At 37.5% G+C, this 70,314-nt stretch overlaps 4 protein-coding genes across 6 annotated transcripts; 1 reads left to right on the top strand and 3 right to left on the bottom strand.

Moving 5' to 3' along the window:
* Positions 12,413-24,515, bottom strand: LOC109234253 (methionine--tRNA ligase, cytoplasmic-like). The gene is made up of 17 exons (XM_019400158.1): positions 24,230-24,515; positions 23,987-24,131; positions 20,203-20,356; positions 19,878-20,033; positions 19,305-19,535; positions 18,952-19,095; positions 18,117-18,207; positions 17,867-17,973; positions 17,654-17,768; positions 16,854-16,972; positions 16,092-16,157; positions 15,798-15,926; positions 15,485-15,628; positions 15,279-15,399; positions 14,107-14,345; positions 13,924-14,025; positions 12,413-12,875 (listed from the first exon to the last, which is right to left on the bottom strand). Exons 1-17 carry the CDS (start codon positions 24,372-24,374, stop codon positions 12,645-12,647), a joined length of 2,439 nt encoding a protein of 812 aa, XP_019255703.1. The 5' UTR covers positions 24,375-24,515; the 3' UTR covers positions 12,413-12,644.
* LOC109234767 (craniofacial development protein 2-like) lies at positions 25,866-26,681 on the top strand. Its single transcript, XM_019400828.1, has one exon. It carries the CDS (start codon positions 25,866-25,868, stop codon positions 26,679-26,681), a length of 816 nt encoding a protein of 271 aa, XP_019256373.1.
* LOC109234252 (putative late blight resistance protein homolog R1B-16) lies at positions 44,196-48,272 on the bottom strand. Of its 2 annotated transcripts, none has more exons than XM_019400156.1 (2): positions 45,364-48,272; positions 44,196-45,177 (listed from the first exon to the last, which is right to left on the bottom strand). In XM_019400156.1, exons 1-2 carry the CDS (start codon positions 47,742-47,744, stop codon positions 45,147-45,149), a joined length of 2,412 nt encoding a protein of 803 aa, XP_019255701.1. In that variant the 5' UTR covers positions 47,745-48,272; the 3' UTR covers positions 44,196-45,146. The 2 variants fall into 2 exon arrangements, with proteins under 2 accessions (XP_019255701.1, XP_019255702.1); XM_019400157.1 differs by having other exon boundaries at positions 44,196-45,174.
* Positions 55,002-61,755, bottom strand: LOC109234251. 2 transcript variants are annotated; one of them, XM_019400154.1, is made up of 15 exons: positions 61,459-61,755; positions 60,433-60,560; positions 60,188-60,259; positions 60,001-60,114; positions 59,746-59,814; positions 59,614-59,670; positions 59,012-59,065; positions 58,872-58,934; positions 58,686-58,748; positions 58,226-58,390; positions 57,956-58,111; positions 56,571-56,651; positions 56,379-56,440; positions 56,121-56,241; positions 55,002-55,393 (listed from the first exon to the last, which is right to left on the bottom strand). In XM_019400154.1, the coding sequence occupies exons 1-14, from the start codon at positions 61,652-61,654 to the stop codon at positions 56,157-56,159; spliced, it is 1,365 nt and encodes a 454-aa protein (XP_019255699.1). In that variant the 5' UTR covers positions 61,655-61,755; the 3' UTR covers positions 55,002-55,393; positions 56,121-56,156. The 2 variants fall into 2 exon arrangements, with proteins under 2 accessions (XP_019255699.1, XP_019255700.1); XM_019400155.1 differs by having other exon boundaries at positions 55,002-55,355.

Raw genomic sequence — 70,314 nt, 5'->3', positions numbered from 1 at the left:
AAAGGCGCATTCCAGTTGGAAACAATGGAAGGGAAAACGCTCCAAAACAACTGGAACGTTACTCACCTCAAGTATTTCCACTTCTGAAAGGCGTCTCCCGAGTCGTACTCTTTTTCCCTTACCCGAGTTTTGTCCCAGTAGGGTTTTCTCGGGGAGGTTTTTAACGAGGCGGCGGAGGGGACACTTGGAGATATTTGCGAAACAAGTTTATCATATCAACCTCTCCTTACGACCTCCACGACGACATGATAAAGGGACCGGACTAGCTTGATCTCCAATGTATGAAAGGCTACGGCCATCTCCAATGTATGAAAGGCTACAGCCATCTCCAATGTATGAAAGGCTACGGCCATCTCCAATGTATGAAAGGCTACGGCCATCTCCAATGCATGAAAGGCTACGGCCATCTCCAATGTGTGAAAGGCTAAGGCCATCAATTATATCATGGCTAAGGCCATCGCCGCCAACGGTCGACCTAGATTCGACTACGGTGAGTAAACGACTCGACGACAGTCGAAGTCGCCTTTATGGCTAAGGCCACCAATTATATCATGGCTAAGGCCATCGCCGCCAACGGTCGACCTAGATTCGACTACGGTGAGTAAACGACTCGACGACAGTCGAAGTCACCCACATGGCTAAGGCCACCAACTATATTATGGCTAAGGCCATCGCCGCCAACGGTCGACCTAGATTCGACTACGGTGAGTAAACGACTCGACGACAGTCGAAGTCGCCCACATGGCTAAGGCCATCAATTATATTATGGCTAAGGCCATCGCCGCCAACGGTCGACCTAGATTCGACTGCGGTGGGTAAACGACTCGACGACAGTCGAAGTTGCCTTTATGGCTAAGGCCGTCGATTCCATCACGACTAAAGTCGTCGATCTAAATTCGACTAGGGCCGCCAGCGCCGACGGTCAACAAAAAGCACAACAAAAGCTCTAAAGAACGAAAGAAAAACAGTGACACAAAAAAAAAGGGGGGAAGAGAAGTCATATTTCATTTATCTCCTAAAGATATACATATAACTGGCCTTAGAAAAGGCCCCATCTACACAAGAAATATATATACATACAAGCCCTAAGATCCTTCACCTCCCCTCCCGTCACGACTCGCCGGGTCGCCGTCCGGTCCGTTGTCGTCTCCAGACTGATAAGCCTTGGAAATCCACGAGCTGGAGCCCAAACGATTGACGTCCTCAGAATTACAGCCCTCCCTACCAGGCGAGTCGGAGCTATAACCGGCCGCTTCATGGGCAACACGGGTCAAGTGCCGTTGCCTTTCAACTTCCGCCTCGGAAGCTCGACCTGCCGCCAAAAACTCCTCAAAAACGACCAACCTGGCGTCATGATACAACCACATCTCGTGCGCCTCACGATGCACGGCATCCTGTGGGGCAGTTCGCCTGAGAACCTCAACTTCGGCCGTCCTAGCATCAAGCTCAGCTGTAAGGGCCGTGACCTGGGCCCGCAGTTCCGCAGCCTCTGCCGCCACCCCACTGCTTATCTCCAAGTCCTCCTTTTTTGACTGAAGGAGGGTTTCCAACTCGATATTTCGAGCCAAAGCAGCCATCAGCTGCTCATCAATCTCCTTCAGCTCAGCCGTTCTCTTCTTCAAAAGAGCCTCTGATTCCTCAAGGCCCTCACGGAACGTCCGGAACTGGGGGTCCTGCTTAAGCACGTCTGCCAACGCCTGATGCTTGGCACGAACCTCTTTATACTTCTTTGCCATTTTTGTGAAGGTGGCCGCCTTCTTTTGATCACGCCACCTCCTTTCCAACTCCAAGATGAGGGTCTGAAAAGAAGAGAAGAAGCACATCAGTACATACCACAGTCGTTTTTTACGACAAAAAAAAAACTGAAAGCTACCTGCAAAGTTGAGCCGGCCACCCGCCTCGACAGATCCCTGTTGCTTACACTTCTCAGCGTCTCGTTCTCCGCAGCCGCACACAACAAGGTCATATCCGCTGCGGCCTGCTCGTTGCCTTCTAACAAATTATATCCACCAGGGATCACGATACGGCAAGTAGACCTGCCCTCCCTCATCTCCACGCGGGCCGAGCTGCCCGGTGCTTCTCCAAGAGCGGCTTCAGAGCCCGTCCTCTCAATCTCCACGACCGCTCCACTAACAGCGGGAGACGACCCGCCTCTTGAGGCGTGGACCGAACGGACGGCGGCAGCTATTCTCTGGGCCATCCTCCCAGAACGAATGGCCTCGGCCATGAAAGTTGGCCTCGGCTCTTGGCGGGGCTCACTAGGCCTCGCGCCTTCGGTTGCAATTCCTTTGCCAGTAATCAGTCGCCGCCTCTTTCTCTCCGACGTCTCCTCTCCTTTGGAAGCCGCCTCCGCTGGAGCGACTTCAGATACCGGCATAGGAACAGTCTCAGGTGCCGCTATTGGTACGGCCTCAGGTATCTCCACGGAAGCAGCCTCAGGCACCACCTCCGATGCAGCTACCGATGTAGCCCCTTGCTGAGGAGTCGAAAGGGGGCTATCCCTAGGCGAGCCGCCCACGAATATGTCTCCCCCATCGGAGTCGGACTCTACCCTAGACGGGCCAGCGTCAGTTTTCTTCTTCTTCGTCTTTGTAGAAACACCCCTACCTGCCAAACAAAAGCACATCGGGTAAAAAAGTCTCCAAGATGAAACAAAACGAAAAGAAACAGGGAAAGTTGTTACCAGTTGGGCCGTACAATCTGCGCCTAGCAATTTGACAATGAAAGTAGGCCAATTGATTTGCATTCCTCTCACCAGGCACTCCATAAGAACCAGGTCCATGAATGTGCCTTCTCTCCTGTCTAGGCAATAGACACTTGTTGACAAATTCAAACAAGACCTTGTGCTCAGGCCTCATTTCACTTTTCTGCACAAATCTGGCTTCAGGCACATCTCTAGAGTCACAGAACCTTCTAGTGATTTCAAGAGCATAAGGGAGAGAATCCAGGCATGGCCACCTTTGCCTTGTATAGTCATCATACCCTTCAGTAGGTATGTCCAGGATCTCACCCAGTTTGAGTGCATCAAACTTCACTTTGACTCCTTTCACCAGGCTGGTGACTACTCCATCCTTNGGTTAGCTTTGTCGTCAGCCCTCACCACAAAGCTCTTCTTACCACGGCTCCTCAATTGAAGCATGGTACCCCTCATGTAACTGGGGCTGAACATCTGCAGCAGGTGGTGAACGGAAACGACGGTCCCGGCCTCACCCGCAAGCGTGGTAAGGATTCGACACACCTTCAGGGCGTAAGGTGTGAGCTGAGCCGGGCATACGTGATAGAAGCGACAAAGCTCTTCCGCCAGGGGGGTTAAGCGGAAAGCTATATCCGATCCTAAGAGCGTACTCATAGAATGTGCAGAACCCGGGCCTATGCACATTGGCAGAGTCCGTCCCGGCCGGAGCCATTTCAACATGGCCAGGAATGTTGTATCTAGTTCTAATGGCGTCCAGGTGAGACTGAAGCAACTCGCTATGCTCCCAGGGATAAGAGGGGCATGGCGTATTGAAATCTTTCCGGACACTCAAATCCTTCGGTAAAACATTATTTACCGTTAAAGGAACAAGGGTCTTCTCCACTTCTTCCCCTTCACCATCGGAAGGGGGCGGAACCCTAGAAGAAGCCCCGTCCTTAGTCCTTTTGCTTTCTTGACGGCGTTTCACCATGATACGATTTATAAGAATGAAGTGTTAGCAATGAGAGATACGATCCTCAGAAGTGGTATTTCTCTGAAAGCGATACAACTCTTGCAAGAAAAAAAGATGAAGAAACAAAGGGAAACTCTTTGAAGATTCGAAAGATGAATCTCTTTGAACCACTCCTCCATTTATAGGAATGAGGCACACGGAAATCGAAGAGGCACAATTCTGAAACTGGCGCGGGAAGCCAAAACGTCACGTCATGTCCTGAACAGTCTCGGGAACCAAAATAATGATGACGCATGTGGCTGGTGACGTCACCTTAAAAAAGGCGGTCGCATGTCAACGGCCCAGTAAATATTATCCACGCTCACGCTCTTCGAAAGAGGCGCCTATGGGCGCGGCCAAATTTCCGTAAAAAGCAAATCGTGCATGTCCGTCCATTGAAGACGATCATCGAGTACGTCTCCAACGAACAGAGGGACTAACTGTATAGGGTTAAATTTGGCTCATAACGCCCCCACGCCAAATGGGCACGTCCCTTATAATAAGGGCGACCCGAGTGAGGGCACGGCCCAAGTTGGCGAAGAAGAAGTGACGTCGTTTAGTGCCTGACCTTTTTACTGAGTAGAAGCCACCAACTTTTGTACCTTTTTGATTATTTCGAGGGAGGTCTCCTACTATATAAAGGAGACCCTCCACATTGTAATAGGGCGGATTCGGAGATAATATAATTTCTCTCTCTACCTCTCTCTCTTATCTCTTTCTTGATTTTCCAACCATTGCTTCCCTCTTAAGCTAAGTCTATTTCACTACACACTTACAGATCTACAAAGATTCTTGAAGCAATAATCATCTCTTGGGCTTATTATATTTGATTACGATTTACCCCTATATATTTTCGATTGTTTTTAAGCTTATAAAATACGAATATAATTTTTGAGCTAAACAGACACCACATTTGCAATAATAAATATAAGTAAATAGTCGTAAATATTACACGAAGCTATTAGGTCATTGTTTTTTGTTTGTTTTTATTGTGTAAAAATTTAGCCTTGTAACTTGAGGATCAATTCATCAGAAAGGACAAAGTTCACTTTTTAAACATCAATCTTTTTGTCTGACTGGACAGCCCGGTACGCAAAATATCCCGTATTCACATAGGATACAGGGAAGAGTCGCATCCTTAGGGGTGTAATATAGACAACTATCTTAATGGAAGTATTAGTGACTGCTTCTACGGCTCGAACTCATAGTCTATAGGTCAAACAGAAATAACTTTACTGTTACTCTAAAGTTTCCCTTCTTTTTATCTGATTGGAAAAAGAAAAAGAAAAAGAAAAAATTTCAAATATTACTCTCCATGTTTATTTTTATTACACTTGTGGTATGACATATTGCACTGACTTTTCTTAATTTGAATTTTTTTTTTTTGTAATCAAATAACTTTTAAAGGATAAAGGTCCTATATTCTTTTTTGCTTTTTTATCATGTTTATAGAGAAAAAAATATGTTAGAAGATCCTTGGAGCATGTTTTATTATCGTTTCTAGCTTCTACAATGTGTTGTTTTTATAATTTTCCCTAATGATTTCTTTAACAATTTCAAGTCGTAGAAGAGTGAGCAATCATCTTATGGCCAATATTCAGAATTTAGGTCAATTATTGCCTAATGTTCACAGTTTATTTTATGTATATATCTTTTAAATTTAGATAATTTTTTTTTTGAATATTTATGTAAATTACTACCCAAAGTTCGCAGTTTATTATGTGTCTTTTCACCTAAATATATGAGTCGAGTCAAAATGTAGTAAATGTATATGTATCTATTACTAATAATTTAAATTTGTTCAAAGAAAGAGGGATGATAAAAACTTACCCAAATATATTTACACCAAATTAATAGATATATCACTATGTTTGCTTATAGACCTATTCATTTAATTAATTAATAAATATTTATTAAATTATATAACCTTATAAATTAATATAATTTAGTATAAACATCGAATACGAGTAAAATTTTACCGACAGAAAATCTTCTAATTAGAAGAGTACTTCCTCCTAACATAGGAAAGAAAAGCAATAAAGTAAGACAAGAGTAAAAAATAGAAAAAAATAATAGGAATTTTTGAAACTCTTTAGTTTATTCACTCATTGTTTCCACAAAATTTAAAACTTATGAGCGGTTATAAAACAATAAATGAAGAACAAGAGTATTGCAGAGAAAAGTAAAGAGAGAAAATTTTTATTGATTTTGGATGAATTGCAATAGAATAGAACCCTCTATTTATAGGGAGAGGGTGACTTAGCCACCAAGCAATGAACCCTAGAATCTCTCTAAATATAGACATTCACCATAAATACAATTCTATTTATAACACTCCCCCTTGAATGTCTGTTCAACAGATAATGTGCCTCGTTAAAACCTTAACCAAAATAAAATCCAATGGGGAAAAAATTCTAGAGAAGGAAAAAGAGTACACATATCTAATAATACGCTTTTTGGTTGCCTCGTTAAAAACCTTGCAGGAAAAACCCAGTAGGACAAAACCTTGTAAGGGAAAAAGAGTACAACGCGTATTAACTCCCTCTGATGAGAGCATCAATTCACATCCTTAAGTATTTGCATTCCAATTTTGTGCACCATCTTCAAAAGATCTTTGGTAGAGATTTGATGAACAAATCAGCCATATTAACTTGAATGAATATATTGCACCTTGAAATCATCATTCTTGATAGAGATGAATTGTCTTCATATGATCTTGTTGGAATTGTCAGTTCAATATCTTCACATAGAGGTGAAAACTCTTGCTATCATATTATAATGCATATAGTTATAGCAAGATACATTTGTGCACAAATTGCACTGAGGATGTAGTACTTCATGACCATGAATTCTATATGTTTTGAGAAATTTAAATTCTTCAGGGATTAGTAAGTCATATAAGCCATATAATAGACTTTAGATGCATATCAGGTTTTCATGTCATGCTAGACATATAAGATATCGAAAACTGATTGCACATACCATTGACTTTATACTTTTAAGTGTTTGAACTAAATGTCCAAAACTACATGTCTTTTATATGAAACCAATTCTACTCGAATTGTCTCTTCATACTTAAGATCCTCAAGACATACATACATACATACATACATACATACATACATACATACATACATACATACATACATACATACATATATATATATATGTATAGCGCTATCATAGATGTTGTCGACGAACATTTTATATCGGTTCCAACCTCCTTATTTTTCATAAAGACATAACATAGAGATCTCTTCATTCATATATTCAGGTACCTGAATCTCTCATGAGATTTTATAAAGTGTTATGTCATGTGATCTTCTATATCACTTGCCTCCTTATTATGATCATTTTGATCATTTGTTCATCTTCTTTATCAAGAAGTTGATTTGAAACCGATTAGTCTATACGCTTTAAGCGAACCATAGACTTTGTCCTTCTAGGACTTAATAGGAGCATTTGCAATCAGAATACAGTTACTTTCTTTGGGTCAGCAAATGCGTCTGACATGCTTTGCAATATGTTGCAAATGAATTATCTTTTTATGAACTTCAAGTTCATATTATCTTATTCGAGGATGTAGATGTACAAATGATAATTCATTCCGCGTAACTTTTTCTCAATTGTTGTATCATGTCTCCCCCTCATGTTAGAAAAACTAACTTGTTACCTCAACTTTGAGAATCCAGCTTTGTGCGTTATGGTGCTAATCAAAATATACCGCACATCAATAATAATAAAATAAAATTATTTGGTTCCTGACCCTGAACCACTTGTGAGGGGAGAATGTAATATACTTTCGTATATAACTTATATCAAACTGATATAGATAACTTTGTTCTCATCAGCAACAATTTAGCTATTAAGGGGAGGCACTCAATAAATCATTTTGCTAAACCAACTGTGATGTAAACCAACTTATCAAGATGAACTTCTTGAATAGAAAATCTGGAAATTATACTCGAAATTAAATTATTGAGCAAGTTACCTCGCAAAACACCATGTTGCGGGTTATTAATAATCGCACATGTAACCATCTCATAGATACTTCTTATGTGGTATACATGGCAGGTGAATGGGCCCATATTCACCATTGAAATTTCCAGCATTCATGGGAATCAATCCCAATTTTAGTTGGTATATTAATTAATAAGAACATGCAACATAAGAGAATTCATAAAGAACTTTCTAGTTCTTTAATATTTACCCATGTGAATTCTCTTTTATTTTTACACATCATGCTTAAATTGATATGGGTAAACCAATTATGCCAACTGAATAAATTATCAATATTGATAAACTTTAGATTTACACCATGACGTGTGCACTTATCAATAAACTCCAAGTTTATTATTATATGGGTTTTTATATCAATAAACTTCTCTTTATTGTGGAATTCTTTTGTTTGTGTAGTACAAACTGAAGAATAAAGCGGGTAGCTTTTCACATACATAATACCCCGCTACAAGTTATAGTAATAGAAGATATTAAATCTTTCCTTTATTTATAGTCTCAATATAATCAACCGCTTTCGCGTATACTTTGGAAACTGAATAAGTTTCTTTGAGACTTACTACAACACAATACCTTATTGGTAATCATTTGTGTTTCTCCAAAATAGTATAATTGGCTCTTGCAGAGTTCTCAATTAATTTTGTAGTACCACATATTCATCAACATCCATATGGTGAATATCTCTTTTAAAGAGAAAGTCATACCATTATGGTTATGGTTAAAGTTATATGCAAGATCTGTTTCTTGTATTACCGTTGCCTTTTAATAATCACAATGCCAAAATATTTTGGCATACAATAAGTATGTGACCAATGACCATTTATCCCTTAATAATGATATTATTTTCTTATATCATCTCAAACCTCCTTCTAGAGGTGAGTGTGGTATATTCACTACCACTAGCACGCTCATATTCTTCCAAAAATGAATATGTATTAATAAATCACTTGTTGTCACATTCACATCATGAATGGACCATAATCATTTATATGTGCTTTACAAATCTCATGTCAAATCGATGACAAACATTACTTTCACAGGGTGAAGGATTATTTTGAGAATCCTTATTATTCTCATTATCACAATGATGACGATTATAATTTCGTTTATTACCATGTCCACATCCATTGATACCTTCACGGTAATAATTTTGTCTTCTTTCAAACTTATCACATATTGCTACCACATTCTCTTAAGGGAATTAGAATGAAGCAAATTCAATGGGACGGGTTTCCACTTCTTGTGCTCACGATCATACATGACTTTGATCATGGCAAGACATAGAAATTTTACCACTTTGGGTGGTTATAATTTCTTTCAAACTCCATTAGAGTTAAAATCAAGATTTATCGTCTTTGCTTGTATTTAAAATCAAATTATAGAATAGAGAAAAATACGGTAAAATACATACCTTAAATCTAGGATTTAATCATGAAGAAAGCTCATAGAACAATTGACAATCACTATGCTCAATCCCAAAGCTTCTACTCAATTGGTTAGAGTCTCGTGCTGATAGTGTTATAAAACAATAAATGAAGAACAAGAGTATTGCAGAGAAAAGTAGAGAGAGGGAATTCTTATTGATTTTGGATGAATTACAATAAAATAGAACCTTCTATTTATAGGGAGAGGGTGACTTAGCCACCAAGCAATGAACCCTAGAATCTCTCTAAATATAGACATTCACCATAAATATAATTCTATTTATAACATGAGCAGTATATTATTAGCAACTTTGCCCCAGGAAAATGATCACCTTTTAGCCAAAATTTATGATATTTTACCGAGGAATTAACCAAATAGCCACTTATCCAATCACTTAGTTAAAAATAATACTTTATATAATTTATATATTTTATGTATATAATCTATGCAAACTGACTATGTAAAATAATGAATTCCGCAGGCTATATCTGTAAAGATCTTTCTTATATAGATCGTGACTCGGTCATGGCTAAACATGAACTAGTATTAGTGGAGATTTGTTTTATTATATATTGTGATGGGAAACAAATCATTAATTAGTCAAATTTTAAAGGCTGATTTGTAGAAGATTCTACATCCATTTCATTACCTGTACTGAGGATAATCCCAATATTCATTTAAAAGTGGTTAAATATGTGGTGTAGGGCTCTCCAAGTATAACTTTAGGTCCAATCAGATCTACCTTAAATTTTATTGAATGTTTGATTTTAAATAAAATTACCCCCCCCCCCCCCCAACAACCACTCGAGGGCCCCACCCCACTCCAAGTATAGAAAGGCAGAATATTAATGTATTTTAACTTCAAATTCTCATTTCTAGACTTTAACTAGATATTGCTCAACGTCTACTACATAAACTTGTCTACTTGATAAGGGTTGTTTCGTCTATCTTAATAATGTAGGTAAAGTTAGTCATTGGTATTCTAAATTCATTGATCACACCAATTCATGTTCACATCAAATAAGTCTATTATGGGGTAAAATTCTCCCTATCAAAAAAAATTTCATTTTTAAGATTCAAATTTGAGTCCTTTGATTAAAAATGAAGGAACCAATTATCCCGCCATATCCTTTGGTGATGTCTAGGAGTGGCAAACGGGCAGGTCGGGTCGGATATGATTTGGATCGAAAACGGATAATGGAAAAAAAGGATAAATTATCCGACCCGACCCATATTTAATACAGATAAAAAAACGGGTTAACCGGCGGATAACATGGGTAACCATATTATATATGACTTCTTGCATATGATCACTTTTGGGAGAATTCCTAGTCTCCCTAACTTGATGAACACCCAATTTGAGGCTTTACATATGTAAAAGTTAGACCCATTAGTTATCCATTTTGTAAATGGATAATATGATAATTATCCATATTTGACCCGATTTTAAAAAGTTCATTATCCAACCCATTTTTAGTGGATAATATTAGTGGTTAACTGTTTTCTTTTAACCATTTTGCCACCCCTAGTGATATCTAATCTTCCACAATCCAAGTTCAAATTATGAAATGACACATAGGATGAATTTACCTGATTTCAATTTTTTTGACACATAATAACGTGGACTTCCATTAGCCCCCACACCACCTCTATTTCTCATATTGAATCAACTATTGGTTAACATCATCTTGTTCTCCTTAAAAATCTCTCAATAGATAATATTGATTCATTTTGCAAGTCTGCACTATATTAAATTAAACAAAAAATCCGGTCATTTTCTTTGAACAGAATAAATGTTTGCCAATTCCAACTACAAAATATACTTGGGGTTAGCTGAAAGAGTTTCGTACTTCTTATGGGCTTGTACTACTTATGAATTTATAGAATGTAACCACAAAATACACTTGCAATTGCTTTAAACATGCTTTCCAATCAAACACTGAAGCTAAGGCATCGTAGTACCAAATAAATATGGGAGAAATTTAAAAATAGCCAGAATTACAACTAGTCGTTAAAAAATAGCCCAGTTTCAAAAGTAACCAAAATTTAGCCACTTTTCATATAAAGATAAATCTAAGCAAAAACACTGTTCAAAACCCGAAAAATACGCCAGTATATTATACTGAAGTTTCAGGATAAGTATGTTGGAACTCCAACATAGTTCCAGAATAATATGATGGAATTCCAGCAAGTATAATTGTCCAGTATAATATACTGGAGTTTGTAGCACCGATGCTCCAGTCTCCAGTATATTATATTGGAGTCAGCAAAGTATACCGGTCCAACATAATATGCTAGAGTTCATACACAGGTGCACCGAACTCCAGTATATTATGCTAGACCGTCTCTGTTGCAGCAAAATAGTGGTTATTTTTCATTGACTTCATAAACGCTGGCTATTTTTGAATGGCCAGTCCGAAAACTGGCTATACCGTGCTATTTTTACAATAAATATCTCATTCACATAAACTCAAACTAGCTTCTTAAGAATCAATTCTTAGTTAAACTAAATATCATTCTCAATCATATTTTCATCTCGTAAACATCAGTTTGAAAAATGCACCGCAGTTCAAAATACTTTTAAATAATTCATACATGCCCTGTATTGAACCTCAATACGACTTTTCATCAAACTCTGATATGAAAAAGAAATATATTACACACCTTATAATACAACAACAACAACAACAACAAACCTAGTATAATCCCAAATGTGGGGAAATATATCGCAAAAGCTTTCTTTTCCTTTCAAATTCACATGTCTATCTTTTTTGTATAACCAAAAAATTCTAATTCACTGGATAATGGATCTACCTTATACCCTTCTCTATTTAAGTATCAGGCTTTTGCCTATAACCCGCACATCACTGTGCTCTTATCACTAGAGACTAGGAGCCTTCAAATGTCAATCTTTTATCTTGCAAGGGAAATACCTTTGATCTCAAAAATCCTTAGGTAAAAAGAGAAATGCTTCTGTTACATTTACACAAGGGTAAGAGATTTACAAGCAAGATTATCCTAAAAACACAGTACACAGCGCCATCAAAAGGGTCGGGCAATATAGCTTTGGTGTTGGTTAAATTTTTTCATAAGAAATTTTACAACATGCAGACCCGATAATACACCAACATCCCAACAATCTCTTTTATTTCTACATATAAAACAGGAACCTGAGAGACAATTTTCAGAGACATTAATCAACCAGCCATGTATAGAATGGCGAATTAAAGTCTTAAAGATTCCCTTAGGTTTCAGATAATACCTTTTCTAACTGAATACTGAAGTAGCGCGGTTGAGAAGTTCATTCAAATTGTCCAACTTATGTATTTATACAGAAAATCAGAAACATAGCAAGATTCAAGGAGTACATTCAATACTCATTTCCTTTCAACAATACTCTAGTCAATCATAAGGGAAAATTTGATTGTTTATCGTTGTGAAGGAAAGACGAACAATTGTGAAAGAAATTATAAAGCAAAATCTTGAATTCCTCTTCTAGAAGATCAGCCAAATAAATTACCTAATTGATCCTTCAGAAATGGATGCAACTTTGCAAACACCAGCTGAAGTGGTGAATGGTAAATCTTTATAGCAAGCGACCAACTCCTTATTTGAGTGCAGGTCCACCAGAAGAGTTTCCCAAACCTTCTTCTTAGGGTTCAAGACATCATCGGGAGTGCCATCAAACCCAGGGAACGTTACTCTTTCACCAATGGCAGCATCTTTAGGTGGCTCAACTAGTTCAACCTGACATGCAACCATCATCATACTGCATAAGTTAACTTTCCAACTTTTTCCCTTTTCTGCCTTTTAGCTTTTGTTTTCTTTTCTCATTTCAACCATCTTATCTGTGTTAAAAGTCATTAAGTGTGCTCCATCAAAAACATAGGGAAAAAATCTCCAAGAGTAACTAAGTGTTAATTTCACTTTCTAGTAATGATTATACTGGCAGAAATTTTTGAAATACATACATAAACATATGCCAGTTATACAGTAAATTGACTGGTAGTGGCCACATGTAAATTACACAATAAGTTGGGAGTATTGCCATTTGTGCAAAAATATCGCAGTGAAAGAAGCTACATCTTCCTTTTTTATGACGATGATATCCGGACCAGCATGTGCGCACCTCGACTATTCCACCAGATGCCTGCAACCTCCCACCAACACAGGTATCCACCAAAGCTTTAATAGGAAGAAAATATCTAGTGCTTTTTGCCTTCGCTGGGATTGAACCTGGGACCTCATGGTTCTCACCAAAAATAACGCAGCTGAAGGAGCTACGTCTACCTTAGACATTCTATTTAGATGGTCTTGTACAATGGCATACCTCAACAAATTTTTCATGTCATCTATACAAAAAACTTGGCACATGCTTCAGTATTTTGTGCATCAAAATTTGCCAAATTGCACATAGATATTTAACTGTAGCTACTTCATCCAAAAAGACAACAGTGTTTGGTCTACATTAACCCTGAATACTCCTTTACGGAGGGAATATATACACCTCCTTTTGACCCAAATTTCCACACTCTACATGTCTTTTCTTATTTGGCATCTCAATCAGAGCGAGCTCTATGTGTATTATTAGGCAGGTATCCTGAATTGATCCTATTTACTATCAACAGAGTGGTGATGATCAAGGAAGTCCGTGCAATTGGGACAACAAGGAAAATGGAAGAACCATTTCTTGTTTTCCTGGCTGTAAAAATTCTCTCCTTTTTATGTATCCTCCTGGCAAGGCATATAAGCAATCTGTAGATAAATGGAATAGAAGCAATAGGCCGTCACTTACCCTAGTGTGATCACTACTGGAAGCAGCAAGAACCATTGCCTGGGATTTTATGCCCCGCATGCTTGCTGGTTTTAGGTTGCATAGAACACAAACCTTCCGATTCTGTTAGAAAGATATCATTGTGAAAATTTTTGCTAGGTAACAATTTATAATCAACACATAGAGAAAGTGAAGAATGCAAACCTGCATTTCCTCAAGAGGAATATAATTTACAAGGCCACTAACAACAGTTCTGGGCTGAGCTTCACCAACATCTATCTCTTCAACATACAATGAATCAGCATCGGGATGTTTCTGTGCTCTTGTAATGAGACCAACACGAATATCGAGTCTGCTAATCGAAATTTCTGCTTCAACAGAGGCTGACCCCTTAGATTTGGCTACAGAAGGTTTTGTAGCACGTTCTTTCTTCTTATTAGCATCTGATAGAATAAGCAAAATTCGATGTGACCAGCAGTCCATGTAACGATTTGGTAAGAATTATTCTAGCATACAGCCATAAACCATTGGATAAAGAACCCCCCACCCCCCACATACAAGAAAAGGAAGCTCTTTAACAAGAATATGATAAGATATCAGTAATAGATATAAATTATTTAGGAGTTACCATACATAATCAGAAGATATGTGTTACTATTCGAAAGAGCGAAATGGATATAAATGATTCACATAGCCAACCTCTGGCATCAATGAAACAATGGCATGATAAAGAGAGGTGGTGATGCATGTCGACTGATTCTGGTTTTATTATATCAGGAGACTATCCAGAATAGACCTACAGAAGAAGAGCGTCCAGAAGGTGCAGCTACAGCATATCAGACATATTAAGAATGCCTGAAATTCCCCAACTAAATATTTTATTTGTAAAACCTGGGAGACTGATACAAAGTCACTGCATTTTTTGCTGAATGCAGATATTCAAAATCTCCAAACTCGGGAGAAAGGAAAACAGCTAGTAGCATACTACATACTGACAGAGAAAACATATAGGTAACATCTCTTACAAGAAAAAGTACCAAATAAGGTCCTCTGAGGACAAAAAGGCATTCCCAATTGAAGATATGCCCACAAGATCCACCGAACAAAACAACATATAAAAAGTAAGGTGAACAACTGAACACTTTCCCGTCCATCTCTGAATATTTTTTTTCCCGTTTCTATTATAACTATTAATGAAAGTAAAAAAATTGTAATCAGAAATTTCATTTGCGCTGAGGATTAGATACAGTAGTTGTGTAAACACACTTTCTCCTGCCCCTATTGGGTGTTGTTCTGTCATAATTGAAAATTTCTTTTATTGCAATTGAATTCTTACTTATCAGATGAGGGGGAAAAGAAAAGTAAACATAAGTCACCAGAGATTTTTGCTTTGTTCAATTGATCAGTGATCTTCTTTGCCTCAGCTTCTGCCTTCAGATTCCTATCCGCTTGACTTCCGGCAAACTTCTCTCTGTAAAATTCAACTTCTTCATCTTTCTGCATATAATCACGTTCAATCTTAGACAAAAATGAAAGAATGAATAAGACATGCAGTAAAGAACAAGATACTGCAATGCATTACCAGCTCCTTGAACAATGGTGCTGGTATTCCAATTTTGTGTCCTGCAGGTAGAATATGCCATGGTCGTTTGCTTTTTTCAATGTCCCCTCTTTCATCAGCCAGTGAAACTTGTGTTTCAGGAGGAAAGTTCAGCTGCTTAAGCACCTGTCAATCAAAGGCGTAAGAGCATCAAACCATTAAGCACAGAGAGAACCTCAATCACAGGAAGACAAAAAAGCATCAAACATGACCACAGACAGAACCTCAGCCACACTGCCACAGTACAGAACCTAGACACAGTTAAACGCTGCAATGATGGTAACAGAGTTACTACCTCACGTGAAAAGGATGGCATAAATGGCTCTAAAAGACATGCAAGAAGATACACTAGGCCAGCAGCAGTACTCATCACTATGGAACACGATGGCTTATCTTCCTTGTAAAGTTTCCAGAATTGGCTCTCCTACAGAAAGAAGTATGATAAGTCTAAATTTAGGAGATTAAAGCAACCATGAGACAGCCATTACTGAAATTCAAAAGCAGGTTCTAATTCAAAAGAGAAAAATACAATGGCACGAGCAACTAATAAATAAAAAACAGACAGTTAGGAAGTATTTCACAGGCTTACTTGCAAATAACCGTTTCCTTCTCCAGAAATAGACATAGCAATCTTCAAGCCTTGCTTCAATTTAACCTAAAAGAATTGCAGTGTATAAGGGTTTTTCAGAACATAGAAAGGAAAGAAGAACCCAATCGAGATATGTAAGATACAACTACTACTAGTATTACTACAACTCTCAACCTCAAGCTAGTGACTGGCCAGCTATATGAATCCTCAATATCCATGACACTACATTTGGACCTATCCCAATCCAATGCCCAATAATCTAGGTTCTCTTGACACTATTGGGTTTACAAATCTTTAACGAGATTAAAAGACTCCTTTTTTTAATGACAGTGGTGTCCGGCCAGCTTGCGCACCTCGACTGTTCCACCAGATACCTACTACCTCTTAGGCTCTTACCAGCACAAATACCGGGTAACTCTGCTCACCCAAGCTTAGGCAGATGGAAAGGAATCACCTAGTTTTGTTGTCTCTCCTGGGATTTGAACCTGACATCTCATGGTTCTCCTTTCCCTTCATTGACCACTAGGCTACACTTTTGGGCGTAGATTAGAAGACTCCTAACAAACATTCAACCTAGAGGAATGTACTGACATGACTAAGCCTCAATCCAAAAGAATTAGTATCATCTATATGAACCTTTTTCTTTCACATTGCCCTATTTTTTAGATAGTAAAGTCATACCAAACACATGTAAGGAAAAAAAATTGAAAGGAGTTCTATTCCATGAGAACTGGAAAGACCCCATTAAAGAAGTGTAGTTACCTTCTCCATAGCTTCTATATATTGCTCCACATAATTTCCAACTTTTTCACCCAAGGCCTTAGTTAAAGGGTGTGATTCAGCTCCTTCAGGATTGGGAATTATGGAACCATAACCTGAAACTGTATAAGCACATTTTTCATAAATATCTGTTAGATTTATGTAAGAAAAAGGACTAGATTATTTCCAGTTAACACTCCGAAACCAGAACAAACAACAAATTTCGGTCAAGAACTTTTCCAATTTTATCTTTCTAGCAGAAACAAGAATCTTCCCTTCTTCTCTTTATGAATATACCGGTAACAAGATTTTTTTTCGATCAGTGACCAGTAGCAAGATACTTTTAAGGCAAACGATAAGGAATCAAGGCAGTTATCCAAATCAGAAGCAACTTTCAGCCAAGAAATTTCCCCCCTTCTATCTTTCTTTATCTTTCTAGGGAAGAACAAGAAATATTTCTCAAAGATATACCAGCATTACAATCCAAGGTGGCAAGTAGATTTTATGTTGTGATTCACAGGAAGAAGAAACAACAATTTTCATCAAGTCAACCACAAGCAGTCAAGTAGACAATACCAGTAACACAAAAGCATGAAACAGCATAATAAACCATGTCATCTGATACATAAAACAGACTTACTGTAGGAAATGAACACACGCGAAATAAGCTGCCAAAGCTTGGTATAGTCAAAATGTTTTAAGAATTTTGATAAAACAGACACGAAACTAGCTGACAAGAGCAAAAGCATATCAAGAGGGGGAGACTATGAAAATATATCATACAAGATAATTAGCTGACATACCCGGATCTTTTGCAATGAAACTTAGGACTCTATTGACGAAATTGCCTAAGTTGCTTAGCAACTCGCTGTTTAACTTTGCTTGTAAATCTGCCCAGCTAAACAAAGTGTCCGACACCTAGATAACTGAAATCATTAGTAATCATGCCTGTATAAAAGAGCATTATAGAATAGGGGATTATCAGGCAACAGAAGTTACAACCACCAAGAACCCACCTCTGGCCTGTTTGTCAGCAAGTAATATCTCCATACTTCTACAGGAATGTTTGTATCTTTTGCATCATTACCGAATACTCCTATGCCCTTACTCTTCGAGAACTTGCCTGATTATGACAACCGAGAGACACAAGCAAAAATTCAAATGAGAAAAGCACTAACTCTGCAGTATGAACTGGTGTTTCCGGCATATTAAGTTCCAAGCAGCAAGAACATATGGACAATTTTCACGGCCTTATTTCCAACTAACCTGCTTCATAGTTCAAGTATTCTGTTACACTGATAGTCTTCATAAGAGTCCAGTTTTCACCAGTTCCAAGCAGTGTAGATGGGAAAATCACCTGGAAAATACAAAATTTACTTTCTTACATGTAATAGCCACTAACATAAATAATATCACTATGGTTAAGCTTATCCAACATAGCAACGGAGCCGGAAAATTCATGGCATTGCAACTCCCTAAGCATATTTCTCCAAGTCAATCATTCAACTGTACTTCAATCTCAGATTAGCTGGGCTCAGCTATGTGAGTTCTCTTTATCCATTATGATCTCTACCCTAGTCTGTTTAAATATCAGACTTGGAACCTTGACAAAACGGAAGAAAATTTATATGTTAACAAATATCCTATATTAATAACACTGCTTCAATTTTATTATTTCTAATTATAGAAGAACTGATGATTGAATCTTCCTGCAGAAGTTCTTGACCAATTAAGATTAAACAAAAATAGAAGGAAAACGATTCAAAACAAAGTTCTCATATGTGGTCAATTTCTTTCTTCTTTCTTACTTTTTTCTGTATCCTAATTCCTATGTAAACTTTCGCACCCTCTACTAAAGAGGGAATATTAAATATGTAAATCCCAAGCCATTACGAAAAATAGCCCTAAGTCTATTACAAGAGTAGTAAACAATTATCAAGGAAACCACTATCTCAGTATATTCAATTTGTCTCCATTATCCTTCATTCCAAGTACTCCTGACTTTGTCGTATCAACCTCGTTTTTACCACCAAAGAGATGATGATACTTTTATGGAGTTTATCTTTTTGATCAAGACTTCTATGGATTTTCAAGAACTTACAGTGTGAAAAGGCACGTTATCTTTGCCCATAAACTGATAGAGCTCCACATTCTCTGGATTCTTCCACCACTTCTCCCACTCCGTTGTGTAGCATGATGTTATTGATACATATCCAATAGGAGCATCGAACCACACGTAGAAAACCTAATTACCAATAGATCAATAAATAAGGTTGTTAAGAAAATCTAAATGGAATTGAACAGAAAAAAAAAATTGCTGCTTCGACTTATACCAACACATGAATTGATAACAGCAAGTGGAGTAATTATCAGTAAAGGTACAAGTTACAACCAAGTGTTATATATTCAGAAAGAAGGGTAACCAGTTACAACTAACGGTTTTGCTCAATCAACCTTCTCCTTGTATTTTTCATGTGGAACTGGAACCCCCCATTTCAAATCTCTAGTTATACACCTTTGCTTTAGTCCTTCTCTAAGCCAGGCATTTGTTGTGTGGACAGCATTCTGACTCCATCCTCCAGACACTGACATGTTGTTGACGTAAGTTTCTAATTTATCCTTTAGCAAAGGGAGCTCAAGGAACAAATGGTCTGTATCTCGGATGCAAGGGGTGTTACGACAAACCTGTAGAGTAAGCAAGCTAAGACTTCAGTAGTAAGTAAAATCATTATCACATTCTTGTATTGTTAATCCGACATGCTTTATGTCCTTGAAGTTCTTGGTATTTTAAAGTTTCCAAATAAAAGGTTGTTTAGCCTCTGTCACAAATAAGTCAAGTCTCATTCAAATTCCATCGGATGTGCCCGAAGGGACAAAAATAAGTCAAGTTTCTAGCCAAAAAATGTTCATTTTTTAAAAGAAACTAGATGATGAGAAGTACTTTCTTCGATAACCAGATGACAAGAAGTACTTTAACTATACTATATTAAGAAATACACATCTGGAAAAAGAGGAAAATAATAAAACCTTGCATCTTGGATCCTTCAGTTCAGTGGGATTTAAGAGTTTCCCACACTTCTCACATTGATCTCCACGTGCAGAATCATAGTTGCAACCTGGTGTCGGGCAGTTACCCTCTACAAGCCGGTCCGCCAAAAACTTTTTGCATGTGTCACAGTACGGCTGTGAAATAAACTTAGCTTCAGTAACAAATATGTCAAATTTCACGCATCAACTGAGTTTCGGGCTACTTCAATCTATGAGATATTTGAAGCCAAAGAGCTTAAGGCCTGGGAATAGCAGCACAGAACCAAGCATCTACCAGAAGATATACTTATTAAGAATTATATACCTGCTGCATAGTGTTCTCAGAGAGCCAATTATTCTCCCAAAGCTTGTTAAAGATCGCCTGACAAACTTCCGTCTGTTGTGGAGTAGACGTGCGTCCAAATTGATCGAAGCTTATATCAAACCATTTATAAACTTCTCTATGAATTGCATGGTATCTGCAAAACCAAGAAAACGAAGAAAGGACTTGTGAACAAAGCAATGCATGCTTAGCTCCAATACTGAAAAATAAAGTCCCTCCAATTTGTAACCATCTATACCAAAAAAAAAGGTGAAATAAATTTTGCAAGGACTTAGGGAGAAAGCATGCAAAAATAATAATAATAATAATAATAATAATTGTTATTATCATTGTTATTACTATTAGTCTATTACAAATATCATTTTGAGACAGCGAACTCTTTAGCTCTTGTTTCACAGAGACAACTGCCGAAGCTGATGAGGACCTTATTAATAAGAGCTATTGAAAGAGACAGCATTGGTGAGCCCGCATTTTGTTCATGTACATGGAGAGTCTTTATCATTTGTCATTGCCATTCATTTAAAACTCACAGTGTTGCTTCATTAATAAGTATCGCGAGTATTTCACTTGACGTGATATTATTAGTTTATTTAGATTTTCTTGTAGTTCAAGGTTGTGAACTTGTGATGACGTCAGAAATTTTGTGTTACGTATCTTTGGTTAGTAATGGATATTGCTCCCTTTATCCCAATTTGTTTGGCACCATCACTTTGTACATCCCAAAAAAAATTGGCACCTTTTTGTGTTTAGAAACTCCTACTCCTATGTCCCAATTTATGTGATGCAATTAGGATTTCAACTGTTAAACACGTTTTTCTCTGACCGCGATTCTTTTATATGCCTTTAAATATTTTGAACTATTAATTATTGTGACTTGTAGTACTTTTATGTAGTTTTTAAATATATAAATTTTATTTCAGAAAAGTTAAAGATTCTATGTCTGAATTTGAAGTCAACATTAAGGAGTTTGACTTTCAAATTTAAACTACATCACATAAATTTGGAATGAAGGAAGTAATATTTAACGTCTCATTTTGCCCTTAATGAGATGTTTTTCTAGAAGTTGGCATGGGTTATATAGACCTTAGTTTTTTTTTCTCTCTTTGTTTTTGTGATAAGGTATGATTCATTTGAACCATTGGTAGTTTATACATACTAGTTTCTCGGCACGTGCTTTACATGTATATCCCGAGCCTTGTAGCACACTTTTTAAATTAATATCTATATTATTAAAGCAATGTTCGAGTAAATAATCATACAAGAAAGAATAACATAAGTTTTTATGAATGATCAATGTGGGTCAATGACTTGTTTGTCGAGATCAAAATGGTTGGATATCGTTTGAACCTACAAAGATGAACAATCAAAATATAATTTTGAGGAGAAAGTGACATTTCTTTAGTAGTACTATATTCCACTTCAGTCACCGTTATAATACCCGCTAATGGTTTAATGAAATTCTATTCCTGAGATACAATGCCTACTCAAGAAATTAAAGTTGATTTTTTCTAACACCAAAACTCAACCTAATAGAATAAGAAATTTTTGGAAGATGGAGCAGAATATAAAAGAGAGAGGAGTAATAATGTACTATATACATTCAACGTTGGTAAAAAAACGAATAAGAAATTGATAGAATCAATAGGAAGAATTACTAAGATCTTGTCATGATTGGCTTCATATAGATGACACTTTCAAAAACATCCAACGGTAAGACCAAACTTCAAAAACAGATGGACACAATCTTCTAGAAAAGACACTTCAAATAAGATTAGTTTCTTCTTTCTAATAAATAATTATTTAGAAGAGTAATTAGGTCTTTTAACTTTTTAGTTTTGGGATTCCCACTTTTATAATAATATGCATAAGTTTATGTCAAAAGGTCCTACTTTTTCAACTATGTATCTAGTCAAATCTTGTCAAACAAATTGAGAGAAGTATTACTTTTCACAGGTGTTGTTGTGGACTTGTGGTATGTAACTTAGACGAGATAAGAAAATATGGATAGTCCTAGAAATAGAAAAAACTCTGTCTACATTTCTGTAGACTTCCATTAAGCTTGCTTTGGGGCCCTACCATCTGATCGCCGGTCAAGGCCCAGATTGGATTGTGACAATATCCAACCTTAATTAGTCAGAGATAGAGACCTTTCCTCTTGCATTGGCTGCAAACTGCAAAATTTTCCAAATTTAGATCCTTCTTCTTCTCGAATCACCTCCAAGTGTTCAAATCCCACTTTTTTAAATTCTATCTTAACAACTTTACTTCTATGCTAAGATATAATCATGCCTTCCCATGACTACAAATGAGTCCCACCACCACTTAAGCATTCTCAAAGACCTTCGGTGCTTGAGAATATGGTGATTTCTTATACCACTATCCGCAACTAAGAATAGGGGTTATGGTTTGACACGGCTCTAGGGAGGGAGATTTGCTTGATAAACCAGAAATCATCATCCCATTAGTTGAGAATTAAAATTTTGTCTATTCTCAATCTTGTCCTTTAGTTGTCCACTTTAAAGTGCGTGACTTCCTCCATGTAAAAGAGGATCTAATAATTATGTATAAACTTTGGAAAGTCTCTCACGGCTCTGGAATGTCTATTTGTCTATTCTTCTCTTCTCCAAGTTACGACCAGAGGCGGATCCAGGATTCAAATCTTATGGGTTCAATTTTAAGGTTTTTAACATTGAACCCATTATATTTTTAAGGTTATGGGTTCATATCTACTATTTTTGTAATTTTATTGAATTTTTACATACAAATTTTTTACTCCGCATCGAAAGTTATGGGTTCGGTTGAACCCGTAAGTTGTATACTATATCCGCCTCTGGTTACGACATTGATGATTGATCTCACCTGCTATTACCCAAGAGTATAATTATGCTCCAGTGATAGAGTTTAAGTCCAAGATATGTCAAACGTTTTATTCTACGAAAAGAGATATCAAGAATGACTTGAATCCATGATGCTAGTTTTGAGTTTTTGACTGCTTTCTTGGACCTCTCTTATATGTTACAACACGACACATGATTCGAGTGTTGTTAAAGGCACGCTGGAGATGTGTTTAAACTCTAAACTCTAGTGTAGCACAACATGGACACTTAGCCTCACTTAAGCAACAACGCAGTGTAGGCGCATGGCTCTGTCTTTTAAAAGGAGGTGTCAAACAATTTATAGCTGGCAAACAACTATACTAACGGTTAAGAAAATGTAATGGATGAGTATATCAATGATTAGGAATGAAAAATTAAAATTTTAGAATAAGAAAACTATCACAAATTCCAAATCAGAAACTTAAATTTGTATCTTTACATCTACCAAACAAATTTAATACTCCCTCTTATTCCAATTTATGTGCAGCATTTTCCATTTTCCTCTCCAATAAAGAATGATACTTTTTTATATTTAGAAATAATTTAACTTTAAGCTTTCGATTTTAACCATAATAAGATGATTTATATTCACACAAATATCCATGAGTTGTTTCAGACTACAAGTTTCAAAAGTCTTTCTTTCTTTAAACTATGTGTCCAATCAAAGTGAATCACATAAAATGGTACGGAGGGAGTATCAAATGTGTATGAATATATTAATGATTTAGTAATGAAATAAATAGACCCCATTAACGTGAATTGTATATAAAGGTCTCCTATAGCCAATCCCAAGTCCCAACTAGTTTGCGATTGCGATGCACTTAACTGATTTATTTAGTGCACATTCTAAGAAAAAATTATGAATTTAATATAAAAGAAAGGTGCATTACTTGTCACAAATTTGCTTGGGAGTAGAATTTTCTTCCAAAGCTTTAGTCTCAGTAGCCGTGCCATATTCATCAGTACCACACATGTATATTGCATTGTAATCCCGAAGCCTACAGTATCTCGCGAACACGTCCGCACTCAACACACCTACAACAAACAAATAAAACATAATTTGAAGATAAAATGAGACATCAAAAACAAAACAAATAGAGGGAACTAAGGATTGAATTGCTGAGATTAATTACTTCCGATGATGTTTCCGAGGTGAGGAACGTTGTTGACGTATGGCAAAGCGCTTGTGATGAGGATATTCCGTTTGCCCGGTATCGGAAGTTTGGGAGTTGTCGGCGGCAGATAGTTGCCGTTGCCGGCGGTGGAAGAATCGCCCATTTCCGGCTAGGGTTTTAGATCGACTAGGGGTTTTTTGCTTGGTTGGATTGCTTCTCTTTAGTTTTTGGGCCTTTGTTCTTAATCTGCTTTGGTTTTACTTTTTTATTTTCTTTTAACATCTCATTTACTCTATTCTTGGAAAGGAAATCAAGAGAAATTTTATTTTCTTTGATCTCCAGTTCTCCACTATAACTCAAGCTTTAATCAATTTTAAACAGTTTAATTTATTTTAGTTTATTGTTTTAAAATTAATTTATACTATATACTAAGCACTAACAGTATGTATTACCTTACCAATATAGTAAAATATGTTGTATCAACTTATTTGACCGACTTTTTTGTTAACTAATCATTATTTGCTATATACGGGAAATTCAAAAATAGCCGGATTTATCACTGGTCGTTGAAAAATAGCCAAGTTTCAAAAGTTATCGAAATTTAGCCACTTTAAATCTGAGCGAAAACACTGTTCAAAATCAGGAAAAATACGCCCGCAAATTTTACGGGAGTTCCAGCATAAGTATGCTTGAACTCCCGTAAATTTTACGGGAGTTCCGGGATAACTATGCTGGAACTCCCGCAAATTTTACGGGAGTTCCAGCAAGTATAATTGTCCAGTATAATATACTGGAGTTTGGAGCACTGGTGCTCCAGTCTCCCGCAAATTTTACAAGAGTTAGCAAAGTATACCGGTCCAGCATAATATGCTGGAGTTCGTACACAAATGCACCAGAACTCCCGTATATTATACTGGACCGGTCCCTGTTGCAGCAAACTAGTGGCTATTTTTCATTGACTTGATAAACGCTGGCTATTTTTCATTGACCAGTGTGAAAACTGGCTATACCATGATATTTTAACTTACATGTTCTCATATGTTATTGATTTACTAGTATAAAGATTATATGCCTATTAGTGTTAGTAAATTACATACAAACTGAAATACGGTCAGACTTCTCTATAGCAACATTCATATATAACAGCACTTCACTATAAAAGTCAAATTTTCTTGGAACCATTTTTTATGTTATATGTTATAATATATGTTCTCTATAACAGCACTTTGCTATAACATCCAAAAATATTCGGAATAAACGAGGCTGTTATAAAGAGGCTTGACTGTATTACTAGAAATTATTGTAAATAATATTATTTATGAATGTCCATTCATTATGCATAGATTATAGTATCTTTGGTCGCTTGTTTTCGGGATAGCGCTTGCATAGTGACTCATAGATTATAGTGGCTTTGGTGAACGATGGTAGGGTAAGGTCTTGTCTACAGGGGTGTCTGCATAGGGGAGGGGGTAAGGGGGGTAAGAGGGCTAAAGGGTGCTACTAGGTTGAGAGTGGGGTCTTGGAACATAGGAACTTTGACTGGAAAATCTGTAGAGCTAGCGAAGATTCTCGAGAAAAGGAAGGTTAGTATAGCTTATGTACAAGAGACTAGGTGGGCAGGAGATAAGGCGCGAGATGTGGGCAGTTTCAAGCTATGGTATTCTGGGAGGTTGGGGGCAGGAACGGGGTAGGTATCTTGGTTGATAACGACCTCCGTGAACTAGTGGTGGATGTTAGGAGGGTGAATGACAGACTGATGACTATTAAGCTAATTGTTAGTGGTTTTACTTTGAACATAATCAGTGCATGCGCACCCCAAACTGGCTTGGATCAGGAAGTCAATAGGCGTTTCTGGGAGGACTTAGATGAGATGGTGCGTGGTATCCCGCACATCGAGAAGCTTTTCATAGGAGGAGATTTCAACGGCCACATTGGAGCAACGCCTGGGGGGTATGATGATGTGCATGGTGGCTTTGGTTTTAGAGATAGAAACGAAGGAGGAACGTCTCTGCTGGACTTTGCAAGAGCTTTTGATTTGGTGATAGCAAACTCGAGTTTCCCGAAGAAGAAGGAGCACTTGGTCACCTTCCGGAGTTCGGTGGCCGAGACTCAGATTGATTATGTACTTTGTAGGAAGTCCGATAGAGGTCTTTGCATGGATTGCAAGGTCATCCCAAGTGAGAACCTCTCGACCCTTTACAGGCTCCTGGTCATGGACCTTGAGATCACGAGGAAAAGGAGGAAAAGGGCGATGTATAGCCAACATAGGATAAAGTGGGGAGCCTTGACGGAAGCTAAAGCGCAGGAGTTGGGGGTCAAGCTGGTGACTATGGGGGCTTGGAGGAGTAGTGGGGACGCAAGCGCTATGTGGACCATGACTGCGCAGTGCATTAGGGAAGTCGCGAGAGAGGTATTAGGAGTCTCAAAGGGTAATTCTGGTGGTCACAAGGGAGATTGGTGGTGGAATTGAGAGGTGCAAGGAAAAGTGGATACCAAGAAAGCAGCATATCTGAAGCTAGTGGAAAGTGTAAACGAGGAGGAGAAAAGGGCGAATAGGGAGCATTTTAAGTTGGCTAAGAAAGAGGCTAAGCTAGCAGTTACGCGGCAAAGACTGCAACTTTTAGTCGACTGTATAAGGAACTCGAGGGCCGTGGTGGGGATAAGAGGCTGTTCAGGTTAGCTAAGGCGCGAGAAAGGAAGGCGCGTGACTTGGACCAAGTGAAGTGCATCAAGGACGAAGAAGGTAGAGTTTTGTTGGATGAAGGGCTTATCCATCAGAGATGGAGGACCTACTTCCATAGTCTCTTGAACGAGGAGCGGGACAGGAGCATTGTACTAGGTGATTTGGAATTCTCCGGGAGTCATTGTGACTTTGGGTATTGTAGGCAGATTAGAGTTGATGAAGTTGAGGGTGCTATGCGTAAGATGAGCAGGGGCAAAGCGACAGGACCAGATGAAATCCCGGTGGAGTTTTGGAAGAATGTGGGCAAAGCGGGCTTGGAGTGGCTCACTAGGTTATTTAATGTCATTTTTAGAACGAAGAAGATGCCCGAAGAGTGGAGGTGGAGCACGATGGTTTATGTATACAAGAACAAGGGTGATATCCAAAATTGCAATAATTATCAGGGTATCAAGCTGCTTAGCCATACTATGAAAGTCTGGGAGAGAGTGGTAGAGCTAAGGGCGAGAAGGAGCGTGACTATTTCCGAGAACCAATTTGGATTTATGTCGGGGCGTTCGACTACAGAAGCCATCCACCTTGTTAGGAGATTGATGGAGCAGTATAGGGAGAGAAAGAAGGACTTGCATATGGTGTCCATCGACTTAGAAAAGGCGTACGATAAAGTTCTGAGGGAGATTTTGTGGAGATGTTTGGAGGCTAGAGGTGTTCCTGTTGCCTATATTAGATTGATTAATGACATGTATGATGGAGTAAAGACTCGAGTGAGGACGGTGGTGGTGGTGGTGGTGGTGGGGGACTCGGACCATTTCGGTTATGATAGGGTTGCATCAGGGGTCAGCATTAAGCCCATTTTTGTTTGCTCTGGTGATGGACATACTGACGCGCCACATCCAAGGGGAGGTGCCGTGGTGCATGCTATTTGCAGATGATATTGTATTTATTGACGAGACGCGAGACAGTGTGAACGCGCAATTAGAGGTATGGAGGCAGACCCTGGAATCTAAGGGTTTCAAGTTGAGCAGGACCAAGACAGAATACTTGGAGTGTAATTTCAGCGGCGAGACTATAGGAGGGGAAGGGGAGGTGAGACTGGACTCGCAGGTCATCCCTAGGAGAGGGAGTTTTAAGTATCTCGGGTCTATTATTCGGGGGGATGGGGAGATTGATGGAGACGTCGCACATCGTATTGGGGCGGGATGGATGAAATGGAGACTCGCTTCCGGTGTTTTGTGTGACAAGAAGGTGCCATCGAAACTTAAGGGTAAGTTCTACAAAGTGGTGGTCAGACCAACGATGTTGTATGGGGCTGAGTGTTGGCCAGTCAAGATTGCTCGTGTCCAAAAGATGAAGGTAGCAGAGATGAGGATGCTGAGGTGGATGTGCGGGCACACCAGGTTAGATAAGATTAGAAATGAGGTTATTCGCGATAAGGTAGAGGTGGCCTCTATTGAGGACAAGATGCGGGAAGTGCGGCTTAGGTGGTTTGGTCATGTGAGGAGGAGGAGCAGAGACGCTCCGGTGAGGAGGTGTGAGAGGCTGACATTGGAGGGCCTACGGAGAGGCAGAGGTAGACCAAAGAAGAGGTGGGGAGAAGTGATTAGGCAAGACATGGCGCAACTTCAGCTAACCGAGGACATGACTCTTGATAGGAAGGTATGGAGGCCGAGAATTAGAGTAGTAGAGTAGGTAGTGTAGAGTGTTCATAACTTCAGTATTGGCACGCAGTCTCATTTTCTGTTGGTAGTAGGTTTTTATGACTAACCATTGTTTTCTTTCATTGCTGATCACTTTACTGTCTTGTTGTGTTATTCTGCTTTTATATGGCTTTTTGATATTGTCTCTTCTTGCCTATATTTTTATTAATGTGGTACTTATACTATCTTGAACCGAGGGTCTATTGGAAACAACCTCTCTATCCTCACAAGGTAGGGGTAAGGTCTGCGTACACACTACCCTCCCCAGACCCCACGGTGTGGGATAAATACTGGGTATGTTGTTATTGCATTCATTATGCAATTTAATGGAAACATTAGTTATTTTGGGACTAAGAGCTCGTTGGGATTGACTTAAAAAAAAAGTGGCTTTTCAGCAAAAATAGTTTTTTAGCCAAAAAGTAATAAGTTGGGGTTGCCCTATTGCTTTTTGGCTTGTTTTAAGCAGTTTTTAACTTATTTTAAGCACTTTTTAATTTTGCCAAACATTGAAAAAGCTAAAAAGAGCTTAAAAGCTGATTTGACCGGCTTAAAAGCCAATCCAAACACCCTCTAAGTTGGTTACTTGGTTATGAAGGTATTTTCTTATTATATATAGGAGGTTTCCGTTACCATTTGTAAGACATTAAATTTATAATAAAATGAGTAAATACCACAAAATCCCCCTAAACTATCAACTTTTTGTCTGTTTACTATTTAAGCTATCGGGCATCCCCAAAACTCTCCCCCGAACTATGTTCCTCTAATTATAAAAATAAAATAATAATATATATTGCTTATTTGCAACATGTATGAAATAACTCCTAAAAAGGCGCTTGACAAGTGAAAATATCCATAAAAATGGATACACCTGCCCGTGTTTAATAGCTAATTAGGCTTATCTTTTTTTCAATTTTTTTATTTTTTCTTTATTTTATTTATATTCTCACATTTCTTCTTCAATTTTTCAGTTTTCTTCTTCGTCTAATTTTCACATGTCTTCTTCATCTCGACATCTGAAATTTTTTTCTCTCTCTCTTGTTTCTTCTTTTTGTAAATTAGTTACACTCTTTCTCGTTTTAGTCTCCTTTCATTTCTTACCTATGTTGTAAGAATACTCATTTATTAAACTCAATACAGTATAGAGATGAAGTTGAATGCACCTTCAATGACAAATGCTAACCCATGAAGAAATTTCTTTTTTGATGCAAATATTATGGGATAATTATTTTTTAAATCATCATATTACTGGCAAAGATTTCATTTGTTTATAATGCTTTGTTGAATTTTTAATGTTAAGGACTATGTTGCTTGTGAATTTTTTGAGTGGTACAATCCTGAATTCCCTGCCCAATTGAAGATTGTAAATCTTGGCTTGAAGAATGATAAAATAGAACTTGAGGCTGAATTGAAGAAGAGAAAAAATTTGGAAATGATGCTGAATCATAGTATTTATTTCAATGTGTATGTGTTTGCTATTCAAATGGTTGGGGTGCTTTGTATAGTGTTGAACCTTATTTGTATAATTTAGTGTTAAGAGAATGTAATTATTGCTCGTTTGATTTCTTAATTGTATAATCTTATTGATGTAATATTAAGATAGATATTTTTGAAAGGCAACTCTACAATTTGTTTGCTGCAAAGTGAATACTTAATTCAACTAGAATCATCTCATAAAGCACAACTATATTTAAGATAGAAATAACACAGCATTAGATCATATTTTGGAAAAATGCCTAAATAAAATAAAACAATAAAGAAAAGGAGAATATTGCAAGAAAAGAGGGAGGTAATTCTTATTAATTTCATATGATTTACAATGGGGGTAAAGCCCCTATATATAGGGGGAATAATTACTTAGCCACAAAGTAACAAACTCTCTAAAAGATAGACATTCACTCTAAGTACAATTCTATTCATAACACTCCCCCTTGAATGTCTACTCAATAGTAACGTGCCTCGTTAAAACCTTAACTAAAATAAAACTCAGTGGGAAAAAAGTTCTAGTAAAGGAAAAAGAGTACACATGTTTAATAATACGCCTTTTGGTTGTCTCGTTAAAAATCTTGTAAGAAAAATCCAGTGGGACAAAACCTTGTAAGAGAAAAAGAGTACAACGCGTATTAACTCCCTCTGATGAGAGTATCAATTCACATCCTTGAGCTTTTGCATCCCAGTGTTGTACACCAGCTTCTTGAAGGTTGACGTTGGTAGAGATTTGGTGAATAAACCAGTCATATTATCACTTGAACAAATCTGTTGCACATTGATATCACCATTTTTTTAGCTCATGTGTGAAAAAATAACTTTGGGGAATGTGCATTGTCCTGTCTCCTTTTATGAATCCTCCCTTCAATTGTGCTATGCATGCAAGTGGGTGATGACAAATTCATTGTCATAGACAAAATTAGCTTCAGGGCCTTTGTTCTTTAGAGATGCTTGATAAAGCTTAATCAAATGTATTGGTGTACGATAAATATTTGCCCAATACCCTTTTCCACCGCAACGATAGCATTCAGTTTTTGAACCATTTGCCTTTGGCTTCTCATCTTTTCCTTTTCACTTTTGGTGGTTATTTTTCTTTAGGGGATGATTAACACTAGAAAAAATTCTTCCTTGTCCACGGCCACGACCACGAATAAGGTCACGACCTTTTCCATGCTTGGGAATACACCTCATATACTTCAGGTAATGGGTGTACTACTTGGGATGCAGTCATATTGGTCACAATTATTCCTACTCCCTCAAAAGGTTATTAAGTTAATCGAAGCAATTTGTAGAAGCTACTTGTGGACGAGTGAGGCTACTATATCTAGAAGGGCCCTAGTTGCATGGGAGAAGGTATGTTTGCCTAAAAGAGTGCTGGAGGACTGAGTATTCTCAACTAAAGAATATGGAATTTGACTACTGTGAGCAAACTACTTTGGGCTTTGAGTCAAAGAAGCGAGACACTTTGGATCACATGGGTTCATACATATGTAGGGGCGGCTCAAGCTCATATAGGGCCTAAGGCCAAAGTTTAATATGGGCCTAAGGCCAAAGTTTGTATCTTCGTCAGATTTTTCATAAATCTCTTCTTCAATTTGGATTTTGTTATCATCTGACTCAAAGTTAGTGACTTGTTCATCTATAAAATATTCTCCTACATTTTGCGATTTAGTTTTTTCATTATTTGTCAAAAAATTCTCAAGAGCTCCTTTTTGAGATTTTATTAAATTTTCGACTTTTCTTTTCTTTTGGATTTTTGAGTATCCGGTAGATACTAGGAAATTATTCTCAACAGATCAGAGATAGGACGTTCCAAAATAAAGCTACTTAATTATAAATCTTTAAGAGGTGAAGTTGCTAATGTCGCATGGAAAAATATGATATGCCATAATGATGCAAGTCCCAAATAAGTGTTTATACTATGGCTGGCTTTATTTGGGAAGTTGAGAACCAAAGAAGCATGTACTCCTGAAATGGGGTATCAACGTGGATGGAACATGTGTACCATGCAAAACCTGCCCTGAAACTTTTCAGCATTTGTTCTTGACTGCACTTTCTCAAAAGGCTTCAGCTGGCAGAATATTTTGAGCTGGTTAAAGTGGAATAGAGATGTACTGCCTTAAGAAAGGGGAAAGGCAATGGATACTAAAGCAAGCCACGCGCTGAACTACACAAGGAGCGCTGCTAAAAGCTTGTTGTGCTGCTGCTGTTTATGATGTTTGGACCGAAAGAACACTAGAGTTTACCAGAACAGAGATAGAGCAAGAGAGAAAATGCAGCTCCAATAAAAAAAGTATGATTTTCATACAGGCTCAGACTAGCTACTACGGTGGTGCACGTGTTATTTAAAGAAATTATTGTTATTTTAAATCGTCATTTTGACTTGTACTTTATCCTTATGTTATTCTCTAATCTTCCAAAAAATATTTCAAGTTGTAATTGAATTGGTGGCATAAAGTCAAGCCTTAATAAGATGTCTCAAGTAAATCAAATAAAACTAGCTCGAGTGTGCGACTCACGTGCATCTCGTGCGTCACACGTGCATCTTCTGTTAGTAAAACTTTTTAAAAATCTTATATATTATTAAAATCTATGCATGACATATAAAATAAAATTAAAAGGAAAAAAAGATCAAGTTCAAAATCTATGTACTATTCGTTTCACAAGTACATTAGTGAATTTGAGCACGTCGTGCAGTTGTAACAAACTAAAAAAGATCAGTAATCTTGTACTTTATTTTATACGAATTTCCCAAGTCATCTAAATCGCAAAAACAATTAAACTAAATCCAGTACAAAAATATTTAAAATTAACATTTGTATTTTCAAGTAAAAAATAACATTGCAGCGACTATAAAATATTGTGCATGTACCCTATATCAATGGATACATAATTTTAAATATTACATAACTATTATTAAATTAATGTGTTCGAGTTATTGAACAAAAATTTTTTAAAAAAGAAGAGAGAACAAGTACCCGTTGCCAAGGTTACCATCAAGAACAAGTACCCGTTGCCGCGCATTGATGATTTGTTCGACCAGTTGCAGGGTGCTAGGGTGTTCTCTAAGATTGACTTGAGATCAAGGTACCATCGGTTGAGGATTCGGGACTCAGATGTTCCAAAGACTGCTTTCCGTACTAGATATGGTCATTACGAGTTTCTGCTGATGTCCTTTGGCTTGACTAATGCCCCGGCGACGTTTATGGACTTGATGAACAGGGTTTTCATACCTTATATTGATTCCTTTGTCATCGTTTTCATTGACGACATCTTGATATACTCACGTAGCCTGGGGGAGCACGAGCAGCATTTGAGAGTAGTGCTTCAGACCTTGCGAGAGCAGAAGCTATATGCTAAGTTCTCCAAGTGTGAGTTTTGGCTAGAGTCAGTGGCATTCTTGGGGCATATTGTGTCAGGAGAGGGTATTAAGGTGGATCCCAAGAAGATTGAGGCAGTTCAGAGTTGGCCACGTCCTACTTCAGTGACTGAGATCAGAAGTTTCCTGGGGTTAGCAGGTTATTACCGACGATTCGTGCAGGGCTTTTCATCTATTGCATCATGTAATGACCCGACCGGTCGTTTTGAGCTTTTGCACTTCACTCGCCAGTTCTCGAGCATGTCGAGCCCCGTATTATGCATTATGACTTATGTAAATCGTTGGTTTTGGTTTCAGGGTAATCGGAATGAATTTGGAAGAACAGTTCTCAACTTGATGCTTGAAATTTGAAAGGTTTGACCAAGTTTTGACTCGTTTGTAAATGAAATAGGATTGGAATTTTTATGATTTGGTTAGCTCCGTTAGGTGATTTAGGACTTAGGAGCGTGATCGGAATATGTTTTGGAGGTCCGGAGTAGATTTAGGCTTGAATTGGTGAAATTGAGTTTTTGGCATTTTCTAGTTGATAGGTCAGATTTTAATATAGGGGTCGGATTGGAATTTCGGAAGTTGCAGTAGCTTCGTTATGTCATTTGGGATGTGTGTGCAAAATTTCAGGTCATTCGGACATGGTTTGGTATACTTTTTGATCAAAAGAGGAATGCAGAAGATTTTAGAACCTTAGGCTTGAATTCGATGTATTTTGGTTGTTTTGATCTTGTTTGAGGTGTTTTGAAGATTGGTACATGTTTGAATAAGGTTACGGATATGTTTGTGTTTTTGGTTGAGGTCCTGGGGGCCTTGGGGTGATTTCGGATGGTCGACACAGAGTTTGGAATTTTTGAAGAAAGCTGCAGATTTTCTGCTTCTGGTATTTCCGCACCTGCGGATTGGGGACCGCAGGTGCGATGCCCCAGATGCGAGGGAGAAGGCCGCAGAAGCGGAAGAAGGTGAGGGAGGCAGAAACCGCAGAAGCGGTTGGTGAACCGCACCTGCGATGGCGCAGGTGCGGTTGGTGCAGCGCAGATGCAGAAAGTTGGAGGATAAGTGAGGACCGCAGAAGCGGTTCTTGGACCGCAGAAGCGGTAGCGCATATGCGGTAATAGGGCCGCAGATGCGGAATCCTTGGACCAGAAGTAATATAATATTTCCCTTCGCGGATTTTGGCTAAAAACTCCATTTTTGAAGACGGGAAACGAGCTAGGGCAGAGAATTCAAGGGAAAATCAAGGTGAATCAGTTGGGTAAGTTCTCTAAGCTTCATTACTTGAGTTCGTGATCATTTTTCCATGGATTAATCATGAAATTAGTGGAAAACTAGGGCTTGGTATTGGAGACCTGAACTTGAGGATTTGGAGGACCATTTGTGGTCGTATTTTAGAACTTTTGATATGTATGAACTCGTGGGGAGATAAGGAATCTAATGATGTAAAATTTATCGCATTCCGAGACATGGGCCCGGGGGTCGTGTTTTGGTAATTTCGGGCTTCGCATTGTTTTTCGATTATTTTCGAGTGGGCTTTGTCCCTTTAGCGTATTTTGATGATTACATTCTGATTTTGGTAGATTCGGAGCATCCGGAGGCCAATTCGAGGGGCAAAGGCATTGCGAGCTAGAGTTTGGGCCGAATTGAGGTGAGTAATGACTTTAAATGCTGTCTTGAGGGTATGAAACCCCAGATTACACATCGTTCAGCTATGTTGAGGTGACGCACACGCTAGATGACGAGCGTGGGGTCGTGCACGGTTGGGGATTCTGACTTAGTCCATCCCGAATGACTGTTTTACTGCGTATTTAATAGCTAATTGTTTGATATTATTTTGTTTTGGGCTAAATGCCATATTGGGCTTTGTGCCTACTGTTCGGACCCCTTAGGGGATTTTTACTGATATTTTCCTCACCGTTTGACTTCATACTTGTGCTCAGTCATGTCATATTTTACTGTTTTCAAAACTCAGCTATGTTATTCCGTTTTTAAACTTCTTAAATGATATTTTTAAAGATATTTTAAGCTGAGCTTCATATTTTACTGTTGTCCGAGGGGCTTATGAGATTCTGACTGAGTAAGGTCGAGGGCCTGTATTGTGAGGATACTTTTGGGTTGGCCTGCACGCCGTAGCGATGATATACTGATTATGATAATGAGGCAGAGGGCCTGAGATTGTACGCCACGAGGTGGCTTATGATTGATATGAGGCCGAGAGCCTGTTTATGATGCCACGAGATGCTTGATATTGCGCTTGGGCCGTAAGGGGCCCCTCCCGGAGCCTGTACACCCCCAGTGAGCGCGGGTACCCATGATGATATGAGATATAGCCTGAGGGGATGGTATTGTTTTGTGATATTGTCCGAGGGGCTGATTCTGTGGTTACTAGGCCCAAGGGGCAGTTCTTATGTGTTTTACCCTTCCTAGCTGCTCTTTCTATGCTTGTTGAAACTATTTAAAAGGTGTTTTATGAGATTTCACTGTTTAATTGTGTTTATTGATTTTTTTATGCCTCTTATAGCTTAATGTTGTGTTTAACGTGATTTTATATCGCTCAGTCTTCATTTATTGTTATTACTCACTGAGTTGGAGTACTCACTTTACTCCATGCACCCCTGTGTGCAGATTCGGGCGCTACAGGTCCTGCTAGCGAGGGTTGAGAGCTGTCCGGCAGATTTCCGGAGATTTATTAGGTAGCTGCCGACGATTCACAACCCAGTGCAATCTCCCTCTATCTTATTTCCTTTCTGATTCAGTTAGGTAGTAGTGGAGTAGACTTTCTGACTTGTAGTGTTTTAGATGCTCATGACTGGTGATAACCCGATGCCGGGCTGTGTTGATTTTAAATTCCGCAAGTTATAATGTTAACCTTTATTTTGAGATTTCATTTCTGTTAAAGACTTAGTATTTATTATTTTAATTGCTTAAAGTGAATTGGAAGTGTGTCGGCTGGCCTTGTCTTCACGAGAGGTGCCATCACGACCGGGTCCGGGTTTAGGGCCGTGACACATCACCTCTGACTAGATTGACCCAGAAGGGTGCTCCTTTTCGCTGGTCCGATGATTGCGAGGCGAGCTTTCAGAAGCTCAAGACGGCTTAGACTACAACACCAGTTCTTGTGTTGCCTTCCGGTTCAGGGATGTATACGGTATATTGCGACGCTTCGCGCGTTGGCTTGAGTTGTGTATTGATGCAGGAGGAGCGAGTTATTGCATATGCTTCCCGTCAGTTGAAGATTCATGAGAAGAATTATCCTGTGCACGATCTAGAGTTGGCAGCGATTGTTCATGCTCTTAAGATATGGAGGCATTATCTGTATGGGGCGTCATGTGAGGTTTACACTGATCATGGCAGCTTACAGCACTTGTTCAAGTAGAGGGATCTTAACTTGAGGCAGCGTAGATGGCTTAAGCTACTGAAGGACTATGACATCACCATTCTGCATCATCCGGGCAAGGCAAATGTGGTCGCGGATGCCTTAAGCAGGAAAGCAGAGAGTATGGGTAGCTTGGCATTCATTCCAGCAGAGGAGAGGCCACTAGCCTTAGACATTCAATCCTTGGCTAACAAACTTGCGAGGTTGGATCTTTCAGAGCCCGGCCAAGTCCTTGCGTGTGTTGTTGCTTAGTCTTCATTATTGGGGAAGATGAAGGCCCGACAGTTCGATGATCCGCAATTGGGAATTCTCAGAGAGATGGTGCTACAGGGTAGTGCCAAGGAGGTTTCTATTGGAGAGGATGGTGTCCTGTGACTCCAGGGTCGCCTATGTGTTCCTAATGTTGATGGCTTGAGGGAGAGGATTCTAGCGGAGGCACATAATTCGCGGTATTCTATTCACCCAGGTGCTACGAAGATGTATTGTGACCTGAGACAGCATTACTGGTGGCGACGGATGAAGAAAGACATAGTTGAGTATGTGGCTAGGTGTTTGAATTACCAGCAGGTTAAGTATGAACACCAGAGGCTAGGTGTCCTACTTCAGCAGATGCCTATCCCTGAGTGGAAGTGGGAGAGAATTACTATGGACTTCGTAGTTGGGTTGCCCCGGACCTTGCGGAAGTTTGATATAGTATGGGTCATTATTGACAGGTTGACCAAGTCGGCACACTTCGTTCCGATTGTGACTACTTACACTTCAGAGAGGTTGGCTCAGATTTACAAACGGGAGATAGTCTGGTTGCACGGTGTGCCTATTTCCATCGTATCAAATAGAGGCCCTCAGTTCACTTTCCATTTCTAGCCATTCAGAGTGAGTTGGGGACCCGCATGGAGTTCACTACAGCATTTCATCCTTAGACCGATGGACAGTCGGATCGGATAGTTCAGATTCTGGAGGACATGCTTAGGGCATGTATGACTGACTTTGGAGGACATTGGGATCAGTTCTTGCCTTTGGCCGAGTTTGCTTACAACAATAGTTATCAGTCCAGCATTGAGATGGCCCCATTCGAGGCTTTATACGGTCGGCGATGTCGTTCTCCTTTCGGGTGGTTTGAGCCCGGAGAGGCTAAGTTGTATGGTACAGATCTGGTAAAAGATGCCTTGGAGAAGGTGAAGTTGATTCAGGAAAGACTTCGCACAGCACAGTCCAGACAGAAGAGTTACGCGGATTAGAAGGCGCGTGATCTATCATTCATGGTCGGCGAGAAGGTCCTCTTGAAAGTCTCACCGATGAAGGGTGTCATGAGATTCGGGAAGAAGGGCAAGTTAAGCCCAAGGTTTATTGGCCCATTTGAGGTGTTGAAGCGAGTTAGGGAGGTGGCATATGAGCTTGCTTTACCTCCCAGCTTATCGGGAGTCCATCCAGTTTTTCATGTGTCTATGCTTCGGAGGTATCACGCCGACTGGTCTCATGTGTTAGACTTCAACACTATTCAGCTAGATGAGAGATTGAGCTACGAGGAGGAGCCAGTTGCCATTATTGACAGGCAGGAGCGCCAGTTGAGGTCCAAGAGAGTTTCTGCAGTAAAGGTCCAGTGGATGGGCCAACCGGTCGAGGAGGCGACCTTGCGGAGCAGATATCCACACTTATTCGGCACTTCAGGTATGAATCTAAACCCGTTCGAGGACGAATGTTTGTTTAAGAGGTGGAGAACGTAATGACCCGACCGGTCGTTTTGCTGTTTAGAACCCCGTTCCCCTAAATAAGACTTCCCGTACTTGCTTTTACTAATTTATGACTTGCGGGGACGGTTGGTTCGGGAATTTGGAAGAGTTTGGGTTGAAATCGGAACACTTGGTTCCTTAAGGTAGGCCTAAAAGGCCAAGTTTGACTTCGGTCAACATTTTGAGCAAACGACCTCAGAATCCGGATTTGAGAATTCCAACAGGTTAGTATGATGATTTCGGACTTGGAGTATGTCCGGATCGGGTTTTGGATGACCCGAGAGCGTTTTGGTGCCTAATAGTGAAAGTTGATTCCTTAAGGATTTTGAAGTTCTTAAATATTTGGTTTGGAGCGGGTTTTTGTGTTATCGGGGTTCGAACGGAGTTCCGAGATCGGGAATAGTTCCGTATGGCCATTTAAGACTTGCACGCAAAATTTGGTATCAATCCGAATAGCGTAAGGGTGTTTCGTTGCATTTGAAGTAATTGAAGAACTTGAAGTTCACAAGTTTGATTCAATTGGTTTTAGGGGTGATTCTTAGATTTAGCATTGTTTTGGGCGTTCCAAGGGTTCGAGCGAGTCCGATTTATAATTTCAAACTTGTCGGTATATTTGGGCGGGGCCCGGGGGCCCCGAACGTTACTCGGACGAGGCTTGAGTGAAGTTGGAAAATTTGGAAAGGAGCTGAAGCTCCGGTCTTTTGTCATAACCACACCTGCGGTTGGCCAGCCACAGGTGCGAGACCGCAGAAGCGGTCGTTCTCTCGCAGAAGCGGCCAAGCCCAAAGCCGTAGAAGCGGCTAATTTTTCGCAGAAGCGACCCAGCGGCCCAGTTGAAATTTCGTAGAAGCGGACACCTTTCCGCAGATGTGGTGGGCGCAGGTGCGGCCCAGGACCGCAGATGCGGAAATCACTGAAGTAGTGACCTTCATTTATTGCGGGTGTTAGCCATTTTTGACACATTTTCACCATTGTTTGGGCGATTTGGGAGCTTCCAAAGAGAGAAATTCCACCTTGCATCTTGAGGTAACTTCATCCTACTTATTTTGAGTTTAATACTTGAGTCTTGGGTAGATTAACACACAAAGATGAGGGAAAATCATGGGATTAGAGCAAAACCTAGGGGTTTGATAAAAAACTAGATTTGTTATGGAATGAAGTAGAAATCATATATTATTGATCCTTAGGTTAAAGCGAACAACTTTCTTCGAAAAATATCGGAATTCGGGCACGTGGGCCCGGGGTGGGATTTTAGGAAACTTGTGTTTAAGGTTGGGAAATTACTTTAGTAGTTAAAATGCGAACTCTTGAGCTTGTATTGACTAGTTCCTACCTCGTTTAATTAGTTTCGGATCGTTCAGCTCCAAATTGAGGTTTTGGGCACGTTCTTGATATTGGGAGTACGCTTTGGAGTGAGGTGAGTCTCCTTTCTAACCTTGTAAGAGGGAATTGTCCCCATAGGTGAGTAAATTAATCACGTGTTGCTAATTATGGGGGCTACGTACGCACGAGGTGACGAGAGTCCGTGCGTAGCTACTATTATGTTAATTGTCCGGGTAGTTTAGGACCCGTATCATGCTATATTTGCAAATGTCTATATCCTTTCATGTTAATGAGATCACTTAGGACCTGTTAGGGGTTGGAAATAAAAGTATGAGAATGCATGCACTCACTTGGTAACTTGTATGAATTTATTTGACTATAATTGTGTCTTATGTGCCCTCTTGATGATAATTAATATTTGTGGATCGGGCCGATCGCCTCGATAGAAATAGATGCATCTATGGTTCGCGCCATTCGACCCTCTGACAGTGCACATTTCCTTTTATGTTGGACCGGGCCGTACGACCTCGGCATAATGTGCGCATGATATTTATGTGAATTCTTATTCATGACTTGCCTTGCTACATGCCCTGAAAGGTAAATGGCTACTGTGATATTATTTAGAAAATGACCTATCACTTCGTGCTATAAATTGTTATTTATTTATGACATCCACGCTTAGTATCATACTTTCCTATATATATTAATTGACCCTAGTAAGTGTCAAGTTGACCTCTCATCTCTACTTCTTCGAGATTAGACGGGATACTTACTGGGTACATATTACTTATGTACTCATACTACGCTTCTGTACTTAATTGTACAGGATCTGAGGCAGGTACATCTGGCCAATCTGGTGCGCATACTTGATCGTAGTCCGAGATTACATGGTGAGCTGCTCCTTTCCTATGCCGTTCAGCAGTGTGTTGGAGTTCCTCTGTACTTTTGGCTGTCTATTCTAGTTCAGACAGTAGGATAGATTTATTCTTTTGTGTATTCTACTAGATGCCCACATACTTGTGACACCAGATCTTGGCACACACATTGGTAGACTATTCTTTTGGGATTGTATAATTATTAATTTACGTTGTTAATTTTCACCTGTTTTAAGTTCAAATTAAGAAATTGTTGTAACTGTTTTAGTAAAGTAAAATTTGAACTCACTATATTTCCGCGTTGGCTTGCCTGACAAGGGTGTTGGGCGTCATCGCGATCTGTAGTGAAATTGGGTGGTGACATCAAGGGGCCGTCTGCCATTACTGCTTCTCCCCCTATGTCACCTGGTTGCAATGTAAAAAAATTGAAGAGTAGAAGTCTACCATTGAAGGCCATTCAAAGCTTTGCTTTAGAAAATAGATTTTTTTAAGTTTGTTAGTTGTTTGGATTGGGTGTTGTTCCAATTGATTGAAAATATCAAAAGGAGTTCAAAGTTTAAATTTGAAGAGATTTGGAGAAGATTTGAGCAAGATTTGAGTTAAATTTCAGAAAAGATGCAAGGAAGAAGACGAAGTTAGTTTTTTGTATAATTATGTATAATCTTGTGTAATAGTGTATATGAGTGTATAAACACATCTTATACACTATTATACACTTTTATACACCTTTATACAAAGATCTGTAGATGAACTTCTTTCACGATTTTCAGTAATTCTTGTTCAAAACCAATCCAAATCTCCATTAAATGACTTCAAATTTTATATACAACCTCCTTATACTATTTCTAACAAGTCTAAATAACACCCACTCCAAATTTCTCACAAAATCAAATTCGAAATTTAAACCCACATATTTAAGCTTGTTAAAAATCTAATTTTCACCACCCAAATAGATTTGGTTTGTTGAACTAATATTTGAGTCACAGTTACTGATTCGAAAATTAACTTAAAAGCTTGAGCAATCTTTTTTAAAAATCAAATGTTAATTTTGAGAACCTATTGGAGTTGGATATTGAATTTTAGCCTATTATTTTTGGGCTAGTTGGTTGTAAATTGAAATATGAGCTATAAAATTGAAAAGTGGGGAACCTAGTTGTTCTTATATGAAATTTTCCCTAAATATCACTCTTTTTTATTTTAGATATCTGCTATTCGAAAATAACAAGATTTTCTGCATAATCTCTTCTATCACCCAAAAAAGCCAGGACTAAGAGCCCGTTTGGATTAGCTGATTGTAAATAGCTGAAAAACTTTAAGTGTTGAAAAGCTTTTTTAAGTGCTGAAACTGATTTTTAAAATAAGCATTTACATGCTTGGATAGAAGTGCTGAAACTCATAATAAGCAGTTGATGTGTTTGATTAAAAAGTGCTGATAAGGTATTCTTTTATTTAGATGACTAAAATACCCTAGAATTTTTTTTCAAAAAATTATAAATTATAAATTTCTTTGTAAAGAAAAGAATTAACAACGAATATGGAATGAAAAGAAAATCAAGAAATTTATTTTGAGAAAAGTATTTTATGAATTAGAAATATTATTAAGGATAAACTAATAAAATTGTTGGTCAAACTAAAAGTACTTATAAGCTGAAAAGCCATAAGTTGGGGGTGACGGGTGACCAGCTTATGATTTATGGCTGATTTAGCTTATAAGCACTTTGTGTGTTTACCAAAAGCGTAAATAAGCCAAAAGGTGTTTATAAGCTATTTTGACTAGCTTATAAGCTTAGCCAAACACCCTCTAATCCGGATTGGTTGGACCCACTAAGAGATTCTTCGTTCTCATGGCTTTAATCCCAGCCTGATTAAAAATGAAGTGATCTCAATTATCCTATCACACCCTTTCGTAGTAATAAAAATCATCTTTACAATAATTGTTTATAGTAATATAGACATCGAAATTGGAATCTTAAAATTCTAGCCGGCTTGTTTGGAGGCTACTCTATCAATACCCTAACTTTGAGGCTACTCTAATCCTAGGCCACTCATATAAAAAGGATTACATATTCCCTTAAAAAAGCAACTCCTATAAAAAGGGTTACATATTCCCTTAAAAAAGCATCCCGAAAATTGAAATGGTCTCACCAATTCCATAAACTCTCGGAATATGGACAAAGAGAATAAAAAATTCTATAAAACTCTTGGAATATTCATTAAGAGATCAAATGGAGTGCTGCTACATGCTTCTTGATCATCAAATACATCAAGGAGATGCATATCATGCTACGTTCGAAAAATACATTGCTAAGGCCCACGAATTGCGGATAAGAAATCGAAGGAAAGAATCAAGGAATAAACATAATTATAACCCGCAATATTTATCAATAAAATCCTTTTTGTGTTGTTTGTGATTACAGTTTTATTTTTCTGCATAAAATTTACTGCAAACACCATAGCACGCCTAGTGGGACCAATTCTGCCCTTAATCTTCCTCTTGAAAATCAAAAGCTACAAATTTCATCACCTTCAAAAAAAAAAGGTGCTATGTAGCGTATTTAACAATTTATATCAAGGTAGCGCTTCACATTGGGTAATTTTACCAAAGAGCCGCTTGTATAAATTCGGAAAGGAAAATCCTTCTATGGAATTATGGAAGAAGCAGTACTCTTTCTTGACACACAAGAATTTTTCTTTTATTGGAATGGTGGCATATTTTTGCATGTTTGTGAAATTGATTTCACACATATGCAAGGCAAAAAGAAATTCAAAAGTTGATCATTCACAAGCCACACTTTGAAGAAGATTTACGTGAACAAGTCTCAAAGGAGCACTTCCTTGCGGGCCTCATCATTTGAACTTCAAATCTGTCTTCAAGTTTCGGTAAGCCTACACCCCAAAGGGCATAATTGGTCCCACTGGACGTGCTAATTTGTTTGCAATTTTCGGCGCACGAAAAATAATTGCAATATATTAAAATAATTTTATTAATCAACTGTGAGTACAAATTTGTTTCTCCCTTGATTCTTCTCTCCGTAATTTGAATTATCCGGTCACATCTTGATCTCTTTGTGAGTATTCCTTGAGTTTATGGGATATTGGAGATGATCTCCATTTTTGAGATACTTTTCTAAGAGTATATGCAACCCTTTTTATAGGAGTGACCTAGGGTTAGACTAGAGTAGCCTCCAATTTAAGATTTTGATAAAGTAGCCTTCAAACAACCCTAATATACTCCTAAAATTTCAGGAGTAATGTCTTGAATTTAGGATGGCTTGATCCATTGAAATTTCAATATCTACAAGTAGCTGTACAAATATAAGAGTTTTTGTCAAATAATCAGCCGTGGCACGAGCTAATGCGCAAAGGGGAAAGACAGGACTCTTGCTACCTTGAATGAGGTGTGGGTTTCTTTGCTAAACTTGTTCAAGAGTCTGAAGAAGAGAAATTCATCTACTTTTCTAAAACAGTGGAATATTGCAGATTGATGTACTTTTTTGGTTATACAGAGAGGTAGGAACATAATGACTTTGTATGGAAAATCCGTCCTAACTTGGGAAACAATAAAGTTTTGTTAGTTCAGAAATGTTAAATTAAAGCTTACAGAATAAATAACAAGACTAATATTACATGGACTCTTCAACAAAGGACATTGTAACTCTTTTTTGTTGTTTCCCACCCGGTGTATGGTACCTGCTCGAACCCGAGACCTCTGGTTAAGGGAAGAGCAACCCCATCCGCTGCACCACAAGACTACTAACACATAGCATATATGGAAGCATCTAATATGAACTCAAATTGAGGAAGCTAATAGTGTAAAATACACCCCATGCTCTCTTGCTCTTCTTGAATTTCTTTGACAGATTTTGCAGCAGAAATTGAGTAATGAAGCAACTCTGCTGACTCCAAGGCACAAATTTCCCCAATGTCTTTAGGGATTTCCTCCAAGCAACACTGCCAGCTTCCCAGTGCTCCAACTTAACACGGCCGCGATAATCGACCCCATCACCATTACCAACTTTTCAGGTATACAATTATATCTTATCCATATTTACCTAAAGAGGAAACTTCAAACTTTTTCTTTTGTTAGTAATATGATTCTTTGTCCAAGTAAATGGATGAGAATTTTCAGCTTAATGAATAAATCAGACTATTGTTGTATGACATATGGATCTCTTCAAGAAAGGACAATGGAACTCTTCAAGACTGCAGAAAAGAGTGCAGAAGCATCTAATATGCACTCAAATTGAGGAAGATAACATTATGAAATAGACCATTAAGGCAAACCATCCATCCAGTCTTTAATGTTTAGCTTGCAAGCAGATCACAAAAATAAAAACGCGATAACTAGGCAACATTAGCTCCTTTAGTCATTTTAAAGGATGATTTTCCCACTGCTTGAGAGTCATCAAAGGCCACCACATATTCTTAATCCCCTACTGCAAGGAGAGAGAACTTATCATGAGTCTTGAAGCAGATCAATGATATGCCGAGGCAACTTATAATTTTAAACTAACATCACTGCTTAAACTGTTAATATATCATATGGCAATGTGAAAGAAGAACATAAAATAAAGATAGAAATCTGATTAGCAAGCAATGAATAGAGACGGAATGAGTCTTACCGATGATTATAGATAATGACATTGAGGCAATCATTCCCCATGCTCTCTTGCTCTTCTTGAATTACGTTGGGGGATTTTGCAGCAGATATACTGCAACCGTGCAACTCTATTGACGCCAACGTACATATTTCGCCAAAGTCTTGAGGGATTTCCTCCAAGTTCATGCATCTTTCGAGCAATAGGCGTTGCAGCTTTGGGAAGTTAACACTACCAGCTTCCCACTGCTTCAGATCTGTCCAACTGATTAATAGGAACTTCAGTTGATTGAAAGTCTCTTCATCATTTAATCTCCATACATCTCCATCAAATCCATTGTGTTTAATTTTAAGCACTTGGAGGTTTGGCAACATTACAATATTTGCCATGTCTTCCCATGGTAAATTAGTATAACTTAATGTCAACCTCTTCAGAGATGTAGGCAAAGTATACTTACTTGGGATTCGGGGAAGTTGTACCCCGCCCTTGAACTTCAACATTTCAAGTTCTTTTAAACAGGAAAGGCTACTTAGGCGCTCTCCCATCATTTCCATCGGATAATTTCCAATAATTTTCAGCTTCTTAAGATTTGGAATAGCAGAAAATAATTCACAAGTACAGCTGGACAAAGCTAGGCACGAAAGTCCCTCCAGATATGGTAGCTTATTTGATGGAATAGGAAAAGAAAAGAAGTCACTGATATGAAGATGTCTTAAATTTTTCATTCGCCAAATTCCCACAGGTAGAGTTGGAGGTGATAAACCTTCAACTAGGTGACCAAGAATGAACGTCTGCAGATTATAAAGCTCCGACACTGACCAGTGAATATCATCATGACAAGTGAATTGAAGGTATCTGAGTTGTACTAATTTTGTTATCTCTAGTGGGAAAGTTTGAAACGTATCACCAAGGATAGCCAACACTCTTAGCTGTTTGAAGCGTGTCAAAAGAAGAACTTGTTTAGAAGGTGTTTCTAATCCATGGAAGAAGTGCACATTTCGGGTGAGAACACTGGATGATGACTGCCAGCGATCGTCCTGATATATGTACGAATGGAAGCTGTAGCGACAAACATGAACCTTCTTTGCCCAAGACTTGGTGGCTTCTTGAATTCTATTAACCTGTAGGAACTTCTCCTTCTTAGCTTCTCTTAAAATCAAGTCACGAATCAGATCATGGACGCCACATGTTTTCCCCTCGCCATCAAATCTCTGCTTTCTAACCATTATCAGATTCCTACTAACAAGATCCTCCAAACAATCTTTTCCCACAAATTCTGCCAATAGAAAACCCTCAGAAACCCATAAGTTGATCAATGTCTCAATGTTAACCTCACTATCTTCTGGGAAAACTCCCATATAAAGGAAACATGGTTTAAGATGATTAGGTAAGTAATTGTAACTCAGAGCAAGCACTCCTAGACATATATCTGATTCATGAGCAACAACTTTACTTACACTTTTGGCAACACGTTCCCAACTTTCTCGTGTTCTAGCAATTTTAGAGAGATGCCCTGCAACCACTAGAATAGCTAAAGGTAGTCCTTGGCATTTTTGTGCTACTTGCCTCCCGAGATCCTCTAATTCAGGAGGACAAACCTGTTCTACCCCAAACACCTTTTCATGAAGTAACTTCCAACGTTCATCTGAATTCAAGAGGCTTATCTCATGAGGAATGCTGTCAGGGTCAGCATGAATAGCCAGATCTTTAAGCCGACTAGTCAAAATAATTCGACTCCCATTGTTGTCGTCTGGAAAAGTTCTTGTCATAAGATCCCAGACATCATTACTCCAAATATCATCCATTACAACAAGATACCTCCGACCCTTAAACTTTTTGTATATCATATCCATCAACTGATTATGAGACACTTCTTTGATATCATTTGTAGGACTAGAAAGAACGCCTAACAACAAGTCTCTAATTTGGTATTCTTGGGATACCGTGACCCAAACATGGATGTCAAAGCGATGCCTGATTTCTGGATCATCAAATGCCATTTTGGCAAGGGTGGTTTTTCCTATCCCCCCCATTCCTAAAATGGGGATAATATCGCGATCAGACGGGCCCCCTATTAATCTTCTCTTGATTCTCATGAGGTCACCTTCAAGATCGACGACAATATTTTCTGGATTGAGTTTTGCAACATATGTAGATGAATGACCAGGAAAGGAAGCACCTGTTTGAAAATCCGCACCATAGCCTTGAACTTCACTTGTACCAAAACTACTATGCATCACATTCCTCTTCAGAGCATCTATTTTTTCTACATGTGGAGACAAGTTTTTGCATAATGCCTTTCTTTCCATTGTTTCATTAAGGATTTTATTTTCACCAAACTGACATCCCATCACCTCCCTCATCTTTCCTACAAATGCTCTCAAAGAAGATGCCTCTCTTTTCATTGTTTTATTTATCTTTAGTTCAATCACATCTTCTACTTCATTCACTACACTTTTAATCTCTCTCTCCAACTCTTCATCCTTTTCAGAGTGCTGACTTCTCTTCTTAAGAAAGTCTTGAAAATATTCAAGACTAGAAAGGAGAGAGTCCCACTATTATTCTTGTTTCATCACTTATCCATGGTGGATTTAGTTGTAAAAGTTGCTCCAGAGTTTGTACGAGAGAAATCACAGCAATATAAGCCATCCCTATGTAATTGGTTTTATAGATAAAAATAAACAACAGTATAGAGAACAGGGAAAGAAAGAGTTAATGAAGAGTTTCTAAGAGCTTACCTACATTTAGCTGGAAAGAAATAGTTGAACTCTTTTGCAGATTGCAAACAAACAAACGCTGCTGCAGGTTGTTGTTAAGAGTATTTGAGAAATCATAAGACCAGATCTACATAGTGGTGGGTTCTAATTTTGTTTTTAAATAAGTATGTGTGAAGTGTGAAACCATGCTCAAGTGGGTAGTTTGGCTTAGTGGTCAATGAGTGCACCTTTAATCCAAAGGTTAGGTTTTCAATTCCTACTTGTTCCCTTGCAATTTTTAATTAAACATGCTTCTTTTTCTTTATTCTTTCCTTTTTCTTTCTTGGTTCTGCCTAAAGTAATTCTTAAAAAACAAACTTTCACTAATAATGCAAAATCACGTATATATAAAAAAAGATTTACATAATAGGATGGATGAAGAATTTTTTAATAATTTTTAATTTGCTATATAAAACATAAGATATTTACAACGGTAAGTAATGGTTCTATTATTGATAGTTTTCAAATTGTACAAACTCGTCGATGAAAAATGATACTAATTATTTAATTAGAATTTGCTCGTCAACTTGGTAATGGTAAAAATAAAATAAAATATTGCCAGGTCATATATTTATAAAGATATTAGTACACCCGTACTATTAAAATCCTGGATACGCCTCTGGGAAGGTGAACTACGAACATTCTTGAAACACGAAAAGACCCCTAGCGACTGTTCGAACGTGTTCTCCTCCTTTTTTCGTATCCACTTTGTAATCCAGATTCACGCCAAGAAATCCCACTTTGTTCTCTTTTCCTATTAAAGAAGTTTAAATGGTGGTTTTGGTCCTAAGGATTTTATCAATCATGTACATGTAGTAATAGGTGATCACCAGCCTCATATCTAGGTCACTAACTTCACTTATTATAAATAGTTACTTGTAATTACTTTTTACGTGATATGGTAGTATAAAAATTCTTATTCTTTTGCACTCTGTCCATGTAACAAGAACTAAACTCTAAATAAGAAAAAACGCATTGTTCTTGACAGAAGAACTATTATACATATTTAATTTGTTGGGCACATGCCCATGTTGTCCAGCCAAAGGTCCAATGGTCTAATTATATGGTTTTCATTCCTATTTGAATTGGATTCGGTTCTTATTCTTATTTAGAGTTGGTTTTGGATTTAAGAGAAAGTATCACTCATTATCTATAAATAGAGCAACCTTGGAGAATTATTCATATGAAATTTGATAAAATATGAAATTTTGCCTTAAAAATCTATTTGAGTTGACTCCGTTCAATATTTTGAGCAAACGGACCCGCATCAGTATTTTGGAGGTCCCAGTGGGTCCGTATCGTGATTTGGGACTTGGGCGTATGCTGGAATTGAATTCGGAGGTCCCTAGCTCGTATCGTATTTTGGTGAAAAAAGAAGTTTGAAGGCTTAATGAATCTAAAGGTTTGACCAATGTTTGACTTTATTTATATCGGGTCCGTATTTTGGTTCTAGAACCCGGTACTGGCCCATTACTATATTTATGACTTATATGTTAAATTTGGTGAAAAACGGAATTAGTTTGGCGTGATTCGGACGTCCGGTTGTTAAAATAGCAATTCTAAAGTTTTCTTGAAAATTTCATTTGATTTGGTGTCCGATTCATAGTCTAGGTGTTATTTTGGCGATTTGATCGCGCGAGCAAGTTTGTATGATATTTTTGGACTTGTGTGCATATTTGGGTTGGAGCCCTGAGGGTTCGGATGAGTTTTAGATAGGTTACAGAGTGAGTTTGGACTTAGGAAAAATGCTGGCATGCTTCAGTTCTGGTGGAGGTCTCTGACCTCGCAATTGCGAGGTCAGTGTTCACAATTGCGAGGAACCCAGGTTCCTGTCTTGGTCGCAATTGCGAAGAAAATCTTCACAATTGCGAAGATGGCCGGCTCAGCAAGGGATCGCAATTGCGATCAAACGGTCGCATTTGCGGGGGACCAGAGTTCGCATTTGCGAACATTTCATCGCTATGCGATGATAGCAGAGGTGCGAAGACTTTGCAATTGCGAGGGCTTTTTCGCATTGCGAACCCCAGGTCGCAATTGCGATATCTGCAACTGGTCAAAAGCTGAGTTAGATGGAATTTCTCTCATTCTTTTAAATTTTCAGACTTAGAAACCCTAGAAGTGATTTTCCCAAGAGCTCTTCTTCCCCAATTCATTGGTAAGTGATTCTAACCTACTTTCTTTCACTTTTCCATTATATTTCATAAGATTTCAACCTAAATCTAGGATTTTCATGGTGGAAATTGGGGGGTTTGGGTAAAATTAGGGATTTTTGTAAAATTGGATTTAGACCTCAAATTAAGGTTGGATTTCGAAACAAATTACATAACCGATGAATGGGTAATCGGGTTTTGGTCAGACTATCGGGTTTGGACCAAGCGGTCCCGGGAGTTGACTTTTGTTGACCTTTTCAATAATGACCTAAATTGAACATTTTTCATTTGTGGGTAGTTCCTAAGGCTTATTTTGAATCGTTTGGTTGATAATTTGCCAGATTTTGTTGGTTCGGAGGCTTGTTTGAAAGGCAAAGCTGTGGTTGAGCTTTGAGTTGATCTTTGGAGCGAGGTAACTGTCGTGGTTAACCTTGACTTGAGGGAATATGACTTGTTTGCCTATTTTTTACTTGTTTAAATGTTGGGTACAGCGTATAAGTCAGGTGACGAGTACTTATGCGTTGTTGTTGGGCTAAAGCATGCCGGTGGGCTTGGTTCTTGTAATTTATTGCTTTCTTTGATCATGATATCCATGCTTAGACTAGTTAATTATTAATTTGATCATTCTTTCTGCGTTTATGGGCTATCTGTGATAATTGAGTATTGTTTCTGAAGTTGAGGTTGGTATTGTGGAACCATTGTTGACATAAGGCTTGTTCTTGTTTATTCTATCTCTCTGGTGTTATATGTTCACTGTTATATGGTAAGGGAGAGTGTTAATGCACGAAAGGTGATGTCGTCTCATATTTGAGAGTTAATTCACGAAGGGTGATGTCATGCCATAATTGAGAGTTAATGCACGAAGGTTGATGCCGTGCCGTATTTGAGAGTTAATGCACGAAGGGTGATGTCGTGCCGTATTTGAGTGTTAATGCACAAAGAGTGATGCCGTGCCATATTTGAGAGTTAATGCACGAAGGTTGATGCCCCGCCGTATCTATTGATTCATGACGAAATTGAGAGTAAAAGCACGAAAGGTGATGTCGTGCCGTTATTACTGTTTCACTGAGCACCTGCAACAGTTATGACAGCAGAAATTCTATGTCTCAAACATCCCGAACCCCATCCGAAACTCACCCGAGCCCTCGGGACTCCAAACCAACCTAAAAATATTATACGGACTTGCTCGCGTGATCAAATCGCCAAAATGACATCTTGAACTACGTGTTTAGCATCAAAGTCAAAGAAAAATCTCAATAACTCTTAAATTTCAAATTTCACAATCGAGGGTCCGATTCACATCATATGAATTCCGTTTTTTACCAAATTTTACAGGCACAATCTTAAATACCATATAAGACCTGTACCAGGCTCCATAACCAAAATACGGACCCGATACCATCAGGTTCAAACACATTTAAATTTCCAAAAACTCTTATAATTTCATTTAAACAATTTTCTTCAAAAATTCATTTCTCGGGCTTGGGACCTCGGAATTCAATTCCTGGCATACGCCCAAGTCCCATATTTTTCTATGGACCCTCCGAGACCGTGAAATCACGGATCCGGGTTGACCGAAGTCAACTTAAATTGAATTTTAACGGCAAAATTAGTATTTTTATCAAATTTTCACCTAAAAGCATTCCGGATATACGTCCGGATCGTGCACATAAATCGAGGTAAGATAAAAGGAGGTTTTTAAGACCTCAAAACACAGAAATGACTTGTAAATCAAGTGATGACCTTTTGGGTCATTACAATTTGTAATTCCTATTCCTTATTAATATCGAATTTCTTATTGAATTAGGAAAAGTGGAAAACCATGCATAATTCCTACAACTAGTCCTTATTAATATTCTGGCTTCTTATCCCATTAGGAAATGATCGGTGACGTGCATTTCATATGTATTGACTTCTTGTTTAATTAAACTAAAGGATGTATTAGCAAGTGCAAATTAGTTAAATTGTAATTCTATATTAAATAAATTAAAATAATTATTTAAAAAATTAAAACAAGGAAGATATATAGTAATGTTGTAAAGTGTAAATTGTAAGGAACTTTAGCTGGGAAGAGGTCTCTGAAACCGTTAACAAATGCTAAACTTTAACTATTTATTTTTATTTTAACGGACTAAACAAACTCTAAAATATTTAATGTTCGAAATATTTAGAAGGGAGAGCACTAGCTTACAACATTCTAATCTTTCATGATCTAATGAGACATTATAACAGGAGGACTTCACCAAGGTGTTTGATGAAGATTGGCTTGAGGAAAACATATGATATGGTTAGCTAGGACTTCACTGAGGAAGCTCTGATTGGGTATGGTTATCCTATTTCATTTATCTAGTTGATCATGGTGTGTATCACATCAACAAAATTCTCAGTGAAAGTAAATTGACAGGGGTATGGATATTTTGAAGGAAAAAGAGGTTGAGACAGGGGGACCCAATCTCACCACTGTTCTTTGTACTTGTTATGAAATATCTCACTAGAACTTTGAAAAGGATGAGTGAGCTCCCAGATTTCAAATTTCATCTAATGTGCAAGCATTTAAAGCTGACACATTTAATATTTGCAGATGATCATTTGCAAAGGAGATATACAATCAATTCGAAGGGTGGCTTTGCTCCACTTCAGTAGTGTGACAGGTTTAGAGGCAAATGCAAACAAAACAAACATCTTCCTGGCAAGAATAGGAGATGATAGGAAAGAGGAGATATTGACATACACAGGATTCTCAATAGGAACTCTACCTATTAGATATCTTGGTTTGCCTTTGTCATCTAAAAAATGGAGTAAGATGGACTGTCACCAGTTGGTGGAGAAGACAACTAATAGAATTATATTGCTTACTCGAAGCAATTGTCCTATGCAGGTAGATTACATATTATCAATGCAGTTTATTCTCAATCTACAATTTCTGGGGAGCTATCTTTATATTACCTCAAAGTGTGCTAAAGGAAGTGGATAGAAAATGTAGGGACTATCTATGGGGTAGCTCATAAGAGGGTGCCTCTGATAGCATGGGACAAAGTATGTGTTCCAAAGCGATTTGGAGGGATGAATTTTAAGAGCCGTAGGAAGTGGAATATGGCATCAGTGGGGAAATTGTTTTGGCAACTAGCAATGAAACAGGATATACTTTGGGTGAGATGGGTGCATGGGTTATATATGAAGAATGATGTGAGTATATGGGAGTCACAAACTACCTCTTGACTGCAGTTGGTACCGGAAGAAGCTCAACTCACTCAAGTTGGGAATGAAGGATTGGTATCATGATGAAAGGTACATGTTGACAGTAAATGGGAACTATTCTGTAACTACGAGCTACAATGCTTTACTAGAAGACATGGTGAAGCTGCCAGAAGCTGATTTAATATGGAATAGGCTCTTGCAACCAAAGCATAGATTCATAATATAGCTAGCAAATTAGGATAGGCTGCTGACCAAGGAAAGGCTCAAGAGATTACAAGTACCAGTAAGTAATGATGCATGCTGCTTATGTGGGGATGGGCTGTCTGAAACCCAAAAACATATATTTGCTGAGTGTACTGGCTTACTGAATTAAGGGAAAAGTTGTCCATATGGCTTGGAATACAATTGCAGAGATATGGGGAATAAGATGGATCAAGAGGAAGCATTGGAGGCAAACAACAAAGGAGGTGATCTTGGCAATCTGGGGAGCGATGATATACCATGTATGGCGGGCCAGGAATTGGAAGTTGTTTCGAAATATAAATGTAAATAGTAGTTTTATTAAAGAGCAGATACAAAAGGAAACTAGGCGTAGACTAGATATGATACAAGATACAAAGAGAGGGCGAGGTTGCAAAATGTTAATACTCCTTCCGTTTCATATTGTTTGAGGTAGTTTGACTCGGCACGGAGTTTAAGAAAAAAGAAGAAGACTTTTGAAAGTTGTGGTATTAAAAGCTTAAGGGGTAAAAGGTTTGTGGGGTCATGCCATTTGTGTGGCTATAAAAGCTTCTCATTAAGGGCAAAAAGGATAAAATGAAGAGTTTAAAGTTGAATTATTTCCAAATTTAGAAATGTGTCATTTATTTTGGAACAGACTAAAAAGGAAAGTACCTCATTTAATATGAAACGGAGGGAGTACAAAGATTATGTAATTAGCTTTTTTCCAGTTGAGGCCTAGAAGTGTCAAGCACCCTTCCTAGAAGGTGGTTTTGAACTTTAGGTGCTCTTTAGGTGTATCAATTTGGCTGTTATGGTAATATTTCACATTTATTACTAAATAATAATAATAATAATAATAATAGTGATATTTACAAAAAAGCATAAGTAGAGTAATAAATCAAATTAAAATAACAATTTCAATGTGATGATTTTTCAAAACTGCGAACAAAGTTAAACTAACAAAAGAAATCAAACAAAATTAATAACTCTTTTTTCTTTTTGCAAAAATAAAGAAAATTCTTCTAGCGAACAATTCATGTTATTTTTGCTTTCGCAAAGAGATATTAGCCGAATGGTTTATGTCCTAGTTATCCAAATATACCTAAATTACCACTTCCCGAAGGATTATATATTAAATCTTACCACAAAAAGAATATCTAAGTAAGATATGATAAGAAAATCATCTCTTCTGTTATTATTATTACTTTTAAATTGATCCATCGTTTTTTGACTTTTTAATTTATTTATTCTCATTTTAAAATAACTTTTAACTTCTGTCCTCAAAATAAATTTTCAAAATGATAGGTCGAGTAGAAGCATATTTCCAAAGATAAATGGATCACAAAAAATGTTAAATTTCCAATCTCCTTCACAGGATTCAGAAGGGACAGAACATAATGTACCCAATGTATTGCAGTGTCAATCAGAATACTGTGATCACAATATTCGTTTTCCTGGCATAGGGAATAAATACAATCTCATTACAGAACAGAAAGGGAAAGGGAGATGTTTCATCAGAGTAAGCCTAATCCTTCAGATCACATGGATTTGGATTTCTACATCTTCAAACTGCAGACTATTATTGGTGTGTAAGACTTTAACATTTGCTAAGCCCCTACCTTTCTAATTCGTTATCCAAAAATCTTGGAATATTGTGTTTAGCATCTCAAAGTCCAGGATATCCGACCCCCTAGATATTGATGTGTGTGAGAGACTGAAACATGCAATCTGTACAATAAACATGAATGAAAAGAATTACAGACAAAACTATTTTCATCAAGATCTACAAGTAGAATATTAAAGCATAATCAGTTGTTCTAGCATTTCCATGGCGAAGACATCATGGTGTGCCTCAAGGTACAGTCTGATAGAGTCATGCTTAATGTTTCACTGTTCTAAATACCCCCATCTATCTGCCTGCCCGCACCATCTGTGTATACTGTTCAATGCAGGAGGATCATAACTAAAACAACAACAATAAACCTAGTATAATCCCACAAGTGGGGTCCGGGGATGGTAGTGTGTACGCAGACCTTACCTCTATAGACCCTCGGCTCAAGGAAAGATGAAAATAAAGCATTAACAACAAGATAACAAGAAAACAAAGCGAAAGGGACAACACGTAGTACTAGAAATCTAACAATAATGTAGCACCAGACAAACACTAATACTACTGATATGTAAAAGAAACACTCTCGATTACCTACTGGCCTTCTACCTTAATTCTCGACTACCAGGATGATCATAACTGAGACCAGAAAAAACATACTAATCTGCTCAACATATGCATAAACACGCCTAACGCTAAATATTCCACCATGTCTTCATTGTTTTTGTTCCCTTAATGTTGGTTTTGTGGAGGCATTATTCTTCTATTGGCTTGCTGATTGGGAGTAGGCTAGGCCCTAAAAATTCATTTAGCAACATTATACAAAAGCAAACAGCAAAGCTTTACCTTCAACTCAATTGGAATACATAGAGTTGTAGAACTTCATTTGTCAGGATGTGCTCTTTTAGCCCTACGACGTGTGTGGCTTTTATGATGGTGTCTATGAGAATGCTTCTTTGGCTTCTTACTGCAGAAATGCATAGGACAATCACCAAAAGTTCAATCACAGCAAAGTATCAACTAATTGGAAAAAATGTTAAAAGCTACTTTAAATTAAAATATAGGTTTTCATGGTTAGCCAAAGTCAAAGTCATGAAAACTAACCCCATAAAATCTGACGCCAAATTTAGAAGAAAGATCACGGGTAAGGCCAGCAAAGCTGCGGCCTGGAATAAATAGAAAAATGAAAATAAAAATTAAAATGTTAAGCCAAAACATCAAAAGAACAAAACATAATCCATCCTCACTCAATATATTCTGTTGAAAGCGAAATTATTAACATATAGCATTGCATACCAGATACCAAGCCAACTCCTTTGTAGCATATGGCTTGGTGATGTCGTGATTCTTCAACAAGTGATGTATGTTTTCTTGAGCCTTCATAACCAAAAGCAATAATTATTCATGTAAGCCAATCGCAATCATCCTTTTAAGTCTAAAAATAACTATTTTCCAGCATCTCCAAAAAAACACAATCAACAAAAAATAAATGAAATACTGAAGGTGGATTTTACCAACACATTATGGAAAAAAGTTATTATTTGAATTGAAAAAAACAAAAAGCATGCCCTTGAATGTTCCTTTCCTTAATTAAAACTTGGTAGCCAGCTTAAATAAATATTAGCCAAGCTCCCATCATTCCCTTTCTTTCCATTTCCATTCTACTAATATTTGTTCGCCGACCACAATTTTGTTTGGGACTGAGGCATAGTTGTTAATTATTCTATTAATTTTTGTTGACCAATTAAGTTCACATGTGACGAACACTGGTGTCAGAGACTCATATGAAGAAAAAGCAGATAAACACAAGAAGTAACCTTACATCTAAAGCCCGAATTGGTGGAAAAAGAAAACAAGGTGTTTAGCTGATTGCATATTCATCAGAATACTAGTTATGATTCTGGTATCTTCCAGGCACGGCCCAATGCAAAAGTCCTTCATTATAACCAACTTATCTCTATGAGACATTATTGTCAAAGCTTTATGGGGAAGATCAGAGGTCTCTTCACCCCACCCCACATGACCTAGTTTTTTTGACAAATAGAACCGCAGCATGAAGTTAGAGAACACGGGTGGATGTGTGTGGGTATATGATATGGATATGTATATGTCCTTACCAACAAATGTGATGTCTACTAAGCAAGAATATACCAGTTTCTCTAACTGAGACCAAAATTAGAAATCATGTTAAACAAGAAAATGATGCCTCTAATATAGGTTCCATATTGAACTATACAACATAAAAGGTTCAGCATTCTTGCCAAACTAGGTTTGACTTATAACGACTGACTCAGATTACGACAAACATTGGTTTTCATGCTAATATATTTTCTGTTACAACCATTATTCTGCAAATTATTTCACTATGTTTGACCCAATTCCCAACATTTTTATTCTCTCCCTCCTTCCATCTTGACAATTAATTTGTCCGACAACTTCATCCTCTCACCTTCCTCCAGACAACATGAACTCCACAAGGAAACATCATGTTTTTCCTGTTCACAGTGTTGAGGTAATAATTACTGTAAGTTTGCATTAGTAATTCACTAATCAGAAGTTCGAGCAGGAACCATTCTAGATCTTAAGTGATTAGGAAAGCAAATCAAGGGTGGCACATCACAGCAAAGCAGCACCAACAGGATACTGAGGTAGGGACAACGGAGGAGAGAGAGACATCATGCCTGGCGGTGATATAAACTGACGGTTTTCTTGACCTTCCTATAATGGCGATGCACTTTCTTCCCATATGGTTGCAAGACAATCCTTGTGTTTTCAATATGAGGTTTCATCACCAGTGAAACTTGGTCAACATAAGGGCCTGTGAACTTCCTAGCTTCCTGCCAAATTAGTAGGTTGATATGAATAAATCAGGCAGAACATAATCCTTTTTTTTTGACAAGGAGGCAGACCATAATCATTGAAGTAAGATGGTAAAGACAAAACAAATATACCTCAACATAGGGCTGGATGACTTCCTGTGCTTTCACAATATGAGGTTCCATAAACATCTTGGATGTATGATAAAGGTCAATTGTCTTAGTCTTAAGCTTCTGTAGATGAGGTCCGGCATCACGAGCAAATTCCACTGAACGCTCTTTCATAGCTGGGATCCATTTCTTCAAATGAAACAACAGAGTATCAGGGAATAGAGAAGAAAAGCATAGTATACATGTTATTTCAATATTGGAAACAAACAACCAACAATACAGATTATCATCTCCCAAACCTATGTGAATATGTCATTAAGTATAGAGGATAGATGCAAAGAGCTAAGCAAATAGAGGCAAGACATTAAGAAGGCAGAGTCAAGGCGAATGCAGCCACAAAATAGATAACGGAACTAACTAGATGGACTATCAAAGCAGAAATGCTTCCTTTGGTGAAAAAGAGGAACTCAAAGGGAACACTCACTGTTCTAAATGAGTGAATATGAGGCTCCACCAACTTTACCACTTCAGATTTGGTTTCCAGGGCCTGAAGAAATCATTGTTAAAAAGATTGACATCTATAATGCGGAAGAAGTTATATATCAAGAATACATAAAGAACAACAAGTAATTGACCTAAATGGACTAATTAATTAGAAGCAGAACAAGACCTTTTCTATGGTCCGATCCAAAGCTGGTCTTCCTTGCTCATTCCAGTAAGTCGTAACAATTGACTGCACAATCAGGATAAGTCAAGGAAAAAGGATAAAAAGAGAGACTCCCTTATGCTATGCAAAAAATAATTAATCACCTGAAAGTGTACAAGATGAACAGCAAGCCAAGGTGGAAGCCATCCTTCTTTAACCTGGTCGCACAACAATAGTACACCAAATCAAATTCCAAATAGTAGAGGATATGTGATACAGTGAATAATTCATGGTTTTTCCACTGTGTCATCACACTGTAGTTTTATTAAGTTCCCATCAACTTTTGCTTGTTGTAAAATATCAAATCCCATCCTAATTGACCCAATAGGAAATAGTATCACCAGAAAAGAAAAGGAAAAAAGAAAAAGAAAGAGGAATACAGAGAAGGAAAAGAAGTAAGAGTAAAGAAGCGGAAAGAACTAAAATATGATACTCAAGGTAGATTTTGATAATTAATGTCGTCACCCAAATTTTAAGTGGAAGGTTGTACCGACCAGGGAATTAGAAACTTCCGAAAGAAAATGGAACAAGAAAAGAGAGAATAAGAACATCATTGCAGAAGAAAGACATCATTAGGGATCAATATCCCTAGATATAAGTTTCACTTCAAGATAAGAAATCGATGAAGATATTAATAACAATAACAGCCAAATACAAGTACAAGTCAAAAAAAAGAAACGGATAATTTCCAAAGTACTGGTTCTACCTCCTCAAGCTTCTTCGAAACAGAAGAAGCCTCCAATTTGGCCTTCATCATTTCTTCCTGAAGTCACCTTAGTATTAGTACCCCTCAGCTAATAAATATTTCGTATACTCTAAGAAAGTAAGTAATCAGAACCTCTGCCACTTGAAGAGCACGTTTGGTTTTACGGATTCTAGCATTCTGCTCCTCATTTATCCTTCGTAGCTAAAACCAGATATGAACAAAATAAAAAGTGATATCAATTCCTCGGGAAGTGACTGCATAAAAGGATGATATTTTTTAAAAGCTCTCCAAAAACTACTTAATCAACATGAGCATCAACCGAACAAAGAAACTAGAATGATGAAATCCCCTTGATCCTTAATATGCATTCAAGAAAACAGTACATACCCTTTCAAGTTTAAGATTCAGTTCCTGTATTTTCTCCTCTGCTACATTTGTACTGGTCTCCAGAGTATCTTTCTTCTTGTTTTGTGCTTCTATATCCCTTCTAAGAACATCTATCTGCAACATCAGCAGAATATTAAGGAATGCAGCACAATATTAGTACAAAGAAACCAGCCTAACCATAACTAACCTGGCGCTCAAGTTCAGTGGCACGCACATTAGCCTTAGCAACCAGCTCGTTTGCATTCAAAGATCCTTTTTCCTAGCAAAGATGTGTATATATCAAGTTAGTGAGGACGCTGCACATCATTATTTGAATTGCAAAATCAAATCTAGAGCACAGAAAAATTCCTGCTAGTTATCACTGTCTGAATTCTTTATCCTAGTCAGATACTAAAACTGACCACTCTCATTTCAAAAGTTCTGCCGCCAAACCTGAAGTAACTGAAGTTCACTTTGCAAAGAAGCCAATTTGGCTAATTTCAAGTCGATTGTCTTCTCCAGCTCCTTGATTCTCTCATCCTTCCTTCTCAGTTCACGACTGCTCTCGTCAATGCGGGACTCTTTCATCAAAGAAAAGGAAAGAAAATTGAGCTGTTAATTATAAGGAAACTATCTGATAAGGGGAAAAAACAGTGAAGAAGAAGGAATTTTACTTTTCCACATTACCCAGAATACTCGGTGTTACACCTACATTAGGTCAATATTTGCCAGGAGTTTTTTGGTTTGTTTAAAGATTTCATTGAAGGAACAAGTATGAGATTTAAAGAACCTCTACTTTCAGAGAACTCCTAATTTGCTTCGACAAGAGTATTGAAATGAAATGGTCAATGATTTAGAGGATTCATATAGCAAATCCCAACTAGTTTGGAATTGAGGTATAGTTGATTGATTGAAATAACTCAATAACCTTCCAACTAGCAAAACAGCTATCTACAAAAGACAGACCGTTAACTTAGTGTCAAAAAGAGGTAAACCAAAAGTCTAAACCACATTTCTACTCAGGGAAATGTTCCAAACAGTGACAAATAATTCTTCACTTCTTCAGTCTTTCAAAGAGAAAATGAAATGCTAAGATCATAATACTTAATTTCCTAATTTCCTCTCTTAACCTTTAATCAAAAACTCAAGAATTTCACTCAAATTTAATCCATAGAAAGGGCGGAGCTATAGGGAGGCAAGGAGGTTCAATTGAATCCCATTCGCTGAAAATTTGTACTGTCCAAATAGGGAAAAATCATGTTTTCGGTCATATAAACTGTTGAATTCGTTAACATAGGAGAAATATGCTACATTTATAAGTAAATTGATAATCAAACTTCCATAAGTTCAATTTTCAAGAATTCAACTTGATAGAACCAATTTCTGACAGACGAGCAGTAAAATAAAAAGGAACACAGTTCAATTGTTGAGTAAATGAAATATAACAGCATATATACACAAATTTAGTATAGAAAAAACCTAAAAGGGAAATCTTGGAGTTGAGTTGGTCAAGTTGGAGTCTGATAGATGAATCTGAATCTGAAGCTTTTGTAATAACGAAGTCGCTTTCTTCAACAATAATGGGTTCTGGATCAGCAGCAACTCCATTTGATGAAATTGTTAAGAAAATTTGGAGAAATAGGAAGGAGAAAAATAGCAGTTTCACGAACGCCATTTTTAGCGAAGTGAGACTTCTCTCTGACTTTTTTTTTGAGAGAAAATGCTGAGACAGTTTCTGTACTCTTGGGTTTTTGATCTTCACGTTGGACTCGCCGAAGTTTACTATTTTACCCTGCCTTCAACTTTTGCCACCTAAAATAATTTCAGAAATTTTGATTTAGGGGAAATTGCACTATTAGCCTTCAAATACTGAAATTGTCAATTTTGGTCCTCATGATATTCAGTTAAGCACATTTAACCTTTAATTAATTTTTTTTTGGTAACTAAAACTTTTATTACCAAGTAATATTTACACTGATTTGGTATAGCTTGTTCTGGACATACGCCCCAGACTAAGCTACTTCTTCCTTTCCTCTAATCTCCCTGTATCTCTATCTATACATTTCACTAAACAGTAGGATAAGAATTCAATTCAATCAGTTTCCTTTTCAAACATTTCTTTACATTTCCTCTACAGTGTATATCTTGTGCTAAAGTTCTAGTAATTATTTCCGGAGTCCTCTGTATTTCCTGAAAGACTCTAGCATTCCTTTCTTGCCAAATATAGTATATGCTGCCAACCAGCATCATCCTATAGATTTCAGCAGCTGCACTCCTGCCACGACAGTGTTGTTCAGTCCATTGCAGCTCATGTTCCCAATCCATAACTGGTCTAACAATCTTCAACCATAGTAACATAGTAGCCCATATTATCTTTGAGCATGGGCATACAAAGAATAAGTGATTCACGGTCTCTGCTTCTGCATTGCATAATAGACATGAGTCATCTTCTACACATCCCCACCTTTTCAATCTGTCTCTTGTTTGGAGTCTTCTGTGTGCAGCCAAATATCCCATGAATATCCATTTTGGTAATCCAGTATTGTTCCAGATGATCCTTCTCCATGAAACTTTACTGAATTCTCCTCTGTTCTTCAAGTACACATCTTTAATACTGAAAGTCTTCATTCTAAGCACATCATCCTCTGTGTAACCAACTTCTGCAAAATACTTCTTGGCTTTAAAGATTTTTTGAATCACCTAAGATGCCTGCTTTGGTTCAGTCCCTCTGCCATTATTGTACTTTTTATAGTATACATGAACCCATTGCACCCATAATTTATCTTCTTTTTGCACAAGTTCCATAGTAGCTTGCACATTGCAGCTTTGTTCCATGTGCCTATATCCAGCAAATTCAAACCTCCTGCTACCCTTGGACAACACAATCTATCCAAGCTATAAGTGTCTTCCTTGTACTCTCAACATTTCCTGTCCATAAGAACTTTCTACAGATACTTTCAACCAATAGAATGAGCTTCTTAGGCAATAGGAAGATTTGAGACCAAACACTTGGATGGAGAATAAGATGCTTTTGATAAGTTGGACTCTTCCTGCATAGGTTAGGAACTTAGTAGTCCAGGACTGAATTCTCCCTACCATCTTCTCAAGTAATGGCTGATATTGTAGCAATGTCATTCTTTTAGTACTCAAAGGTACCCCCAGGTATCTTACTGGGAGGATCCCTTTTGAGAAACCCAGCATTGTTAATATCTCTTGTTGAATGTCATCTCTAACTCCTCCAAAGTAGATTGAACTTTTCCCTGTGTTAGCAACTAGACCTGAGGCTTGTGAGAACTCTTGAAAATATTGGTACAGCATCTTCACAGATACATAATCACCTCGGTAGAATAGTAGAAGATCATCAACAAAACTAAGTTGTACTATGTTCAACTTAGCACATTTTGGGTGGAAGTTAAAATCTGGACTCCTCTTTAAAGTTTTCAACAATCTTGTAAGGTATTCCATAGCCAAGACATCGAGTTTTGATAACCTTTAATTAATTAAAATATGGAGTTTTGATCTCTCTATTTCTGAATCTTTCACAAAATTCACTAAATTATATACCATTGCATCATTTGATGACACATGTGTCATGTTAAGTTTGTATTATTACTGAGGATATAGTTCTAATAATGGAACTAAAACACACATTTTGGTGATTGAAGGCCAAATATGCTTAGCCATATATTACAAGGATTAAAATTAAGATTTACCAATAATTGAAGGATTATTATTGCTATTTTACCTTTGTCTGGTCTTGAATGATTTTATTACATACTAGTTTTATTTGTTTCTTTGGGGAAAATTAAGATTTACTTGTTTTTTTCTTTATTTGAAAAGTAGTTCTTTACATATATACACGGTGGTGTTAATGCCTTTATTTATGTCGTTGACGTTATTACTCCTGCGTATATTAATCCTAAAATTTTTGCATGTACGTGTATATATTCATATTGGACAACAGTGTTATTCAACCCTTACGCGTACCGCAACGACTAAAGTGTGTGAACAAATATATTTTTATTGAAGAAATACATAAGTTTCCACCTGAACTATGGACCAAATCCCTATTATATACTTTCTGACGATGAAAATCATGATACACACTCAACCTTTCAGAAGTGTATCTAATATACACTACTTTTGACCAAGTATGTTGCACGCAAAAGGAGCGCGTGAGGAGTGAAAAAATGAGAATCTACAGGTTTATTTAAATGGTGCAGATTTGAATAAATTGATCCAATAGTCTAAATAATTTTTTTCTTCTTTTTATCCTTCTCTATCTTTACCATTAAACAAAAATACAAAAAAAAAAAGACAAAAAAGCGTACCTGCTAATACCTTCGGTCCCAACCCCTCTTCTAGCAAACTAGAACAATTGGAAGGCTTTAGCAAGATATTGACTCATATGCTTGGTCTTTCACATTTTCACCCGTGCTTGCAACGTCATGGATTTTCAGTGAAACCCTATTCTATTTCGTCTTTTGTTGGTCAGAAATGGAGTTGAAACTTCAGCCGGTAAAAAGTTTGGGTTATATGTAAGCTATTGAATATTTTATCCGATTTACATGAAAAATTGGAGTGTAATGGCAGAGGAGGTTATATACCCTTTATCTATCTGATAATAACAAACATTCTATAGTATATTTAACAGTGTGCAAATAGGGTAAAAATGAACTCTTTGGCTTATATACAAGCTACTGAATCACTGAATCCCCCTTTATCTGCTAATAACAAAATATTCTACCTATAACCTGACAATGTACAAACAGGGTAAAAATGACATTCTTGGCTGATATACAAGCTACTGAATTATTGAATTCCCCTTTATCTACTAATAACAAATCATTCTATCTATTACCTGACAATGTTCAAGGAGGGTTAAAATAATATTTTTGGCTTATATACTAGCTAATAAATCATTGAATCCCCCTTTATCTGCTAATAATAAAATATTATACTTATTACATGACAATGTGCAAATAGGGTAAAACTGATATTTTTGGCTTATATACAAGCTACTGAAACATTGAATCCCCCTTTATCTGCTAATAACAAATCATTCTACCTATTACCTAGCAATGTGAAAATAGGGCAAAAATAACATTTTTGGCTTATATACAAGCTACTGAATCATTGAATCCCCTATATCTGCTAATTACAAAATATTTTACCTATTACCTGATAATGTGCACATAGGTAAAAATGAATTTTGGCTTATAGACAGGCTACTGAATCATTGAATCCCCTTTAACTGCTAATAATAAAATATTTTATATCGGACCTGACGATACTACCTAATGTTGAGTACCCGTAAAATGAATATAAATTGAAGTGTAATTCTATATTGTGTCTGCTAATATCAACTAATTTTCCTCCCAGTAGCAGAATATATTCTGAACCTCTTCAATGAATGTGTGATATACTATGTTGTCATTCAGGGGTTGAGCTTCCTCTTCTTGCTGACCTACAATTGTGTAGGTGACGATGGGGATCATGGGATTTGTTGGTGGAGGCATGTCATTAAGAAAACCATATCTAGCTCCTATCTAAACCAGGGTCCGTCGACTCCATCAATTACTGCACCTTGTGCTGCCCCATTTCCATTAATCTCCGTTGGTGCATATTTCATGCCCATTGGATCTACTCCAGTCTCAGCGAACTCTTCAAGGTTTGTGACATCCTCATGCATCCCTACAGCTATGTCATTAAGGAAATCCTCCTCCTCAACCTCAACATCGTGGAGGATGTCGTCATCAAACTCAGCACCATGGACTGCATCAGCAGCAGGAACTCCATTCCCATTTCCATTTCATCTATTGACGTCACCATCACCAACATCATTGTAGTGTTCGAACATAGCGTCCGGGTCAACATTAGTCACGATCATGATATTGTATTCACGTAGTTGGACTGAGTTGACGAAAGGTGTCACATCAATGTATCCTACTTTTACTTGTCCATGGATATCAATATAATGCAATGTTGCTACTTTGTACTCAACCACTGTAAGGATGCATGAACAGATAGAGTTTGTCAACCTACTCAATGCCTTTGTAAAGGATTACATTCTTAGTTATCATACTTCCAGTTATGCAATTTCTGAAATTTACTCGATGCCTTTAAGATATTTTTAACATACTTCCAATTATGTAATTTCTGAAATTTACTCAACACCTTTGAGAAATTTTAATCATACTTCCAGTTATGTAATTTCTGAGATTTACTCAACGCCTTTGAGAAAATTTTATTTCCGAAATTTACTCAATGCCTTTGAAAATCATCTTACACACTCAATCTTTCAGAAGTGTATCTAATACACACTACTTTTGACCAAGTAAGTTGCAAGCAAAAGGAGCGCGTGAAGAGTGAAAAAAAATGAGAATCTACAGTTTTATTTGAATGATGTAAATTTGAATAAATTGATCCAATGGTATAAATACATTTTTTTTGTTTTTATCCTTTTCTATCTTTACCATTACACAAAAATATAAAAAGAAAAAGACAAAAAAGCTTACTCGCTAATACCTTCGTCCCCAACCCCTCTTCCGGCAAACTTGACCAATTGGAAGACTTTAGCAAGATATTGACTCTTATGATTGGTCTTTCACATTTCCACCCGTGCTTTCAAAGCTTTGAATTTTCGGTAAAACCCTCTTCTATTTCGTCTTTTGTTGGTTGGAAATGGAGTTGAAACTTAAGCCGGTAAAAAGTTTGAATTATAAGTAAGCTATTGAATATTTTATCCAATTTACATAAAAAATTGGAGTGTAATGGTATAGTAGGTTCTATCCCCTTTATCTATCTGTTAATTGTCTAACAAGGTGCAAATAGGGTAAAAATGAACTCTTTGGCCTATATACAAGCTACTGAATTATTGAATCCCCCTTTATCTGCTAATAACAAAACATTCTACCTATTAACTAATAATGTGCAAATAGGATAAAAATTACATTTTTAGCTTATATACAAGCTACTGAATCATTGAATTTCCCTTTATCTGCAAACAACAAAACATTCTACCTATTACCTGAAAATGTGCAAATATGGTAAACGTGACATTTTTGGTTTACATACAAGCTATTGAATCATTGAATCCCCCTTTATCTGCTAATAATAAAATATTCTACCTATTATCTGACAATGTGCAAATAGGGTAAAAACGATATTTTTGGCTTATATACAAGCGACTGGATCATTGAATTCCCCTTTATCTGCTAATAACAAATCATTCTACCTATTACCTGACAATGTGCAAATAGAGTAAAAATGACATTTTTGGCTTACATGCAAGCTACTGAATCATTGAATCCCCCTTTATCTGCTTATAACAAAATATTTACCTTTTACCTGACAATGTGCACATAGGTAAAAATGAATTTTGGCTTATAGATAAGCTACTGAATTATTAAATCCCCGCTTTATATGCTTATAACAAGCAATTCTATATAAGATCTGACTATGTTACCTAATGTAGAGTATTCGTAAAATGAATATAAATTGGAATGTCATTCTATATTGGTATCTGCTAATATTAACTAATTTTTCTCCCAGTAGCAGAATATGTTTTGAACCTCTTCAACGAATGTCTGATATACTATGTTGTCATTCAGGGGTTGAGCTTCCTTTTCTTGCTGACCTACAATTGTGTAGGTGACGATGGGGATCATGGGATTTGCTGGTGAAGGCATGTCATTAAGAAAACCATATCTAGCTCCTATCTAAACCAGGGGTCCGTCGACTCCATCAATTACTGCACCTTGTGCTGCCCCATTTCCATTAATCTCCGTTGGTGCATATTTCATGCCCATTGGATCTACTCCAATCTCAACTAATTATTCAAGGTTTGCGACATCCTCATGCATCCCTACAGCTATGTCGCTAAGGGCATCCTCCTCCTCAACCTCACCATTGTGGAGGATTCCTTCATCAACCTCAACACCATGGACTGCATCAGCAGCAGGAACTCCATTCCCATGTCCATTCCATCGATTGATGTCACCATCAGCAACATCAGTGTAGTGTTCGAACACATTGTTCGGGTCAGCACTAGTCATGATCATGATGACGTAGCCACGTAGTTGGACTGAATTGACGAAAGGTGTCACATCAATGTATCATGCTTCTACTTGTCCATGGATATCAAGATAATGCAATGTTGCTGCTTTGTACTCATTCACTGCAAGGATGCATGAACAGATAGAGTTTTTCAACCTACTCAATGCCTTTGTAAGGGATTACATTCTTAATTATCCTACTTTCAGTTATGCAATTTCTGAAATTTACTCGATGCCTTTGAGAAATTTTTATCATACTTCTAATTATGCAATTTCTGAAATTTACTCAATGCCTTTAAGAAATTTTTCTCATACTTCCAGTTATGCAATTTCTGAAATTTACTCAATGCCTTTGAGAAATTTTTATTTCCGAAATTTACTCAATGCCTTTGAAAATCATATTATACATTGAACCTTTCAGAAGTGTATCTAATACACACTACTTTTGACCAAGTAAGTTGCACGCAAAAGGAGCGCGTGAAGAGTGAAATGAATGAGAATCTACAGCTTTATTTGAAAGATGTAGATTTGAATAAATTGATCCAATGGTCAAAATATATTTTTTCCTTTTCTATCTTTACCATTACACAAAAATACAAAAAAAAAAAAGACAAAAAAGCTTACTTGCTAATACCTTCGCTCCAATCCCTCTTCCGACATACTAGACCAATTGAATGGCTTTAGTGAGATATTGACTCCTATGCTTGGTCTTTCACATTTCCACCCGTGCTTCCGACGCAATGGATTTTCAGTGAAACCATCTTCTATTTCATCTTTTGTTGGTCGGAAATAGAGTTCCCTTGAAACTTCAGCCGGTAAAGAGTTTGGGTATGTCGCCCAGAAAATTTTTGATGAATATTTTCTTGTGAGCTCTAACTTTCATGGTTGTAGAGCTTTAGAGGAGGAATCATTGTACATTTCTACCAAATCAGAAACAAGCTTAATCGAATCAATAACCAAAGAATTGAGACTAGTAGCTTCTTTAGCCCAAGCACCACCGATGTTAGGAGACCCATCACGAAGTACAAAATCAAATATACGTCCATTTTCAGCCATTATTCTGATATTCTCTTAATAGTAGCATGATATTTAGAGGTCCTAATTGAAGAAGAAAGAATGGTAGAGATGGCGAGGGGAGGGGACGTATGGAAGAAAAGAGACGGATAAGTTGGGTTAAATTAAATATAAGGGTTAAGTTTAAAAAAAGGTGGGTCGGGTTTAATAATTGTAAAAGGGCTAAAGTTAAACGCTTGCATTACACGGATAAACTTTTTACTTGTCCTCGTCAAAAAAGGTGTGTATTTGACACACTTTTGAAAGGTTGAGTGTGTAAGGTATTTTTGCCGTCAGAAAGTGTGTAACAAGAATTTGGTCCATAGCTCATGTAGCAACTTATGTATTTTACCTTTTTTTTAATTTCATGCTTAACACTTAAAAGTATGTTTGACATTTATTTCTTGTGACTAAGATTATCTTATCAGGCATCTAAATTTTGTTTTATGATAAGATTAATTAGGATCAGTTACGAAGCTGAACTCAAATTGCATAGAACATTCTTCTTAGGACTTGGGAAATTAATCAGGATTATGACAAGTTGGCTGTCATCTTGGTATAACACAGATCTGGCAAGGGAATAAAATCAAAAAATTTGAAAAGTGAGTGATAAGTTCTTAGTGGGCGTTTGGACATAAGAATTGTAAAATTCCAAAAAAGAGTGAAATTTTTTTTCAAGTGAAAATAGTATTTAAAAATTTGAGTTGTGTTTGGATATGAATATAATTTTAGGTTATTTTGAAGTTTTGTGCGTGATTTGAGTGAAAATTTTGAAAAACAGGTTTTTGGAGTTTTTTAAATTTTCGAAAATTTCCAATATGTATCTTCAAGTGCAAATTGAAAATTTTATAAACAGACGCTGATTTTGGAAAAAAGTAAAAAAAAAAAAAAATTAAAAAATGGGAATTTTTTTTTTATGTCCAAGCGTGCTCTTAGTACCTTTTTTGTTTTTCAAGAAAAAAAAAACAAGAAACAAATCTAATAACTTCACTGGAATAAAAGAGAGGGTGTGAAGCTTACTTCAGACTTATAAGCCATTGATATATATTTGGTTAAGTTTATTTGTAACAAATTACTAGAATACTAAGATTAATGACCATACTTATGGAGAGAAGCTTAATTAATATGGTTTAATTTTTTTTTATTTGTTCAAAGTTGGATGTTTAATTACTTATAAATTGGAATAAACGTAGATTAATTTGTATGTACAAAGCGACATAATCAA

Source organism: Nicotiana attenuata, chromosome 11 (genome assembly GCF_001879085.1).
Source record: "Nicotiana attenuata strain UT chromosome 11, NIATTr2, whole genome shotgun sequence".
Classification (NCBI taxonomy): Eukaryota; Viridiplantae; Streptophyta; class Magnoliopsida; order Solanales; family Solanaceae; genus Nicotiana; species Nicotiana attenuata.
Note: the sequence above shows the minus strand (reverse complement) of the source record. Positions and strands in the feature narration are given on the sequence as shown.

Bases quoted from the DNA above. Each gene is read 5' to 3' on its own strand.
- LOC109234253 (XM_019400158.1), bottom strand. From the start codon at position 24,374: ATGGGCGATTCTTCCACCGCCGGCAACGGCAACTATCTGCCGCCGACA. The intron at 20,034-20,202 runs GTATATAATTCT...TTTATTTCACAG, and splicing joins CTGAGAACACTATGCAGCAG to CCGTACTGTGACACATGCAA. The intron at 19,096-19,304 runs GTTGATTGAGCA...ATTGGTAATTAG, and splicing joins ATGAAAAATACAAGGAGAAG to GTTTTCTACGTGTGGTTCGA.
- LOC109234767 (XM_019400828.1), top strand. From the start codon at position 25,866: ATGGTATTCTGGGAGGTTGGGGGCAGGAACGGGGTAGGTATCTTGGTT.
- LOC109234252 (XM_019400156.1), bottom strand. From the start codon at position 47,744: ATGAAAAGAGAGGCATCTTCTTTGAGAGCATTTGTAGGAAAGATGAGG. The intron at 45,178-45,363 runs GTAAGACTCATT...CTCTCCTTGCAG, and splicing joins GTCATTATCTATAATCATCG to TAGGGGATTAAGAATATGTG.
- LOC109234251 (XM_019400154.1), bottom strand. From the start codon at position 61,654: ATGGCGTTCGTGAAACTGCTATTTTTCTCCTTCCTATTTCTCCAAATT. The intron at 58,391-58,685 runs GTGAGTGTTCCC...TTTCATTTGAAG, and splicing joins ATATTCACTCATTTAGAACA to AAATGGATCCCAGCTATGAA. The intron at 56,441-56,570 runs GTATGCAATGCT...TATTTATTCCAG, and splicing joins AGGAGTTGGCTTGGTATCTG to GCCGCAGCTTTGCTGGCCTT.